At 58.4% G+C, this 68,726-nt stretch overlaps 1 protein-coding gene across 10 annotated transcripts; it reads left to right on the forward strand.

Moving 5' to 3' along the window:
- The first annotated feature begins 16,072 nt into the window (after positions 1–16,072).
- On the forward strand, positions 16,073–45,931 carry TPCN2 (two pore segment channel 2). 10 transcript variants are annotated; one of them, XR_004819399.1, is made up of 27 exons: positions 16,073–16,261; positions 20,327–20,391; positions 21,109–21,185; positions 21,563–21,740; positions 23,332–23,448; positions 24,542–24,673; positions 27,178–27,284; positions 27,859–27,931; positions 29,135–29,237; positions 30,223–30,288; positions 31,042–31,106; positions 31,578–31,678; positions 32,305–32,386; positions 32,600–32,686; positions 33,491–33,610; positions 33,760–33,819; positions 35,437–35,565; positions 36,353–36,402; positions 37,748–37,847; positions 39,643–39,714; positions 41,020–41,093; positions 41,581–41,662; positions 41,752–41,834; positions 42,276–42,357; positions 42,710–42,804; positions 43,386–45,121; positions 45,239–45,931. XR_004819399.1 is itself a non-coding variant. In XM_035722730.1 (26 exons), the coding sequence occupies exons 1-26, from the start codon at positions 16,150–16,152 to the stop codon at positions 43,462–43,464; spliced, it is 2,391 nt and encodes a 796-aa protein (XP_035578623.1). In that variant the 5' UTR covers positions 16,073–16,149; the 3' UTR covers positions 43,465–45,931. The 10 variants fall into 10 exon arrangements, 8 of the variants coding, with proteins under 8 accessions (XP_035578623.1, XP_035578624.1, XP_035578627.1 ...); XM_035722730.1 differs by having other exon boundaries at positions 43,386–45,931; XM_035722731.1 differs by having other exon boundaries at positions 29,138–29,237; positions 43,386–45,931.
- Positions 45,932–68,726: the final 22,795 nt, after the last annotated feature.

Below are 68,726 nucleotides of genomic sequence, written 5' to 3' on the forward strand. Positions count from 1 at the left end.
GCTGGTTACTGTTCCAGTGTAGGGACGGACCATATTTTGCTCGTCCATTCATTCACAGATAGACACGGTTTGCTCGCATGTTTTGGCTGTTGCTGATCCTGCTGCTATGAACACACCAAGTATCACTTTGCAAATGTCTTTTTGAGACCCTGCTTTCAGTCCCTTTGGGGATATGCTGGATCCTATGGTAATCCGAGTTTGACACTTTTGAGGACTCACTATGCTGTTTTCCATCCCCCCAAGGTCCCCCAAACAGCGCACAGTGGTGGCAGTTTCTCCACATCCTCACCAACACATGTCATTTCCCATTTTTTCCTAGTGGCCTCCTGATGGGGTGTGAGATGGAATCTTACTGTGGTGACCTATACTTAACTTTTGAACAAAGAAAACAGTACTATCCTTCTACCTAATTGAACCCAACTTGTGCCTTAACAACCAAGGACACACTGACGCTCCTTCCAGAAGAGGAGATGTAAAGTCCTACTGGCCCCTTATCCATCTCTGGGTGGTGTTCATTCCTTCTAGCTGAGCCACGCTTCCTTCTGGATCTTGTAGCTTGAACACTAGACACTGGGCAGCCACTATGAACACATTTCCTATCAGCTAGAGCAGGAAGGGGAGAGGGGGAAAGAGCGCATCCACACCCACAGCAGCCCTTGTTCCTGCAGCTCCAACGAAGCAGGTGGACTTCCTTTTCCTCTACTCATCCCAGACCATTCCCTTGGCCCTCTGCACTCATCTTGGCTTGTCTTGGTTCTTTGCCTGGCAGAGTGATCCAAACCTTCATCCCTGAAGGTTCCGTGCCATCCGGCGGGCCTACCTCTCTTGGGTTGCTGGAGTTTCCCACACATGCGTACCAGGACATGGGAGTTCTGAGGGTGCATGCTCCCAACTGCCTGGTAGGTCCCCCTTTTCTGCTTGGAACCAGGACCAGTCATCCTAGACAGCAGAGTAAGCCCTTTCTTTGCCTCTTGGGTCCTGGGTCCTAGGTCCCTTGCATCCTAGGGTCCTGCAAAGTATTGTTCCCCAGCCATTAAACGGCCATCCCTTCACTCAAAAATACTTAGGATGGTGGGGAGCATGGCAAAGCAGAGTTCAATAAGCCTACTGATGCACTTCCTTTGTGGAGAAATGAGTTCCTCGAACAGAAGCAGTATTCTAGAACTTGCATAATGACCAAGGCATTCCCTTAAGTCCATGGATGGTGACTGTCAGGATTCCTTGCTGGCAGAGAAGGCAAAATCACACTGGGAGCAAGTGGTTACTCCAGGAAAGACAGGTTGCTATCCCTTCCATGACAGAAGGGGTTCAGTGAAATCAGACTGCCACTAAGTGGCTGGCTGTCCTCTGGGGAATGGCACTCTTTCCGGGGCGTCTGGCTCTCAGCCCTGACTGAGCTCTATCAGCTTTGCTGAGGGGAAGCCTGAGTTGCTGAGCTCATGCAAAGCAGGGCAGTTGAGGACACAGACCAACATCCGGACAGGGCCATCTGGTCCACCCGATTATTGGGAGCCTCCTCCGTGAAGCTGGCCTTTAGTAAGGCTTTACGTGGGACACAAGTATCTATCTGCCCACTCTGTGCCCACTAGAAGAGATTCTTCCCCAGACCTTCTGTGACCAATCTTGTTCCTTTCGAGAGTCCTTCACCATCCATTAGGCGCCGCCAATGAGGCAGTGTAGACCCATATGTCTGACCATCTACCCTTCCAAGTAAAATGAAGAGTCAGGGGTGCTGTTGGAAATTCTGTCCTTAGCCACTTCAGGACCACCTCCGACCACCTCCCTGGAGCTGCAGAGCTGCAGCTGTCTACTTTCTTTTGGGTCACTCAGCCCCAGCCGTGGAGAAGCTGTACTGCAGCCTGGATGAACTGCAGAGTCTTCTCTTGTTCCGGACCCCACTCAGACCTGGGAGAGCACATGGCATGGCATGAGATGCATGTTGCATCCCAAATCTAAAGAGGCCCATTAGGCATTGTGCTGTTTGCTTCGTAGTAGGAGTGGTCTGGTCTAGCAACCGGTACTTCCTTTTGGAGGGGATGTCGCAACGTGCCCCAGACAAATGTAGCACTAGCCATGTCACTGAGATCATAGGCCCCTGCACTTTGTGGGATTCACTTCCCACCTTCTGATATGCACATGTCTCCCAAGATTTCCAGAGTATTTGTGCCTCTTGCTCATCAGGTCTGAGCTACACAGTGTCATCAGTACTGTGAATCAGTGTGTTGTCCTATGGAACAGTGAGGTCCCCAAGTCCCAGAGTGCTAGGTTATGACGCAGGGCTGGACATTTGATGGGCCTAAGGGGCACTGTTTTCACTGCCCAGTGAAAACAAACTTCCCATTTGCCTGTGTTTTATAAATGATGAGTATAGGGGTAAAAGGATTTGTTGAGTGTTGGGAGCCATGTTGATTTGCTCTGGTAGAGAGGCCCACATCTGGAAGAGCATGTGAAACTGAATTCACCACCAATTGAGTTTACAATATTCCTTTTGGTTTTCTATTTTGGGAGAGAGAGAGAGGCAGTTCTGGGGTGTTCTACTCAGCCATCTCTGCTACCATAGTCCTCCCCCAGCCAGCCAGGGAACCTCCACCTGCTAAGACCATCTATCCTACCCTGCTTTCCAGAATAAGGGGGATGACCTACAGGAGGACTTGGAGGACCCACAGAGCTTGGTATGAGATGGATCAGTCTCAAAACCCTGTTAACTGCTTGACATTCATAAGGAGGACCACAGGGGAGATGTGAGCTGCCCAGAATTCACATCAGCTCGGACCTAGGGTCCTATGCTCCCCTCCCCACACATCTGGATCCTTCCTTTTCTCCATTACAACTGCCCAAGTAAATGGCCTCTTTGGAAGGCAAGGAGGAGATCTGTACACTAAACATTTTTGGTAGACGAGTAGGGTCGTGCCTCAAGGGGCTCTGGGTAAAATCTGGGGGCTGGAAGAGGGGCCAGGACTCTCTATTGTGGTGATTCAGGCCAGGTCTATTGATCGGATCTAGAGGGTTTTTTCTTATTCCAGTCAAGGAAGGTCCTGGTGGGCTGCTCATCTGTTTGTGAATCATGTTAAATTATAGTCGTTCAGGTACAAAATGGTTGAATACCATCAATTTTACGTGATTAAACCAAACATTTTGGTCTCAGGTACTTCACGATCAAGTAGCCGTTGTCAAAGATCACCATGGGTCAAGCTCTTCTGGTTATTACTGTTCCTATTATGGTAACTATGCACTCCTTGGCTCCCTGGCCCTGGGCCACGTGGGGGCTCTATCATCTCTGTTGATTTCAGGAAGTCCACGTCGATGGTAGCATCTCCCATGGTCTTTCCTGGCAAGCCCCAACATCACATTTCTCCCACCTTGGTCCAGCACCCTTGGGGTAGGGGCCATTCCCATACATATTCCCGAAGTTTTTGCCAATGGGAACTGAAAACACTTCCCAATCCTTGGTTGTGTATAGTATGTCTTCCTGGGTCAGATTTTGTTTCCATGCTCCCAGATTGTGCTGGAGTTTGAGTGTAAGTGCAGATCTAGAAGCAGGAGGAAGAGGTGGGCTCCTGAGGACATATCTAGCTCAGGAGTGACCCTTATAGTTCCTTCAAGCTAATGCCCTTCGAGAGGGGACAAGGGCTGCTTCGATCAGCAAGAGAGGTTCCGTGGAATTTGGAGGTTCAACGTCTTCAGCTGTACTGGAGTCTTTTTAAATGGAATTCATTCCAGTGTTCAGGGTTCCCCTCTTCCTCAATTGATGCATTAATGTAATTGAGGAGGGCCGCGTGGCCACAAGTTGAAATGGTCATGTCATGTATAGCTCAGCCACCCCACAAGGTCAACGTTTGGGTTTGGATTTTCAGAAATTTCAACTCTGTGGCTATAAGAGATGTGGGCTTTTTTCAGGCAGTCATGGAAGTTTTCTGGTACTTTAACTTGGCCATGCACTGAATAGTTAAAGCCTTGAGCTCATTTTTTTCCCCTCTTAATTTTCCTGTGCCGTTAAAAGAGGCCCACCAACTCCATAGCATGTACACTCTGCTGGGTGTGATTGTCACTGTCAAGGAAAAGCATGTGTCACTTGACCCTTTATGGTACATGCTGGAAGCCTGGTTTGGGCAAAGCACACCGTGAACGCCCCCATTCATCACTGTCTTGAGAAATCACAGATCCCGTCCTCCCTCTAAATTCCGACCAAGCAGGATGTGTAGAAGAATGTAGTATCCAGCCTTCAAGGTCAGGGACTCCGGGGCTGGCCAATCCAGAGCATCTCCCTTGTAACGAAGAACATCAGGTGGCATGCCTTGATCTCAGAGCGCTGGCCACGCCAGGAGGGAGTGGCCACAGAGAGTTGCTTCCATATAAAAGCTCGCTGCATGCAGGTCCCCCACAGAGGTTGCTGCTGTGGATGATCCGTCCAGTCGGCCGTTCCCGGACGCCCTGTCCATGAGTCCCGCCAATAAACCTATGTCTCGATTGCTGTCTGCAGGGCTTTTCTTCAGTCTCGCTGGGTTATCACCCACCCTTGGCTTAGAGTCTGCAGGGTGCGGCTGCACAGCCTCCACGGGACTCATGGTGATTATTTAGGTAACCGTTTCGGCCCCCATGCATGCGTGAACACCAGCGTCCCAGTCTCTGCTGGCAATAAAGTGCCTTTAAATGTAATCAAGCCAGAGACCACATTGCAGATTCTCATCTCCAGACTTCATTCCTGTTACAGAAAATGGTATCCATCTAAGCTTGATCAAGAAAACAGAGCCTCTCCAGGTATTCCAGAAATACAGGCCTTTAATATAGAAATTGGGGCTTCTCTGTAGGAGAGGAGCTTTGGGGTAAAGGTCTGGAAATCCCAGAGGATCAGGGAAACAGTCACTGTTCACTTTAACCTGGAGCACTGGAGCGGAGGGACACGCAGCTCAGGGAGTGGTCCAGAGGCAACCACCTTTGGCCACCATGGGCGGGAGGTAGGAGCCCAGGAGGGGTGTTCAGAGTCACTGCTCATGCCTATCCAGGGCCAAGGGGAAGCTCCCGGAGACATCCGTGAAGCCGTTGTATCTGGTTGGCACATCATCTAGAGAATTCTGCTTTACAGATACCTTTCAAATCTTTTGAAAATTCCTCTTATTGGTAAACTCTTACCAGGAACCGTTCAGAGAAGGGGATTCTGAGACATGCGGTTCTCAGCTTTAGAAGGAGTGGCAGTGGCCCGTGGTGGGTATCCGACAACCCGTGTGTCAGCCAGGGCTGCCATGACCAAACCCCACAGGCTGGAGGGCTCGAACACATGGTTCCAGAGGCTGGGGAGTCCAAGAGCAAGGTCGACAGTGCTTGGGTTCTGGTGAGAGGTTTTCTCCTGGCCTTTGGACCACTGCCTTCTTGCTGTGCCCTCACGCAGCCGATAGAGAGCCACCAAGCTCTCTGGCGTCTCTCTTAGAAGGGCACTGATCCCTTCATGGGGGCCCCACCCGCATGACCCCATGTAACCCTCACCACCCCCAAAGGCCTGTCTCCAAATAACACATGGTTAAAGCTTCAACATGGGAATTTGGGGGGCGGGGCACAAAAATTCAGTCCACCACACTAGCACACTCTCTATGTCTCTTTTTTTATTTTAGTGCATAGTTTTGGTATTTAGGACCTTCGTTTTTGTGGTTGCAGTCATGACCTTACATAACATCCACAGTCCCTCATGTTTTTGGCCTTGGCCAATTGGTTTTCTACTCTGGGTGGTGTGCTTCTCTATTATGTCATTAACATTTTATTTAATTTCTTGAATTATAATTTTTGATACATGTTCTGTTCCATTGCTTTGTTTTCCTTGTGGGATTCCTCTTACGCATTTCTTGGATCTTCTTTGCCCATCTTCCCCGTCTGTAATTTTGTCTCAAGGTTTCATTTTGATTGGTAAAGTTTCCTGCTTTCCTTAAAGCCTCATTTGTGCTACTTCTTGGCTCTTCTTGGTTCCTTTCTGGTTCAGCTCTCATTTCTTAGATTCCTCTCTTGTTTTAATTCTTTTTGGTTCTGCCACCTCCTTTCAAATTTTCCCTGTTTTCCACTTGCTTCACTTCTGCGTCTGTTCTAATTCTTGCTCAGGCTATCTGGTCACAATATTTCTTACTATCTAAAATAACAGATATCATTCAGCCATAAAAAAAAAAAAGAAGAAGAAGGGAATCCTGCCAGTTACAACAGTGTGGATGGACCTGGGGGACATCATGCTGAGTGATATCAGTCAGACTGAGAGAGATAAATATGGTGTGATCTCACCTACCTGCAGCATCTAAGAAAAACAAAGTCACAGAAACAGAACAGATTGGTGGTTGTCAGAGGTGGGCAGGGGGGAGAGTGGGGGACATGGCGGAAGGGGGTCTAAAGCACAGACTTCCAGTGAAAAGATAAAATAAGCTCCGGGAATGTCAAACGTTCGAAATGTCAAATGTACAGCTTTCATCCGTTTGGAAGGCACGTCTTTGCAACTCGTCTTCCCGGGCTGTGGAGGGTTGTCACTGTTCCTCATTCTCTTTTGTACAGTGTCTTTCTTTTTTTTTTTTTTAAGATTTTTTAATTTTAAAGATTTTTAAAGATTTTTTATTTATTTATTTAACAGAGATAGAGAGAGAGCACAAGTAGGCAGAGCGGCAGACGGAGAGGGAGAAGCAGGCTCTCTGCCGAGCAGGGAGCCCAATGCGGGGCTTGATCCCAGGACCCCGGGATCATGACCTGAGCCAAAGGCAGCCGCTTAACCGACTGAGCCACCCAGGTGCCCCTGTACAGTGTCTTTCTGTGTGCGTGCGTGTGTGTGTGTGTGTGTGTGTGTGTTTTAAGATTTTATTTATTTATTTATTTGAGAGAGAGGGTGAGAGAGAGAGAGCACAATAGGAGAGGGAGAAGCAGGCTCCCCTCTGAGCCGGGAGCCCGACACGGGGCTCGATCCCAGGTCCCTGGGACCATGACCTGAGCCGAAGGCAGACGCTTCACCGACTGAGCCACCCAGGCGCCCCTGTGTGAGTTTTGACTACCGTTCTTTTCTGCTGCTCAAGTTTCTCCCAGGGAGATGAGTTTTTATGAATATTCGGAAGGAGAGGTGGGCTATAAACTGTCCCTCTTTTATCTGGACCTCTGTTTCACTCTCCCTCTGTCCCTGTCCAGAGTTGATGACAGCTTGCAGCCAATCATTCTTCAGTACAAACAAGCAGCGCCAAAGAACGGAGCACAAAATGCTTGGGGATCTGGGTCTTCCTAGGCCGCTCTTACCAGACTGCGGAGACCCTGTGAAGAGAGCAACAAGGAGGGCCACCATGTACTGTTGCTGGTTTGTGCACTGCTCCCCTGTTTGATGCAGGATGAGTGTCTCCAGTGTGGCACACCCAGCTAGCTCTGAGCCACTGCCTGGGTCCAGCTGCCAGGATGTTGCTGGCTTTCTGAGGGGCTTGCATGGTCCATTAGTCACCTGAGATGGGTGGGGGCTTCTCCTCTGCCCCACAAAGCAAATCTTGACCATGAACCTCCAGGCCCCCTAGCCTGGCTTAGACTCTTGCAGGTCAAGGCAGGACCAGCTCTCTCCAGCCTGGATGACCGCAAGTGCCTCCTTGGCCTCGAGTCCAAGGACCTCCCCTTCCAGACCCCAAGCACTGGGTTTCCTGGTTCTGGTCTCTGTCCCTTGGTCCTGGGACCAGCTGAGGAGCGCTGGGAAGCTGGCCTGGCAGCAAGCTCAAGGTTCAGGCTGTTCTCCGGGTGGTTGAGGGATCTGCCTCCACCCCTGCCCCACTGGCTCTTGCTCATCCCCTCTTGCCTTCCCTGCAGGCCTGAGATGGTCCTCCTGCGGAGCTCCCTTTCTGTGCTGTGGCACCCCCGAACTTCTCTCTCCCTCCTAGGATTCATCATCTGAGGGCAGGGATGCAAATGGCCACACCAGAGCAGGGTGTCCCACCCACGGCCCTCTTAGGGCACAGGAGTGAGGACACGTTTGTGCCAGGTAGCCTCCAGTACTAGTCCCAAGTGATTCCCAGGAGGCATCTGGTCTCCGGGGGAGGGGGTCTGCCCCCTGCTCTCTCTAATCCACCACCCCAGGCCATCACCCTTCAAAACCCCATCGTGTCTCTCCCCTGCCCAGATCCTCCAGCAGCCAGCCTTGCTTTCCGAGTGAGATCTGTACCCCTCAGTATGGAGGCCTGGCCATGAGGGTCTGCTGCTACCCCCTCACTTTGCCTCAGCCCTCTCCCCTCAAGGTCACTGTCCTTAGTCCGCTGTCACTCCCCCTATGTGCCACGCCTCCTCCTGCCCCACCCTGTGCCCAAACGCCTCCTCATCCTTCAGACCACAACTAAAATGTCACCTCCTCCCAGAAGCCCTCCCTGATCATCTCATCTAAAAATGGCCCCACTATGTGTGTGCTTTTTAGAATGGAGGTATAATTTACCTACTGTAAAATTTACCCTTTTATTTATTTCTTTTAAGAGAGAGAGAGCAAGAGTACGGGAAGGGTTACAGAGGGAGAGAGGGAGAGAGAATCTCAAGTGCGGGGCTTGATCTCATGATCCTGAGACCATGACCTGAGCTGAAACCAAGAGTCTGACGCTTACCTGATTGAGCCACCCAGGCGCCCCTAAAATTTACCCTTTTAAAGCATACAGTTCATTGATTTTTAGGATATTCACATGGCTGTGCAGACACCACAGCCATGTGGTTCCAGAACGCTTTCATCACCTCAAAAGAAACCTGGGGCCCATCAGCAGTCAGTGCCCACTCTCCCTCCCCCAGGCCCTGACTCCCCTAACTGCCTCTGTCTCTGTGCATTTACCTGTTCTGGACACTTAACACAAGTGAATCTGGCTTCTTCCACTGAGCAGACTCAGCACCTCACCCCTTTTTATGGCTGAACACCATCCCATTGCACCGCACGCCCCGTTTCGTTCATCCATCCTTTGCCCCTTTGTGCAGAATGCCCTGAGTGCTCCTGATATCCCCGAGTGCTCCCCTCATTTCCCATTTCCTTGATGGGACACCATCTCCGAGAGAGGCCTGGCTTGCGTGCTCCTGGCTGCGCCCGGGTGCCGGCACACGGGGGTGCTCAGCGAGCAGGGGTGTGTGCGCCGGTCACAGCGGCTGCCGCCGGCACCGGCCGCTCGCTGACTGTTCCAGGCTGATGGAGCTTTCGGTGCCGGGAGGACCGCGCCCTCCCAGCGACCCCAGCCAATGGCCAGTGTTGCGGGGCAGTTGGGGGACACCTGGCTTCCTCGCCCCTAGAGGGGCTGGTTCCTCGAGGTCCCCACTGGGACTGAGCCCGTTGCTGCCTTCTGTGAACTCTTCCCCTTCCCTGACCTGCTTCTCCGCTCCCCATCCAAACAAACTACCCCAAGCCCGTGTCAGGGTCTGCCCCCCCCCCCCCCGGGGTTCCCAGCCTAGGAGGACAGGCCTGCGCTTGGGCCTGACCTGCCAAGGCCCCAGAGTCCGCCCCACGCGCCCGCCTCTCCAGGCCTTCACCCCGGGCTCCCCACCGGCCTTCTCCCCGGGGCTGCACCGCAACCCCGGGCTCTCCCGCCCCCGCCCTGCTGACCGCGCCCCCTCTGCCCCTCCCTTGGCTGCCTCCCCAGGCAGCTCAGTTCCCAACACCGCAAATGATCTGGGTCTCCCCGGATTCTTGTGGCTTGTGTCACGTGTGAGAGAACTGAAAATAGCAAGTGCAGCCTGGCCTGGGAAGTATTTGCCTTTTCCGGGGGGGGGGGGGACTTGTCCCCAGGGCGCTGCCGCGGGCTTAGCTCACCAGCGCCCCTGCAGGCGGCGCCGGGCTCAGCGGCGGCCGCTGTGTCCCCCCCGCCCACTGTGTGACCGCGGACAGAGCACGTGGCCTCTCTGAGGCTCAGTTTCCCCAAGCACACCAGTGAGATAGTTGCCGCTCTGTTCTCAGCAGTAGTGTGGAGACTGAAGAGTGACACGGGATTTGGGGATTTGCCGTGACCTCAAACGCTGTTGTTTCTCACAGACGTGTGCTACGGTGGGGGGAGGAGCGGCACAGGGACTGAGGCTCTGTCGTGTGTCCTTTCTCCCTGCGCACCTGGGAGTCTGCACTGTCGTTGACCCCATGCTGTGGCCGCGGAAACCGAGGCCCAGCGAGGCGCCAGGGCGCCCGGAGCTCACGAGGGATACGAGCTCGACCCGACGAAGCCCGCGAGCACCTTCTGGGCTACTGGGTGGTGCCCAAGCCGGTCCTGCGTGCAGTCGGTGCCCGGTAGGGGGGACGGGTGAAGGGATGGGTGGATAAAACCACAAAGCCTCCTTTAGAAAGGCTGACGTGGGCGCATGCTCACGGCCAGTGCAGCTACGGGGGAACCCAGCCCCACGGTGGGCGGTGGGCCCGAGGTCCCCGGGAAAAAGCAAAGAACTAGGAAGGTACCAGAAGCGTCTAGAGCAGGCCCGGGGAGCCTGACCCGTGACGGTGGGTGTCCCCAGGCTGCAGGAACATTTGGGCCCCTCTTGGGATCTCCCGTGCACCCCACACCCCTGCAGCCTCACCAGGAAGTTCCCATTAATCCCCCTGTGAAGTCGGGAGCCAAATACAGAGGTGGTTGGCGTCTTGCGCAAAGTCACAGAGCGGCCCCCCCCACCCCCCCCCCCGCACGGTTTTGGGAACCGAGGGGGCATTTCTGAAATTCAAACCAAGTTTCGAGCCACCCCCCGGGTGGGTATCTTGGTAGAAAAACCTCCCTGTTGGTGGTGCAAGCCTCCAACAGTGGCCCTGGTGTGACATGAAGCCATCCTCAGGCTGAGCACGAGTCAGTGTCCCCACCAAGAGGGCGCCTTTCTCCACTGCAGCTTCCGGGGGACACTGGCAAGAAAGCAACATTGGAAACACAGCTGCGTGGTGGTGGGTGGGCTCTTCATTTCTGTGCGAGGAGGGGGAAGCTGGAGAGAGGAGGCCCCTGTCCCCTGGTGAATCTCAGGTTTGTTTTCTTGCCTGGAGTCGGGCCAAGCCCCCCCTTTCTCATCTACTCCGCACACTGCCAGCTCTGACTTTGCCCCGGTGCCTCGTCTGGGCTGGCCTCGTTTTGCAGTCCCAGCCGCGCCAGGGCCCAGCCTGGCCCTGCCCCAGGCCCGATGTGCTGTGTGTGGCCTGCCCACCGGGGGCGCCTTCCACGGCCACCTGGGGGGCCCGTGCTAGGGGACTGAGTCGATGGCGGGCCAGGGCTGTGTTCAGACATGGTGCTGCTAGCCCACTGGGCGACGCGACCTTGGGAGGAATGCCCCTGAGCCCCCCCACCACCCCCAGCCTCTTCACTCGTCTGCCGGCGGGGAGAGTGACAGCCGTCCTGGCTCACAGGACGGACGTGAGAACAGATAACTGTGGTGTGGGAGATGACCTTATGGGCACAGAAATTAGCGTTAAAACAAAGCCTTGTCACCTATCGGGGCAGGCATCCTTAATTTTAGAGAGAGAGAGCGCGAGAGTGAGGGGAGGGGTTGAGGGAGAGGGAGAGAATCCCCAAGCGGACTCTGCGCTTAGCCAGAGCCCAGTGTGGGGCTAGCTCCCGGGACCCCAAGACCATGACCCAAGCCGAAATCAAGAGCCGGTCACTTAACCGCCTGAGCCACCCAGGTGCCCTGGCGGGCATCCGTCTAAGATGACCCCCACAGGGCCCCTCCCCTTGAAGGTGGGCTGAACCTGGTGACTCACCTCTCACCAACGGGACACTGCAAGAGTGAAGGGACTGGGTTAGACAGGATGTGACTTCTCCCTTGTTAGTCCTCTCTCTCTCTCTCTCTCTCTGGCTTTTCTCTCTTGACCGCTCTGATGGAGCGGGCTGCCCTGTCGTGAGTGCCCTAGGGAGAGGCCCACATGGTAGGGGAATGGAGGCCCTCGGGTCCAACAGCCCACGAGGAACTGAATCCAGCCAACAGCTGCTGAGTGAGCCTCTAGCCTCGAGATGGCTGCAGCCTTGGCGGACCCCTGGATTGCAGCCTGCAAGAGACTCAGAGCCAGAGGCCCCAGCCAAACTGCATTCAGATTCCAGTCTAAGAAAAACTGAGATAACTGATGTTCTTTTTTTTTTTTTAAGATTTTATTTATTTATTTGAGAGAGAGAGAGTACAAGGAGAGGAGAGGCAGAGGCAGAGGGAGAAGCAGACTCCCCGCTGAGCAGGGAGCCCGACGCAGGACTTGATCCCAGGACCCCGAGATCATGACTTGAGCCGAAGGCGGATGCTCAACCGACTGAGCCACCCGGGTGCCCCAACTGTTGTTCTTTTAAACCATGAGGTTTTGGGGGTTATTTGTTACAGAGCAGTAGGTAACCAATATACGTACTTATTTTAATGTGTCTTAGAAAAAAGCATAAGTAGCACATCGTTTGGATTTGCAGACATTTATTGATTGATTGCAGTGAAACTCGGGGAAATGAGGTCATTTAAATCAACTGTAAGAGAACTGTAAATAAATAAAAGAATAAAATAAATAAATAAATAAATAAAAAAGAATAGATAAATAAAAGAACGAATGGAGGGGGATGGACAATGACCAAAGTTCGGTAAGAATTAAGATATTGATGGGACAGGGCGCCTGGGTGGCTCAGATGGTTAAGCTTCTGCCCAAAGGCAGAAGCTCAGGTCATGATCTCGGGGTCCTGGGATCGAGTCTCGCATCGGGCTCCCTGCTCAGTGGGGAGCCTGCTTCTCCCTCTGCCTCTCACTCTCTCTTTCTAAATAAAACAAAATAAAATTAAATGATGATATTAAAAAAAGATATTGATGGGACAGTAATTGCGAAGCCGTGGCAGGTGTATTCAATATTAGAAATAATTAAGGTTATGTTGGGGGCAGCCGTCTGTGGGGTGTGGGGCAGGATTCCTCTGGTTCCCTGGCTCCCCCTCGAACCACAGCCTGAATGTGTGCAGTGTCCGCATCAGGGGAGGGGCAGCTTTGTGTCCTGATTCCTGCAGCCCCATGCCCAGTGGGCATCTGGGAACCGCGCTTCTAGGGCAGCGTCTGACTCTGGCAGTTACCTCCGTTCTTTGGCCTGAGGAAGGGACACAGCAGAGGTTGGGGTACAAGAGGAAGGAGAAAGGAAGACAGGAGTAGAGGGTGTCAAATGAGGTCAAGGTCACGCCTTGGCTCCCCTGCAGAATTGCCTCCCAGTCTGGGGCACCAGAAAGACCCGTGGACCAAGCAGGTAGGAGGACTGACTTCTTCCAGTCTCAGCTGCACACAGGGGGAGAGCTCGGCAGAGGACTTCTCCCCTCTGGCCCGGGAAGTGCTGTCACCGTGTCCTCTTTCCCAGTCCTGTCTCCTCCGTTGGACCAGAGGGACAAGGAGCAACGAGGGTGGGCTGGTGGGGGGGGCCGAGCACTCAGACTGCTCCTGCAGGAAGGGCACCCTGCGCCCGAGCGCCTCCCATCTGCCTGGCTCTTGACAGGTGTCACCTTGCTTAAACCCTCTCAACATCTACGTGAGGCTGGTGTAATTTTCTCCCCACTTTACTGATGGGGAAACCGAGGCAGAGAGGGGTGGGATGTGCCCAGGGTCTCAGAGCTGGGTCTGCCGGAGAGCAGACGCTTAACCGACTGAACAACCAAGGCACCCCCTCCCCACTCCATTTTAAATAATGTTTCCTTTAATTAATTTTCACCAAATGCTTTTACTGCCTTGCGTTCCACTTGAGCCTCCTTGAGTTTGTGCCCAAACCTAAAGGGAATTCTTTAATGCAATAAAGATAAATCCTTGATGGATGGGCCAGTTTTTTTACAAAGTTCTCCATGTGTCTATTGCTTTCTTTTTCCAGAATAAAAGTATCTTAATTTTTTCAGGTTGTAAAACGCATGCCTCTTGTTTAAAAGAAAAAAAAAAATCAAACCCGTGAACAAATTCTATGATTTCTCTCTACTCTCCTGGGATAACCACATTCTTGCACTCTAGCCCTTTTAAATATTTGCCAACTGATTCACTCAATGATTTTTATTGTTATTTTAATTTGCATATCTTTGTATTCTAATGAGGTGAAGCTTTGTTTCAAGCATTCTACATGAATAATTCCTCTTTTGTGAACTTCTGGTTGAAGTCCTTTGTTCCTTTCCCACCTAAGGAGAATATAATCTTTTTCTTAACGGATTTTTAAGAGCTCTGTGGGAGGCAGAATTTTGGTTCCTGGTATCTTCATCTCCCAGCATCACACCGGTGGTTAAGATAGGATAGCTGGCAAAAGGGATTTGCAGATGTAATTAAAGTTACTAATCAGCTGAACTTAAAATAAGATTATCCTGGGTTATCTGAGGCACCCAGTGTACTCATAGGAGCCCTTAAAAGGAAAGAGATGTGGCAGAGGGAGGAAGTCGGAGAGACGGGAAGCATCTTGCTGCAATTTGAAGCATCTCATTCGAAGCATGAGAGAGATTCAGTGCACTCTTGCCGGCTTTGATAATGGAAGGGGCCTTGAGGGAAGGAATGTGGTGGTCTCTAGGAGCTGAGAATGACCCCTGGTCGACATCCAGCAAGAAACAGGGACAGCAGTCCTAGCCAGCCCGGTGAGTGAGCCTGGTCCTGACACCTTGACCTTGGCCTTGTGAGGCTCCGATGATGCAGTTTTGGAATATAGGTGAGGTTCAGTGGGGTGGAGTCCGGAGCCGATGACCAAAAAGAATTCTTGAGGCGTCTTTGGTGCAAAATGGTGGCTTATTAAAGCACGGGGACATGACCCGGGGGCAGAAAGAGCTGCCGCCCTGTGGTCTTGAGGAGTGGTGATTATATAGTCAGGAGTTGGGGAGGTGAGGACAAAGGGGGTGTCCGGAAGGACTGTCATATGCTAAAGACTCTCAGGATACTGGAGGCCTGGTTATTGTCAAGCCAAGGTTGTTTTTCTCTCTAATGAGGCACTAACATGAAGACAATTGGGAGTTTCCTGGAAGAATGTTACATTCCTCCTATCACGCGTCCTTGTCAATGGGCTTCAGGTTCAAAAGCAAATCAGTTTTATTTACATTTCCTTCTGCCTCAGTCTCCCTCAATTTCATGTAGGGAAGGGTGATGTTAGGGCCTCAGGAAACTGAGTTATGGGTCTCTGGGAGTTAGGCTCTTGATAAGAAAGCTTCTTCCTTGTAAATCACTAGGACATTTGTAAAGTGAGGGAGACTCCTGTCCTGCAGGACTGTGATCTCTATCAGTTAACCATTTGTTTTTCCTTTAGGGCAGCCAGGAGTGCCTGAGGAAAGTCACATATATCCCAAAGTGGGGGGAGGGGGGAGTTGTAGGGTCCAGCTTCGGCTTTGTCCTCCGTTTGCCTTCTGTTCCCTCATCACCGACACGAGGACCCAGCCCAGGCCCTGGACTTCGGACCTCCGGGACTGAGAGATGATAAATGGCAGAGGTTTTTGGTAAATTGGCGGTAATGTGTCACAGCAGCAATGGAAAACAGCTATTTATGGGTTAATGTTGGAAACACTTCATGTATATGTTGTAAATATTTTTTTCAAGTGTGTCAGTTGTCTTTTTAAACCTTACTCTTTTTTTTTTTTAAAGATTTTATTTATTTATTTATTCATGAGAGACAGAGGGAGAGAGAGAGAGAGAAGCAGAGGGAGAAGCAGGCTCCCAAGGAGCAGGGAGCCCGATGCGGGACTCGATCCCAGGACTCTGGGATCATGACCTGAGCCGAAGGCAGATGCTTAACCATCTGAGCCACCCAGGCGCCCTTTTTAAACCTTACTCTTAATTACATTCAATCTTACTAATTTCATTACCAGAGGGTAAACTCAAGTTCCATTTTCGGGGGATGTCCTTTGGTCGTGACCCCCACGTACCCAACACTCACAAGCAAAACCCGGATTCCTGGGCCCTGCCCGGAGTTTCGGATTCAGCAGTTCGGGGAGGGCCGAGGAATCTGCCTTTCAAACCCGTGCCCAGGAGCTGCTGACACCGCTCTTTGGGAAGGCATTCCTCCCAGCCCTAAAGGGTCCCTAGAGCCCCTCCCCCCGAGAGGCAGGGCCCTGGAGAGCCCCGCCTCCACGCGAACCCTCCATTCTTATTGGCTGGTAGCGAAGGGGCATACCCTAACGTCCCAGTGCCGTCACCTCCTCCTCCCGACCTCCAGGGGCGGGGACGCCACGCCTGCGCGTTAGAGCTCGCGCTCGGCGTCCTGCGCTCCTGGTAGGGTCCTGGCTGCCCCGCGGCGGCTCCATGGCGGACTCCCGGGCCGAGTCGGAGCCCCTCTTGAGTCGGGCCCGGGGCGGCAGCGGCCGAGACTGCCTGGAGGGCTCAGCCGCTTGCCGCAGCGTCCGCGGCGGCCCTGGTGAGCGGCGGCCCAGGGAGGGGAGCGGGCCGCGGGGGTGGTGCGTGGGGTCCTGCCGGCTCCGCGCCGTTCGCTGTCGCCGCTGCGGGCGCGTCCCACGGGCCGGGGTCTGAGCGGGCGCGGGGAGCGAGGGGAGCCGCCCTGCGGAGGGCGGGGGGCTGCACCCTGCGGGGTAGCGGGCGCCAGGGTCGGCCACGCGCTGCAGGGTCGCGCCCTGCCTCTGACCAGCCGCCTGAGAGGCGTCGCCTAGCCGGCCGCCCGCGCCCCGCAGTCCCGTGCAGCCCCCTCGATGGGCCTCGGGTGGACCCAGGGCTCGCGGATCGCCTTGGTGGCCCCTACCCTAGGAGGCAGCACTTCCGTTTTCCTCCCGGTTATGATGGGGGAAACTGAGGCACAGAGAGGGGCGTTCCCCTACCCAAGGTCACCACAGCCAGGAAGTGGCTGCGGTGGGGTTCAAGCCCAGCTGGGAGTAGACTTAGGAGTTCTTTCAGTCTACTCTCTCAGTCTCGGTGCTGGAGTCTCCCCAGAGGCTGGTCCCCCTTCAGTTTGGGGTTGGGGCAGGCCTCCCCAGACCAGGGCAGCTTCCTCCCTTTGCCCTCTGCAGCTCCCTCCTGCCCTTCCTGTTTACCAGCGGAGAAGTTGCTGAATCCCGAGGAGGGCCGGAGGGTGGAGTCCATCTGTCTCCGGCAGACGGCAAGGGGGTTGAGTACTGGGTTAGGGATGGAAGGGCTTCAGCCTCATTTTACAGAGGAGAAAACCGAGGCCCACAGAGTCTCCAGGACCTGTCCAGGGTCAGCCCTGGGATCTGGTGCAGCTGCGGCTGGTGTCGTGCTGGGTGTTCCTTCCGGGAGCACTTTCGCTTTCTGGACTTGCTTTCTTCCTCTGTCTGGGAGGGGCCCATAGCGTGTGCCCATCCGTGGACTCTGGGGGGTGGCGGGCTCCTGACAGGAGACGGGATAACTAGGGGGGGGGGCAGCCACCTGCCTGTGCATCTCAGGGGCTGTCCCCAAGAAAGTTCTCCATCCAACCCGTGCCAGGCTCCACGGGTCCCTGGGCAAGGGACATAGGGCATGCAGACTTTGAGTCTGGAGGTGAGAGTGCCTTTCTGGTGCTGCCCCTTCTGGCTGTGTGACCTTGGCAGGTTGCCTGACCTTTCTGAGCTTTAATAAAAGGCAGGTAGTCAGAGGGGCTGACTTGAGGGGTGTTGTGAGGATTCGGAGAGAACGCTGGGAATGCCTCGGCGCAGGACCTGGCCGGGTGGCAGAGCTGGTGCAGTTGGTGCTGAGGGCCGTTCTGGGCAGCGCACCGTGATTGTCACAGGTCTCGGTCCTGGCCAAGTGGACGGTGGGCACATGAGACCTGCAGTGTAAGGTAGGAGCCAGGGCCAGGCAGTGTGGGCGGTGAGCAAGGGCTCCTTGTCTGGATGCCATGTCCTCCATGAGGGTTCCTGAGAACATGAGGGGACACCCTCTGTTCTGAGTCTCCCTGGCTAGGCTGCTTGGCCCCCGGGGGTGGTGGGGACTGAGAATGGCTGGTCTGCCCTCAAGCTCCTGTGGGGGCTCCCAGGTGGGGCTCTGTGCACCCAGTTTGTGTGTCCTGCAGTCGGATCCTCCTACTGATGGGTGGGGGGACTGTGTTGCTGGGTGCCCCGCAGACCCTGCAGTCAGGTCCTTCTGACCCAGCCTCACCTCATCAGCCATAGAGCGAGGGTATTTTCTCTTCTTGTTCCTCTTCTTGTTCCTGGTTAGGGAGTCATACTCTTTCTGGTTATGGAAAAGTCAGAGGACGAGGGAGCACCATACCATGGAAGGGGCTTCTAGAATAAAAGCAGCAGATAGCTACAGCAGCCCATTCAGTCTGCACATCTGTCCCGTCGTGTATGACCCAGGAGGGGCACTGAGGCACAGAGGTGCAGGGACCTGCCCAGGGTCATCAGGGAGCTGGTCGGGGCCCTAGGCGGGTCGTGCAGGGTGGAGCCTGGAACAGGAAGGAGAGGAGGCTGGTGTGGGACGCGGTGTTTGTGCCCCTGTTGTCCTCTGCTCTCTGCGGCAGACGTTCTACCCCGATGCTCCGACCTGGTGTGCCCGCTGATTGCCACCCGGGGTGGGGCACTACCACGTTGGGCGACAGTACTCCTGTTAGGGACAACAGCCTGGGTAAGGGCTTGGAGTCTTGGGAGAACTTGGCTCTGCCAAGTTCAGGATGAGCAGCGTGGAGGGCGTAGGGAGGGGGAAGCAGGACGGGTGGGTGAGTGGGTGAGGTGGGCACTGTAGTGCCAGGTGGGGACAGTGTGAACTTTGTCCAGGAGCACTGGGGGCTCGCGGGAAGCTGTGACATGTTCACGACCAAGGGTTTGTGACAGGGTGCCCCTGGCTGCTGGTGTCAGGGGCTGCAAAGCAGGTGGGGTGGCCTTTCTGAGGTTTGGTGCCCTGCGGCCCCGGCCAGAGGTCTGGTGTGTGCTGGGCAATTCCCAGGGTGCCTGACGCCCCTGGCCTGTGATGGCTTGCCTGGGCATGAGCTGCACCCCGCATCTGGGCCTAGAATGAGCCCACAGGCTCTTCTTGTCTCAGAAGCTTGTATCCTTAGATCTCTCCAGGTGGCGATCTCATCTCTTATCCCGGGATTGGGTAACATGGGGTCCCTTGTGGGCCCTCAGACCACCCTGCCCCGCAGCCTCCCGTCAGGGCTGTTCACTCACTCCATAAAGAAGCTTTGAGGACACTGTGTGCCGAGCCCTGCACGGTCCTGGGCTCTGTGGGTACAGCAGGGAGTAGACCAGAGTATATTGTCTGATCACAGTTCCCAGGATGCCGTCAGGGGAAGCAGGCAGTCACCATCCTCACAGACTCCCTGGGAGAACTTTTAGGGCTCCTCAGGGCAAGCATGGAGGTTGTACATGGCGGGAAGCTGAGGCCTAGATAGAGATGGGCGCTTGCCCTGGGCGACACAGCAATGTGATGGCAGAGCCAGGCTGGAGTCTTGCCTCCTACCTCTGTCCAGGGTCCCCCACGTCCCTGATTGGCCCCCGGGACCCTGTGGTAGGAGCCCTGAGGACAGGGGCAGCTGCTTCCCTGGGGGTGGTGGGCAGAGTAGGCAGTCGCCCACCGCCCGCCCGCACTGCCTTGGGCTTCCATACCTCTGCTCTGGAGGCATGCACGTAGCAGTGTTCTCTCTGTACGAGGTGAACTGCTGCTGGCACGAAAGGACCAGAGCTGAAAGTAGAATCTTCAGCAGAAACAGCTGCCCCCTCGTTTCTAAGCCCTGGTCTGGGGGGTGCTGGGGGCTGCGTGCCGCTCTGCTCCCCGCCTGGGGCCCGGGCTGCCTGGGCTGCACCCTCTCGCATGGACCTCGGGCCATGGGGTTCCTCTGTTGCTGCGAGCCACGTCTCCTCATGCCTTTTTTTTTTTTTTAAAGATTTTATTTATTTATTCATGAGAGACAGAGAGAGAGAGAGAGAGAGAGAGAGGCAGAGGGAGAAGCAGGCTCCCAAGGAGCGGGGAGCCTGATGCGGGACTCGATCCCAGGACCCTGGGATCATGACCTGAGCCGAAGGCAGACGCTTAACGACTGAGCCACCCAGGCGGGCGCCCTCCTCATGCCTTTCTTCTCCCTTCGTGTCAAGCAGTGGCCGGAACCCAAGGCTGCAGGGACTGACCTAGTGTGCAGCTTATGGCTCCTCCGTGGGCAGGGGGCGGGGGTGCTGGGATGAGGCTTCCAGCCGCCTGACGTGTCCTGAAGGCCCCGCGTAGTCGGGAGCCTGCCGGGGCCCACCAGGGGCCCTATCCGGCCTCCCGTGCCCTGACACCCCCGGGTGCTGGTGTGTGAAGGCGGTAGGAGGGGGCCGCAGCTGCCCGCGTATGGAGCACGCTCCGTGTGCCGGGCCGGGCCTGCGGCGCCCTCCTGGGCGGCCCTCTCCTGTGCGGACTTGCTGCGGGGCGAAAGGCCTCTCACTGCAGGGCCTTGGAGAAGAATGCCTCCAGGTTCTTTCCTTGATCTCAGTGGTCCTGTAGCCGGTGAGTGTCATGTGATCCGCCTTGTCTCCTGACGTGCTCTCTCTGCCTGCAGGCGCTCGGTCCAGGCGGGATCTCTGCTTTGACCAGGCTGCTGTCTTCATCGAAGATGCGATCCAGGTGGGCAGCACCTACTCCCAGTGGCTGGGCCTGGGCTCCTCTTCACGTTTTGTGGGGGCTGGGTGATGGCTGCCCTGCTGGTCCCCTCCTTGCTGTCCTGGGGCCGGCGCCTCGGTGGCTGGCCCGTGTGGTCATCATAAAGTGATAATGGGGCCTGTGGGCACGGCTCGCCTGGAGTCCTCCCTAAAGCAGGTGGGCGCTGGGTGCTCTTCCCTTGAGTCCTAGAATCAGTCACTGGTTTTGTTGAGTTACACCTGCTGAGGGCCTGTCGTGTGCCTGCCTGTCCCAGGTCCTCTGAGAGATGCCCAAAGATGGTCAGACCGTCCCCTGCTGGAAAACAACACTCAGGCTCAATTCGGGAAATAGAATATGGAAGGGAGCAATGGAACCATGTGGGGGGCTAGGCTGGGGGGTGGCCTGGAGAGTGAGAGTGGTGGGGGCCTTGTATAGCAGGGGGTGCCTCACAGGCAGGCAGTGGGCACAGCTGTACGTTTGGAAGTGGGTGTCCATGCAGGGCCGTGGAGGCTTCGGGTGCCCCACAGGGTCACGCGAGAGCCCTTTGTCCACGTGTGCCGTGGAAGTGGACTCTGGTCCACGGCCCGTCTCCCTGCCTGGGGCCTGTCGTGGGGTCAGTGGGTGCCCGGCCTGTGGCTGGCCATGCTGTGTCGCTCCGAGGGGACCCCCACTCACGCTCCCCTGTGTGATGTTCACTTTCAGTATCGCTCCATTAACCACCGCATGGACGCCAGATCGGTGTGGCTTTACCGCTTGTATTACTCAAACACGTGCCAGTGGTGAGAAGGCCCAGGCGTGCAGTGGGGGGTTCCTGCGGCCTGGCTGGGTTGGGGGAGGCCGGCCTCAGGGTCCAGGCAGGTTTCCCCTCCCCAAGGTGGAGAAGGAGCCGCTTTCCCCTCCTTCCTGGAAAGGAGCCCAGCCCGAGGAAAGAGGGGCTCTTCCGGTGATGAGGTTCAGCCATGGCCATCGAGCTTTGACCTGAGTACTGCTATCTGACCACTCGAGAGCGGGCACGAAGCAGGAGGCGTGGGGTCCTTTTGAAACCATGGAGTCTGTTCTGCTGTCATCCCAGGCATTCCCCTGCCTGCAGATCTAGTTTTGGGCCCAGAGCCCTGCTGGTTCGTGCATTTTCATTAGTTTTTGTTCTTTTTTTCAGGATATTGAGCTTCACCATTTTCTTGATCCTGTTTTTGGCTTTTATTGAGACCCCTTCCTCGCTCACTAGCACCGCAGACGTCCGCTACCGCTCGGCCCCCTGGGATCCACCCTGTGGCCTGACCGAGAGCGTCGAGGTGCTCTGCCTGCTGGTCTTTGTGGCTGACGTCTCTGTGAAGGTCAGGTGGGCGCCGTCAGGTGCCCAAGCCCACGGGCCAGTGCCCTCCCAGCCTGTCCGCTGCTTTCCTGATTAATTTTTATTCTCCTGGAGCTAGCTTCCTTTTTCCCTGACTGTGCCCTCTGACCCTCCGAGCAGAGGCCTTGGTTGGTGAAGCAGAGGCTCTGTCAGCTCTCCGCCCTCTCCAGACCAAACTGCGTCTGGGTTCGGCCCTGCCAGGTGCACGGCCTTGTGGGATCTCTGCGGGGGGCCAAGGGTCTGGCGGTGCCCCTGTGAGGAGAGACCCCAGTAGAATAAGGCAGGACCAGTGGTCTCTCTCAGGGCCCAGCCTCCCGCCCCCACGAGAAGAGGAACACAGGAGGAGTTGGGCGTGGGGCGGAAAGGGGCCTGTTGCCACGTGCTGTGTGTCTGACTCTAGATTCTTTCTGACCCGAGTCCTTCCAGAAGCTGGAGGTGGGCCCTGCCTTGCTCATTTGAGCTTCTGGGCCGTGTCGGAGGTTCAGAGCCTTAATGGCTTCCCAGTGAGACGCTGAGGGGCTGAGAGGCCGGGCCTGGCTGTGGGTCACGCATGATTCCTTTTGTCAGACAGGAGCGATTCCAGCGTTCCAGTGCTGGGCCCTCGGGACACGGCTGGCCACCGTTGAGGCGGGCTGTCCCCAGAGTCAGGGGTGCCTTTGCCCGGCCCCTGCTGGGCTGTCCTGCTGACGCTGAGGGCTGTGGGCGAGGGCCCTGGGCAGCTTTGCATTGTTTCTTCTTTAGCCCGGGATGCGTTTAGGAGGTTTGGGGGTTTTTAAACTGGAACTGAAACTGCTGAGAAGTTCTCATTAGTATTTTTTGAACGGTTGGTGCGTTGGGAAGTCTCACAAGTTAGAGCGAGTGTACATTTTTATCTGCACGCAATGACCTCTGGATTCCCCTGCTGTCTGTGGGGCTCGTGGCCACAGAGGAAGACCTCGGACCTGGTTGATTTTTTTTCTTAAGATTTTATTTATTTGAGAGAGAGAGAGTGCACACAAGCGGGGGGGGGAGGGGGCAGAGGGAGAAGCAGACTCCCCCCGAGCAGGGAGCCCGATGCAGGGCTCCATCTCAGGACCCTGGGATCACAACCTGAGCCAAAGGCAGACGCTTAACTGACTGAGCCACCCAGGCGTCCCTCGGGCCTGGTATATAGACGGTTCTGGGTGTGGGCCAGCCCTAACCAGAAGCGGACCATGTGGGGTGTTAGAGCTTCAATTGGCAAAGCCCCTTTTCCAGAATGGCTTTTTCTAGAATGGTTCCTGGGCATAAACTAAACTGGTGGTTGGGATGGGCGGGGCGGCTCAGACCCTGTTACCGAGGTGGAAGCGGGCTGGAGTGGTTAAGTGCTGAGCCTGAGATCACTGGCTGTCCGAGGTCACCAGCAGGCTGGGCGGGGAGCTCAGCTTCTTGCTCCCCAAGTCACGTGGAGACCACACCGCTCGCCAAAGCGCTCTCTGCTCTGGCTGCCCCAGCCTCACCCAGGCGTGTTGATGACCTCGGGCTGGCTGTGGGGCTGGTGTCTGTGGGGCTGCCCGCTCACCCGCTCGCTCCCTCACCCGCCACCTCTCTTGCAGAGCTACCTGGTTGGGTGGGCCCAGTTCCGGATGAACCTCTGGCTGCTGGCCTACCTTGCAGTGCTGGTCGTGTCTCTTATGGACTGGATCGTGTCGCTGAGTCTGGTTTGCCAGGAGGTAGGTAGTGCGGCAGCTTGGAGGTGGGAGCAGGAATCTCTGGGTGGCCTGCCCCCTGCCCCCTGCCCATCCTCCTAGCATTTCAGTCAGCCATTGGCCATGGGGCCTTGTCCCATCTTGCAGAAGGAGACGCTGAGGCCTGGGGAGGGCACAAGGACTCCTGATCCCTGCCTCGCCACTTTCTAGCTCAGCTCCTCGACCGGCTGGGTCCCCTGCTGCCCTGGGGCCTTGCCCTGGCCACGTGGCCGGAGCCCTGGGTGGGCTGCAGTGGGAAAAAGCCCGTGTCAGCCCGGTGTCCTGTCCTGCCCCCCACCCAGACGCACTGCCCTGTGACTGGATAGGACAGAAGCGGGGAAAGAAAGTTTGTCCACCGAGGCCAGTCAGGGACACAAGCCCATTGGGCGCTTTAGCCAAGAGAATTCACACAGAAGCTTAAATAGGTGTTGAGTAACCGCCAAACAGAACAGGGGCAGGGCAGGGGCGGTGGGGCAGGAAGCTGCAGGAAGCTCCGGGGCGGGGGACCCAGAGCCGGCGCCCCGCCCTCCGGGCCCTGGAGGGGTGCAGATCCCCCCGGGCCCCTCCAGAGACTGCTTGGTTCTGGCAGTGCTGAAGGAAGAGGAGGCTGGCAGCCCCCGGCGTGGGTACCGCCCTGGGGCCGGCAAGGGGTCAGCGGGGAGCAGTCGCGTCTCCCCCTCCGGCCTCCCGGCCGCTCCCCGCTGCCGTCCCTGGCAGGAGTAAGCAGCTGCTGAAGGGGAGCCGGCGGGGAGGATGGACGGCACAGTGCCCGCCTCCCACTTCCGCGCAGGAAAGAGCTTCGTGGACGGGTACAAACCCGCGTCTGTGCAGTGCGCCAGGAAAGCCGCGCACGGCTCCTCAGACTTGCGTTGTTATTGGTTGCGGCCCTGACTGATCTTTATAAGTTCCTCCTGCTCAGGGTCCCTGTACCCTTGGGCTCAGCTGGCTCCCCGGCTCCTCTGGCTTCTTCACCTTGAACGGGGACCCAGACCTTCATTCTTGGCCAGTCCACGTCCTCGGTGCTCCTGCCTTTTGTGATTCCCGGAGTTTTCTGTTAGTCTTTTCTGTTTTCTGTTAGGCTCTGGATGAGCCTCAGGATCCCCGACCTGGACCTCCCTGCCCCTCTGCGCAGCCGCACCCCAGGTGGTCCTTGGCAGTCGGAGCGGTGCGCGCCCACCGGCACCCCACCCTGCTTTTCATGAATCTTCCGGTGTGTCCCCGGTGCAACACCCACCCCGGGGTGGACGTTTCCAGAGCGGCAGGACACTGAACTGTGGGCTGGGGAGAGGAGGAGTTGCCGTTCGGTTCTGTCCTGGTGCTCAGAGCCTCTGGTGCACACGCTTGCCTGTCCAGTGAGGACAGATCAGCGCCCTGCCGGGGGACGGGGCCCATTGCAGTCACCCCCAGCTGCCAGGGGGCCACATCTGGGTGGGTGAGCGGAGCTGAGCTTTGCTTCTAGAGGGCAGCCCATCTGTGGTGGCCTTGGGGGCCAAGGCTTGGACATTACTGGACATGATCTGTCTCGGCGTTCCTTCTGCCCGTCCGCGCGCGTGCTTCTTGGACCTTGTCCCCACTTGTCTGGCCTGTTCTTTCTATGCCCTGATCGCCGCGCAGGAAGTTTTACCTTTCTCGGTACAGACAGGGTGGACCCTGGCCACCAAAATGCTTTCCTTTCAGCATCATCTCGGGTTGGGGGGGCGGGGCGGTTCCTGATGGAGGCCGTAGTGCCGCACGTGGTCCACTTCTGGGCAGAACCGTCTCCAAACCAGGCCTGAGGTTCTGTGGCCAGCTGGCCAGTCATAAAGAACTCACACAGGCCCTAGGGGAGGGAGGGCGGGCGGGGAGGACCAGGGGCCTCCCCCTACTCCAGCCTAGTCCCTCTGTCTGTTTCTACCTTGTGGCCCAGAGGGTCCCATCATACATGGTCTACCGGTCACTGGGTAGGCCATGGTCACGACTCTGCTGTGGCTCTTTCTCCTGGGAGACAAGGTATCTGCAGGTTAGTTGGTGGGCTGTGATTCTGTGCGGGCCTCACCAGGGGCTGCTCATGGGTGTTGATCCTGTGGCGGTTCCTCCCCATCCTTCATAAAGGCTGCACGTCCCTGTGTCCATGACCCTGATGTGGCCCCAGCATGGGGAAGGCTCTTGGCAGGAGGTATGAGCTGCACCCTGCTCCGTGTCTGATTACAGGTGAGGGTCCAAGACCCTGGGTGTGGCTAGTAGGACCTTCAGCCGCTGCTTGGCCTAGAGGGATGGCTAAGAGACTCGGTATATGGGCACTGAGACAAGGTTCCATCCAAGGGCAGTGAGCGGATTATGGGTGAGCTGGGGACGCTGGTCCCTCAGCCCATGGGGGCAGGGGGGGGCGGGTGCGCAGAGCCCTGAGTGTCCCTTTTATTGCTGTTCCCTTGGGCTTTCTGGTCCTGTGCTGGGAGCTGGGCCCCCTTCTGAGAATGTATGTAGCCCAGGGAGGTTGACTCGGGCCTTGGGATCCCGTATCGTGTGGACAACCCGGAGGGTCTGCTGTGTGCCAGTGCTGGTGGGACCTTGTTCTGTTGTGAGAGAGCCCTCTTGTGTGCAGAAACCCCAGATACGTCGTGGCATCCCATAGTGCCACGGGTGCCATGCTAGAGGAGGTGGCATTTACACTGGCATGGGAGGGACAGGGACAGCCCGCCTGCTGAGCCAGAGGGGTGGGCTGAGGGCTGTAGCCAGCAGGATGGCGGGTGGCAGCCCCTGGACGGGCCAGAGTGGGCCTCCAGGCAGTCCTTAGGCCTCGGGTAGGGAGGGGACGTGGTCAGCTGGCCTTCTAAGACAAGATGCCCAGTGGGGCGGGAGTCGAGTCGAGAGCTGGGATGGGCCATGGAGCATAAACATGATACTTAAAACCACGCGGCCCAGGAGATGGGGTGATTGCAAGAGAGCAGGTAGCTCTGTTTTTGTATAAAAGATATGAACCACCAAAAAAAAGAAAAAAAAAGAAAAAAAAACAAACCGTGTGGCTTGACAAGTTCTCCAAGGCGAGAGGCCACACAGGAGAGGAAGGGGCTCTGGGCGTCAGCACTCGGGGGTCAGGTACGGGGGAGATGGCCCAAGGTGCTGGGCACTCAGGCCCGGAGGTCACTGAGGCTGGGGTTAGCACCCCAGACAGGAGGACTGGCTGGGTCAGGGGCAAGGACGTGGGGGGCAGGTGGAGGGGCAAGTGGGAAGCGCTTAAGGCTAGGTGGTCCTGCAGACAGTGGGGGCAGGAGGGCCGCTCTGGTTCTGACAGGAAGAAAGAGGGGAAGGAGGAAACAAGGGCCTGTGTGTGCATGTGTGCAGAGGGTGTGCACGTGTAGGGCATGCACATGGAGGGTGTGTATGAGTGTGTTTGCAGGCGGGCGCTGCAAGGTGCAGAGTGCGGCCCAGCAGCTGTGTGTGCGTGAGGGGTGGGGCCGCAGCTGGGAGGGGTGGGGGCAGGGGAGGAGCTTCGTAGGGAGGTGTGGACTCCCCCCCCCCCCCCATGGCGCTGTGGCTGCAGGGCTGACGGGAGAGGGTGGCCCGTTGGCAGGGGTGGGGGGAGGATGCAGAGCCGGAGTGGGCGAGCGTGGGGACAAGGAGGTTGGGGCTGTGAGCGGGTGGCCGGGAGGGGTCAGAGTGGGGCTTGGGGGCTCTTGGGCACCTCCGGTCTTGGGCCTGGGTGGAACTGGAGAGCCCTTTCCTGCTGTCTTTCAGCCCCTGCGGATTCGTAGGCTTTTGCGCCCCTTTTTCTTGATGCAGAACTCATCCATGATGAAGAAGACGCTCAAGTGTATCAGGTCTTCGCTGCCGGAAATGGCCAGGTGCGCTCTCGGTGCCAGGGCTCACTGCTCTGCCATCGGGGGCGCCGGGACTGTGACCTGGGGCATGGCGGGCCCCCGGCCTGGGGAAGCCAGTGGGTGGGTGTTCGGGGGCCTCCTGGCAGCCACTTAGTGGCCTTGTACCCTCTGCTCGACAGCTGCAGAGCCCTGTGGATGCTGCCCTTCCGTTCCCGCTGTGGCCTTGACCACCTCCCCCTCTCTCCTTCCAACCCCCCACCCCGCCCCAGTTCTCTGTCCCCTGGCCTCCCTCTGCCTCCAGTCCCCTTCCTCCAGTGGCTCACATGGTTGGCCCCTCACCGTCCAGCCAGATGGATGGATGTGGCCTTTCCCCCCTGAGAGTCCAGGGGTCCTTTGGGCCCCAGAAAATGCCCCTGGGGAACTGATTGTCCCTGCCAAGGAAAGAGGGCTCCCTAGGAGGGAGGACCGGTAGCTGAGTGCAGGTCAGGCTCTGGGGCAGGGGGCTCCCCGAGTGCTCGGGCCGGCTGTCCCTAGACCCCCATCGCATTGGTGCGTGGGGCGTGTGTCCTGTGCTGAGTACCCACATCCGTCTCCCCAGTGTCCTGCTGCTGTTGGGGGTCCACCTGTGCGTCTTCACCATGTTTGGGATGCTGCTCTTCACAGGCAAGGAGGTACGGTGCTCTGCTCGGTCCCCAGCCTGGCGCCCGGGGCCTTGATGGGCAGGTCGGCCCAGTCCTCCAGGTAGTTGTTGGGCCTGCAGCGGTGGAGGACCGGCTGGGCTGCCTGCTCTAGCCTTGTAACCAGGGTCAGTGGGGGCCCACCTAGAGCCCAGGTGTCTCTGCGAGCGGCCAGTCTTCGTGTGCCTGTCCCTGGGGCCTCCCGGGCTCAGGGCTAGTCAGCCTGGCGGCCCCTCCCGCTCTCCCTCCTTCCCTCCTTCCCTCCCTCCTCTCTTCTCCCCTTCCTGCCCTGTCACTAACCCAGCTTTCTCTGCCGCCCTGTTAGATGGAGGCGCCCTCAGACTGGCATATGGGGCCATCGGGTGAACCGCACCACCGTCCGCCCCACAGTGCCTGCCCCCACGTCTTCTCCATCTGGGGGCTTTTGCCCTCCCCCTGGGTCCCCTTCCCGCGCCTCCCTGCTTCTTGGCCCCTAGCGGCTTGTTGCTGTGTGGGGGTGTTGGCCACCCCTCACCCTGGTCCCCGTCCTTCCCCCCTGCCAAGCATCTGTGGTCCAGTGTGTCTTTCCTCACGTCCTGGCCGGGGTCACTGTCGTCCTCAGGGTTGGAGCTGTCCTGCATCTCTGTCTTGGAAATGTGGCCGGGGCGTCAGCCAAGGCCGATTTCCATTGAGTTTGCGGCAGTACTGGGGGGTTCAGGCTGTCCTGTCCATGAGGGAGAACTGGAGACTGTCCCTTCTGATTCCGGGAGAGCCGGAGCTCCCCTGTGTCTGTAATTCTCTTTTGAGTGGGTGTCTGTGTAATTGTGTGCGCTGGGTGTGCGTTGTCTTTGTGTGTCTGTGTATGCCCGTGTGTGTTTGTCTATGTGGTTGTGTAATTAATTGCATGTGCCGTGTCTCTTTCTGTGTTTCTCAGCCAGGGCGGCTGAAGGCTTTTCCCCATGGTTCTGAGCAGACCCGCTTCAGAGGCCAGCGTCCCTGTGGGTGTGCGGCCTCCCTGGACGCTGGCTCTTGGGCACAGAGGCCCTGAGTTAGGTCCCGTCTGGCCATGAGTGCAGAGTCTGCTGGGAAATGATGGGCAGGTGCAGGTTAGGGGATGCTGACCCCGCGGCGGATGGAGCTCTGCCAGCTTCAGGCCTTAGCTGGGTGGGGGGTGGCAGAGGCCCGACGGCCCCTCATAGCTGCCACGTTTACTCTCAGCAGGGCGACGGGCAGGACCGGGAGAGGCTGATGTACTTTCGCAACCTGCCGGAGGCTCTGACCTCCCTCCTGGTGCTGCTGACCACCGCCAACAACCCCGACGGTGTGTGAGGAGCGGGCACAGGGCCTGGGCACGGGTGTGGTTAACGCGGAGCCTCGGCACCTGGCTCCGGGAGGCAGGAGGCTGTGGGAGGCAGGAGTGTGTAAGACTTTTTTATCTCTGGGTGGAGCATGAAAAGGAGGACGTTGGGTTCTCTCCCTCTCTCCTTCCTTGTTTTTCTTTCCCGTTTCTTTCCCTTCTCTTTCCTCTTTCTTCCATTTTCCTCCCATCTCCTATGCTCACTCCCTCCCTTTTTCCTCTGTTCCCTTCGCCGGGTCTTTTCCCATCTCCTGACTCTGAGAAGCTGAGAATGAGCAGGGTGACCAATGGTGGCGTGGTTGGCGGGTTCCCTGGTGGCTTCCTCTTTGAGGCCCAGCCACTTTCCCTGTCAGCACCTAGGCCCGGCTGTGGGGTGTGGCTCAGCCCTGAGGTGACAGGCCCTGGGTCTTAGGTGGCTGTGGTGCTCACGTTTGGGGTTGCTGCTGGGGCCTCTCTGCGTGGGCCAGGGTGGTGGCCAGGGTGGGGTGCTGCGGGCCTCTAGGGCCTGGCTGTGGCCTGGCCACCCTGGCTCGTGGCTTTCATCTTGGGCTCAGGGATGACCCCCCCCATGATAGAGACCTTCCCGGGAGGGCAGCCCCCAGCTTCCACACCCAGGGAGAGCTGTGCAGTGGGACCCTGAGCATTGTCCCCACATGTCCTGTGAGTCGTAGGGACTCCTGCATCTCTGTCCTGAGGGAGAGCTGAGCTTTCAGTGTGTGGAGAGTTCACAGGGAGGCAGGTTTCAGCTTAGTGTAAGGGAGGAGTCCCCCACTGCAAGGGTGTGGGGGCAGAGGTGTGAGGATTGGCGTTCGGCAGGGAGGCCCCCCAGGTCTCCCAGCCAGAGCCCTTCTTTCTGTTGAGAGGGCAGACGGGGCGGGGCCGCGGTGGGGATTAGATCAGAGCCTGAGGTTGTGAGCGTGTTTCGCTTTCTCCAATTTCTTTCTCTCAGTTATGACTCCTGCGTATTCCAAGAACCGGGCCTATGCCATCTTTTTCATAGTCTTCACCCTGATAGGTGAGTTCCAACAGATCTGTAGGGCTCCCTTGGGACAAGAGCCTGCCCCAATGGCAAGATCACAAATGCTCAGATGTGAGTGTGCCCTCCCAACCTCTGTGCGTCCTCCCAGCCCCGTGGCCTCACCTCAGCGTGGCCCCCCGACCCCGTGGCCTCACCTCAGCGTGGCCCCCCGACCCCGTGGCCTCACCTCAGCGTGTCCCCCCGACCCCGTGGCCTCACCTCAGCGTGTCCCCCCCGACCCCGTGGCCTCACCTCAGCGTGTCCCCCCGACCCCGTGGCCTCACCTCAGCGTGTCCCCCCGACCCCGTGGCCTCACCTCAGTGTGTCCCCCCGACCCCATGGCCTCACCTCAGCGTGCCCTCCCGACCCCATGGCCTCATGTGCTCTCTGATCTTGGGACTTCTCCTCAGTGTGGCCCCACCTCGTGGTTTTCGGTCTCTGACCACCGATGGCCTCCGTGCTCAGTGTCCGTGGCTGGGCAGGCCCGGTGGCAGCATATTCATTAGATGAGGACGGGGGGGCCTGTGTGTTGACTGGCGTGCCCCAGGCACGCGGCAGGAACGATGGGCTCTCCCTGCTCTGCGATTGTCCAGGCCCTTCTCACCAGCACCTGTGGGTTTGCTGTGCCCATGTGGGCCCTCTGGGCCCCTGGGTGCCGCTCCCTGCCCTGGGCCCCCGATGCTACTTTCTCTTTCCAGACTGCCCTCTGTCTGTGGTGTCCCCACTGACTCTGGCTTTCTCCACTTGAAGGAAGCTTGTTCCTGATGAACCTGCTGACGGCCATCATCTACAATCAGTTCCGGGGCTACCTGATGGTGAGCCAGCCTGCTGTTTCTGCCTGTCTGTGAGGAGCTGCCCCGGGGGGCCAAGCGGGGCACGACCGGCCGGGTGGCCGCAGCAGTGGGGGGTGGCCGGGGTGGGGGTGGGTGGTGGGGTCTCCCATGGTCTCTGCACTGCCCTCTGGCTCCCTCCTGCACCACATCCTCCCTCCCCACGCGGGCGCTGTCGCCACAGCCCCCCGGGTTCATGTCCTCTAGAGGGAGGCCATGAGGTCGCGGCTCCAGGGCAGGTGGCCCCGAGCCCACCCCACCGTGTGGGAGAACAGGGGACCCCAGATGTGCAGAGCAGACGCACCCATCTTAGCGAATTCCATGGGCCATGAAGAGTGAGGCCCGCTCCCCAGCTGTGGGTGGGCAGGCCGCCCCCCAGAGGCACTGGGCACGAGGTGGGGGGATGTGCGGCCCGGAGAGGCCCAACCCCAGCACTCAGAGCCATCTTCCTTGCAGAAGTCTTTCCAGACCTCCCTGTTCCGGAGGCGGCTGGGAGCCCGGGCCGCCTATGAGGTCCTCTCCTCCATGACAGCAGAGGGAGAAGCCCACCGTCAAGAGTGAGTGCCAGGGCTCCCGGGACCCCCTTCTCCCTGAGGGGAGAGGGAACCCCTCGGATGCTCCATAGAGTGTTTCCTGAGCAGCGACTCTGCGCTCCGCTGAGCTCCCCGTGGGCTGGCGCCTGATTTTAGCGCTGCCTCGGAATCACGAGGACGCCCCATCCCTGGTGCTGCAGGGTTCCGTCGTGCTCTTGAGTTGACTCGTTTGTCCTCATGACCCCTGCAGACCGTGGGCTGGTGAGGGCCAAGTGGCTTTGGCCCTCTCCCTCGGCCTGCGCCCTTCCCGCGCCCCTGGGCTTGGGTGTGGGAACCAGGGGGACCTGGGCTGGAGATGGTGTCTGTGGAAGGTGCCCACGCGGTGGCTCGTGAGCCTCCCTGTGGTGTCTCTGTCGTACCGTGCGCCCCCTCTGAGTGCCCGCATGCTCCTCCTGAAGGCGGAACAGCAGGGTCTCTGGGGATTTTAGGTGACGGGATGACTGAAGTGCCCACGGCTGGCTCCTTCACGGAGGCCCTCGTCATTGCCCAGAGCCACTCAGCCGCATGCGGCACAGCTCCGGCCCGAGGTGCGGGCGCCCCGGTGCGCTGAGCTAGCTGGGCTCACTGGGGTGTGGGTGTCTTTTCCCCAGAGTCGGGGTGAGGCCCCAGGACTTCCTGCAGGTGCTTCAGAAAGTCCAGCTGGACAGCTCCCACAAACAGGCCATCGTGGAGGTATTAGGGTCCCCTCTCCCCTTGCCCCCTCCCCAGCCTATGCTTCTGGGCTCTGCCTGAAAGTCACCTCGGCACCAGCCCCTGTCCAGCAGGGGTGTCATTTCAGATCAGCCAGGGCTGGCCCAGGCCGGGTGGGGTTGGGGACGGTGCACCCTCCTGTCCTGGACCCTTCCTCCTCTGACCCCGGCTGACCTGTGTTTCCCTCCTTTGCAGAAGGTGCATTCCTACGGTGGCGACCTGTTACCAGCTGACGAGTTTCAGAAACTCTTCAATGAGTTTGACAAAAGGGTGATTAAAGAGGTAACTGGGGCCAGGCCACCTGGGGTGAGCTGGGAACGTTAACTGTACCTGTCGGCGTTGATCGTGACTTAATGATCAGTGCCAGGACTCGCCTTCCCAGGGATTCTGGCCCCTATGCTGGTAAATGGGAAAAGAGATGGCTTGGCTCTTGGAAGCTGGGGTGGTTTTGTCCACCTTGTGAAATTCACAGACCACAGGGACTGGCCTGGGCCAAGTCTGACCCAGAGGAACTTTCCAAAGGGTTTTCCCTGTCTCCACAACAGACTCTTATCTATTTCCGACAAACTCTTACCTACTTCCGTGTGTCCTTCCCCAGGAGGGCCCTGAGTTTGTCCAAAGCCTTTGTTTTTTGTCCTTGACACCGATTTGTAAAGTCACCAGATGGGCCTTGGCATCTAGCTCAGCACTGTGTCCACAAAGAGCCCTGTTCTGTGTTAAGCTTTCAGTTACTAGTGCGTAACTCTCACGTATTTTTTCACAGAACACTCTTTGTCTCGTGGTAAACACTTTGCGTATATTCAGATGGCCGCCTCGTATTCCATCGCGGTTTACCTGAACAGTCCGTGGCCATTTATGTTCTCTCTAGCTCTCTTTGGTGTTAAAAGATGACCGTGATGAACATCTTAGTGTGTGCGACTATTTCCATATTTGGGATTATTTTGTTAGGCCGGACAGACTGGGATAAGAGAAGAGGTCGGAAAAAGTTGAATCCCAGAGTAAGGGGGTCCGGGCACTGGTGGGCTCCCAACAGCCACAGCCTCCTGCAGGCTCAGGTTTTTGAGCCCGCATGTGTTCCCTTCCCAGCCCCCACCACGGCCCGAGTACCTGTCTCCCTTCCTGAAGAGTGCCCAGTTCGTTTTCAGCCACCGTTACTTTGACTACCTGGGGAACCTCATCGCCCTTGGGAACCTCCTGTCCATTTCTGTGAGTGCGGGCTCGCCCTCGTGTGGACATGGGAGGTGCCTCATTGCCCGCCCCCTGGCCCCCTCCCCTCCTCCCAGCTCCCCGACCATGGCCTTGGCACCCGGGCACTGGGCTGGGCGGGCGAGCTGCCTTCCGCTCTGGCTCTGCAGGTGTTCCTGGTGGTAGATGCAGACGTGCTGCCCGAGGACCGTGACGACTTCATCCTAGGGGTGAGCTCTGGGGCCGCGCGGGTGACCCGGGAGGCAGCGGGAGTGAGAGGGCACAGCCTCTCCTCCCTGGGGCCCTTCTGGTGCAGAGCCGCTCCTCACATCGTGGGGTGCCCCCAGAGGACAGGGTGCCGGCCCCGGGGAGGCTGGTGCGGTGCAGGTGGGGCTGTCGGCGTCTTCCGGGCTTGTGTGGCCCTGGGATTGGAGCTTTCCCTTCCTGACTGCTTCTCCGCCGGTTCTCAGCCCTTTCTGGAACTGTGAACTCCCTTCTTAACATTACAAGGTCTTGTTAAACTCCTTAGGAATTTAAAAACAATTTTTCATCTTGGATTTTAAGCAAATAACATCAATACCTCCACATTACTCAATGCTGGAACTCTAACAAAGCAGGTATTTTAAAGTTTATTTTAATGAAAGATTTTGTGAACAATATTAAAATGGATGAAAGTGAATAAATATTCTTTAACTACATAGGAAAAAGCTTGACTTGTCTGATTTAAAGCTGACGCAGTGTGTCGTGCATATTAAACATAGAGTAGATTTATTGTAGCATCAAAATGGAAAAAATGGTTTTCCTGACCTGATGCTTGAAATTCCTTTGTATTATCCTTCAAGAAAAGTCCCATTCTCAGATTTCTTATTTCCATTGTACTTTTTTCCCGGATGACACCAGAAAGCTTCAGTCTCCTCCTCGTGAGGAACGCACTGTAGAGGCGGCTGGTTTTTAATTTCCGATGAAGTCAAGTTGGATACAGTTGAGCTATATTTTATCTTTTTTAACAGTAGTTGTTAAGCATGAGGGTCGGCGTGATGGTCTCTGAGAGACTTCTGGTCACATGAATGCTGCATGGGGGTTTTGGGGTTCTTGCAGAGCCCCATCCTTTTCTGCCCCTTGGTAATTGCTCATGATGCAGGGTCTGAACTGTTCTTCCTGCCTTAACGGTGACCTCTTCACGTGTGTGAATGAGGCAGCACTGACTAAGAAGGTGGAACTTAGACTGGACACTGAGGTGGGGTGACCGCAGTGGTCATCTGACCCCACGTGCCCCTCCCGCGGCCCTGTGCACGCTGGGGGAGGCTGCCGTGAGGCCCCCATTAAGGGGAGAGCCCCTCTGTATTTTACCGACTGGCTTCAAAAAAGACAGTGACCCAGTAGTCTGTGGTGACCTTCAATGCTAAGACCTCCTCCGACACCCCCCGGGGGTGCCCACTGGGGAGGCCACTGCCCACGGGCGTTGTTAGAGGTCGGCCCGACGTTCCCATGGAGAATGGACTGGAGGGGTCGGGGCAGAGAACTGGGGGCGTGGGCTTGGGCGGCAGCCATGGGAGGGAGAGATGTGGCAGAACAGGGTCCTGCAGGCCTAGAAGGGACGTGGGGTCGGGAGATGGAGGGCCAGGTGAGTGTGGGCTGGGGTGCCGCCGTGCCGGTTTTCCCCAAAGCCAGCGTGGGGTACCCGGTCACCTGAGGGGAGGGTATGGAGCAGGAAGGTGGGGTGCTGGAGACGCCCCATGTGTGAGGGGCGTGGGCACGGGAAGAGCAGCCCCGAGAGCCCCGAGGAGCAGGTGAGGGGAGGGCGGGTGACACGGGGCTGAACGCTGGTACCTGTTTTCCTCTCTCAGATTCTCAACTGTGTCTTCATCCTGTACTACCTGCTGGAGTTGCTGCTGAAGGTGTTCGCTCTGGGGCTGCCGGGGTACCTGGCCTACTCCCGCAACGTGTTTGATGGGCTCCTCACCGCCGTGCTGCTGGTAAAGTCCGAGGCGCCCGGGCCGCTGCTCTCTCCGGGTGGGTGGTGTGCTCCCTGCGTCCGGCTCCGCGCTCTGTTCCGTCTCAGGCTGTCCCTCAGCAGCGGAGGGCCCAGGAGCTTGGGCTCCTGCCTCCAGTGACAGAGGGCTGGCTTTCCCCTGCATGAGCGGCTTGGTGGGCGGCCAGTGGGGGCCGATAGGAGGCTGGGTTTCCACGGCATCGGAGCGTCGCGGGGGCAGGCTGCCCCTCCCGCCCCTGAGGGGGGCCCGGGAGGAGGCCACAGTCCTCGCCGGCTAACCAGCACTGGCCACAGGCCTCAGGACAGTGGGACCTTGCCGCGGGTGGGGGGAGGGCAGGGGGTCTCGGGCACCCTTTCCCCAGAACCCGTGGGAGTGGAGGGTCACGCGTGGTGTGGGTCACGGCAGCCACGCTGGTGCCCCGTGTATTCGTGTTTGCTGGGAGCTGTGGGCCCCTTGGGACAGGAGCAAAGACAGTCTGAGAGAAGGGCCTTTGGTCTGTCCTCACCCCGGGCCTCCCCCGGGCCTCCGCCAGCCTGGCAGGCGTCCCCCCCCCACACGTGCGGGCCGCTGGCGCCCGAGACCTCAGCGTCTTTCTCGGCCGCAGGAAGCCCCAGGTTTGGAACCAACCCCTAGGAACAAGGACGGAGCTCTGACTTCTCCCGCAAGCCCCCTCGGGGGGAGCGTGTCACGCACGAGCTTTAGAACTCGTTCGAAAGCCGCCTGGACTGGCGTTGCTGTAGCGATGCCTTCTTTTCTTTTGTAATTAAAGGTTTTGGAGATCTCAACTCTGGCCGTGTACCGATTCCCACACCCAGGCTGGTATGTGACTGCAGAGAGCCGGGGGGGGGCTACAGCAACCCGCGCCCCACTAGGCCTCAGGGCTGGGTGGGCCGCCGGCCCGGGCTGCTCGGCTCCAGGGCGAAGCGCCCGAGGGTTAGGAGAACAGGCGGCTCGGAGCACGGCCGGCTGCGGGCGGGGGAGCAGACCCCTCTCCTCGCTCTTGGGCAGCATGTCCTAACTTGCCGTCAGAACCGTAGTGTTCCCAGAGTGGGGACAAGCCTCTAGAGGGCAGGAGGCTCAGCACTGGTACCAGGATGGGGCAGGCGGCCCCCGGTGTCCTGGGGCGTGGAGACGCCCAGCTTAGGGCCGGGGTGCCCCCTGAGCACTGGAATAGGGCTGGAAGCCGTGTGACGTTGGCTTGTCACCTCGCACTCCGGGCGTCGGTTTACCACCCTGTAAGATGGCAGGGGCCGGGGCTGCTGTTGGAGCTCCCCCACCCTCGCTTCTGGCTGTAGAGCAGTATAGATGTCGGGGCAGGGGGTCCCAGAGCGCCTCGAAGTGTGGCTTGTGGTGGCTGTCAGGTGGCGTTGCCCAGGACACAGCTGCCCAGCCAGTGTGCGTGCTGGCCCCGGGCATCTTGGCCGCCCTGGTGTCTGGGTGTCTTCTGTCCTAGTGGTGCAGCCGGGAAGGTGCTGGAGGTGGGGAGTGGGGCTGAAAGACTTGCTTTGGGGTCAGCTACCCCAGAGCCAGCCAGGAAGGGTTTGTGTGGGGCAGACGGGTCGGGCTGGTGCTGTCCTCGATGGTGTGTCAGGGCCTGGCGGCGGCAGGCCCAGCTTCCCTTGTTTCTAAAGTGCCCTGAAGACCCAGCGTGCACTTCTGTCTGAGAATCACAGACGAGCATTGTGCGTGAGAGTGAGTTTCTACTTAAGTAGAAACGAGAGCAGAGTAAGCCCCCGAGGGACACCGAGAGGCCGGGATACAGGCTGGGGTCACGGCAGGGGCTGGGGCCAGGAGCCAGGGTCAGGTGATAGGCATAGGAGATGAGGCCAGAGACGGGTGAAATAGGATCGTGCTTAGGGGGCGGGGGGCGGGGGACTGGCTCGGGGACCAGGCCTCTTCTACTTCTGCTGGGACCTGAGCTGGGTGTTGCAGCGTCTGGAACCTGAGTGGTCGGTCTTCCGTGTAAGATGCGGGTTATGATAGCCAGTGCTGTCCTGGGCTGGCAAGTGTGGCCGTCCACGCTCTGTCCTGTACCCGTGACAGAGCCCCCTCCCCGCGCCCCCCCCACTTGCTCTCTGCATCTCGTCTGAACACGCCATCGCCTTGTCTTCTGGTTGCCAGCATCTCGAGGCTCTGCCAACCCGTCTCCTGTGTGTCTCTCCAGGAAGCCAGAGATGCTGGGCCTGCTGTCGCTGTGGGACATGGCCCGGCTGGTGAACATGCTCGTCGTGTTCCGGTTCCTGCGCACCATCCCCAGCGTGAAGGTGCGTGGGCGTCTGACCCCCGGCTGTCCTCCCTCCGTCCCACTCCCACTGCCTCATTGCTCTAGAGACTGGCCGAGCCTGGGCAGGGAGGGACTCAGACCGGGACTGTCCCCCTGGCCACCTTGGTCCCCTTGGGCTGTGTCCCCAGCGCTCCACTGCAGCTGGGTGATGCTGGAGGGCAGTTGGGAGCTTGAGAGCAGCCCAGCCCAGCTTTTATGGATGAGGAGCGGGAGGGCCAGCGCAGGTGGACAGGGGTGAGCCACCTGGGCCGGCCGCAGGGGTGGCTTTGTGCTCTTTGGGGCCCTTGGTGTTTGTGAGGGGCAGGGGCCGGAGCCCTTGGAACCAGCGTGTTCCCAGGCGTCCTGAGGTTTCCAAAAGGCCATTGATGTAGGCCCTTGGTGGCTTCTAGTAGTAATGAGGGGCAAAAGCACGATTGGCCAAGGCACTCACCTCAGGCCCCCCAGTACAGGAGTGGGGCATGTGGTTGGCTGGGGTGCCAGTCCGCAGGACTCCCAGTCCCGGTGGCATGTGACCATCCACAGGCCTCATTTTCTCTTCAGGTACCCACAGGGAGTGACACCAGCCTTAGGGGAGGGGAGCCGGGGCAGCAGGGCATTTAGGCCCCGCGCTCACCCAGCACAGAGGTAGAGTTCGCTTCTCCTGTCCATTTTCCTAAGAACTCTTCAGGAGGGAAGAAACCAAGGACATCAGAGCCCTCTCTGCGTGGCCAAGTCCTTCCCCTGTGCTTGTCTGTCCTGTCTGCGAAGCCGCGCCCCTGCGCCGTCCGGGGGGGGGGGGGGTCCGTTAGCTAGCCGCGCCCCTGTGCCGTCCGGGGGTCCCTGTTAGCTAGCGGACTTGCCCATCGGGAGGTGGCCTGAGGGCGCTGGGGGCAGGCACGTGATCACACGTAACCACACATAAACATGCATGCCCAATCACATTCACGCGGTCGTGTGCACGTGTAACCACACGTATGTGATCACACACTGGGGGCACGCCGTCACAGACTCAAGTCACACGCATACACCGAACGCATATGCCTGAACCACGTGCACAGTCTCACACGTGTGCACACGACACGTAACTGTACACGTGCACTACCCTGCACACACACGTGCTGTATGCACACGCACGCGCGTAACTGCCCCCATGCAGTGACGCGTACATACACGAGCATGCTGTACACTTGCACATAATGGTGCACACGTGTGCACGGTGGTTTCTACTTGTTAGCATCTAGGGCTCCGATCTAACGTCTCAGGTGGGGTAAACGGGCTAATTGGAGAGCTTTTCTCTGGGGCTCAGGTTTGCATGTCAGGGGGGCAGCCCTCTGTAGCTGGGGTGCCTGGGTGGGTGTCTGAGCCCCTTTGTCACACCCGATCACTAGGGCTGAGCTGGATACCTCAGGTCTGCGCTTCTCCGGAGCCTCCAGACCCGAGGGGAGCTAACCCAGCCCTACTGGGCACTGGGCAGTGTGACCGGAGCTCCTGCCTGCGGTGGCTTCACTGAAGGGACTTGGAATCGAGTCACGTCTGCGTCTGGGTGGATGGCGGCGTCTGTGTGTGGGGTATATGTGAGTGTATATGGTGTGTGTCTGCGTGTGTCTACGAGTGCCTGTGCGGTGCGCGTTCGGGTGCCTACGGGCAGGCGGCCATGGGTGCGTGTACGGGTGTGTGGGTTGGTAGTTCACCGGTCCTGTCGAGCCTTTCCAGGTCAGGGTCCGGGCAGTGGGCAGGGTTGGTGTGACCTCAGTGGGACCAGGAAGAATAGGGCCCTGCTTTCTTTCTGTCCTCAGCTGATGGCTGTGGTGGCTAGTACTGTCCTGGACCTGATCAGAAACATGCGGGCTTTTGGCGGGATCCTGGTGGTGAGTCTGGCCGGTGGGCTCTGGCCGTCGGGGGGGGCGGGCACGCGAGTGGAGCTCGCTGTGGGTTCCGGTGAGTCAGAGCCCGAGGCTGGCTGGCCGCTCTGGAGGAAGGAGGGTCCTGTGTTAGGGGTGACTCTCGGGCTGTGTAGGCCCCGGGGGCCAGTGTGCCCCCCTGCCATTCCCGGGCGCGGGCCCCAGGGCTGGTCTGCGGGAAGCGCTGCCCGACCGTGCTCCCTTTCCGTGCCAGAGGTCCGTCGGTCACTTTTTATTGCTTCACATATTTTGGATCGCGGGTCATACTGATACACTGATCTTATTTTATTTATTTATTTATTTTTAAAGATTATTTATTTATTTATTTGAGATAGAGAGTGAGAGCTGGGAGACAGAGGGAGAGGGAGAAGCAGACTTCCCCCTGAGCAGGGAGCCCGACGCGGGGCTCGATCCCAGGACCCTGAGATCATGACCTGAGCCAAAGGCAGACACTTAACCAAGTGAGCCACCCAGGCGCCCTGAGACACTGATTTTCAAGACGGATCCCGGAAACCCATGTAGACCCCAGATGGGAGTTTTGGTCAACCCTCCTTGTGCAGAGGGATCCTCAGGAACTCCCAGCCGTGTTGGCCGAGCGAGAATCATGGCATCCCCCAGCTCCAGACCCAGCCTTGCCACTGAGGTGCTGTTGGCTCTGCCCTGTCGCCCAGCCCAGGGGGACCCCTGGTGCTGCTCTAGGCGTGAAGCCCTGCAGAGGAGATGGAGGCCCAGAAGGGACTGGGTTAGCCCGGGGCCTGTGCCCCTTCCTTTTCCCCCTGGCATGTTGGGGAGAGGTGGGGACAGGTGGAGGGCCACGTAGCCTCTTCTGTCTGTGGCATGAGACCGCTGGGTGGTGCTCCTTGCACGTCACCCCCTGGAGAAGCCTGGCCGGTTCCTACTTGCCCCTCCCCTGGGACCCCCTTCCCCTGGGACCCTCTTCACCTCGGACCGCCCAAAGTAGGGGTCCTTCTCACCGCTCTTCATGCCACCCCTGTCCCGGAGAAGGGGCCACTAGCCTCACTTCCTTGGCCCCCGGGTCTTTCCCCTCGGCTCCCAGCTTCTCTCTGGCTCCCCTGGTGGTGGTGGCTCCCTCCTTCCCTCTGGGGCAGGTTGGCCGCCAGGACACGGTACTCCGGAGGAGAAGCCCCAGCGTTCCCTGGGGGGGGGGCCAGCGGTGCCCGTGGCTGGGGGGCAGCGTCGAGGGCTGGGAGTGTGCCGCTCTGTGGGTCCGTCTGCCGGTGGCGCTGAGCAGGCCTGGCCCCGCCTCCCTAGGTGGTCTACTATGTCTTTGCCATCATGGGCATCAACCTCTTCCGTGGTGTCATCATGGCTCCTGGAAACGGCAGGTGAGGTGGGGCCCGAACGTGCCAAAGGGAGTGCCTCCGGGGGTGCGGAGGAGTGTGAGGCTGGGTGGTGGTGGGGGGCGGGCTCCTCGGGGTGGGGGGCTCTCCTTTGTCTCCCCTCCCTCCCCGCCCTGCCAGATGCCCTCACCTAGAGTCTGTACCGAGAGTGTTTCTGAAGCCTCCTCGGCGCTGCAGCCCCCACCCCCACACCCTGTTTGGGATCTTCAGGCCTGGCCACGACGCTGGTGGCGGGTGCCCGGAGCCAGACCTGGGTCCCGCGGTCTGGAAGCTCCGTTTCCCGTGTGTGTCTGGAGCTCTTGGCTCCTGGCTGCTCTCACAGCACCTCCGGAGATCGGGGGCCCTTCTTTCTTCCTCTGACTTCTCGGGGCCCAGCGGGGTCCAGCTGCGCAGGGGCCTGAGGCAGTGCTGGGGCGTCCTGGTGTCTGCATCCCGGTTCCCACCCCTGACCCAGCTCGCCGTGTCCCCGCAGCCTGGCCCCTCACAACAGCTCTGCACCCTGCGGAAGCTTCGAGCAGTTGGAATACTGGGCCAACAACTTTGATGACTTTGCGGTGAGCCCTGCACCCCCTGCTCCTCGGGACTCCCGCCCTCCCGTCGCACTGCCCCGGCCCTGCTGGACCCTGTGTCTGCCGCCCTGCAGGCCGCCCTCATCACTCTGTGGAACGTGATGGTGGTGAACAACTGGCAGGTGTTCCTGGATGCCTATCGGCGCTACTCGGGCCCGTGAGTGACCCCGGCCGGCAGGTCCCCCCTGCACTCACCCCATCACGGTGCAGTGTGAGCCCAGACGGCCGTGCGGGTGCATGTACTACGCCCTTGCCGCTGACTCTGGGTTTACCCCTTCTGGTGATTGCTGGGGGTGTGGCTTCTGGAGGATTCCCTGGTGCTGGGAGCCCTGGAGGCGGGCTGAGGGAAGGAGAGCCTAGAGCTTGGAGAGCGGATGGTCCTGGGTTCGAATCCCAGCTGCACCTCTCACTGGCTGTGCTACCTTAGCCACTCACTGATCGCTTCTGAAAGCCTTGGTCGGGTCGCCTCAAAAACGGGAGTGGGGGCGTCACAGAGTTGCCGGGCGGACTCGCGGAACGCTCCTGCTGCATGTGTCATTGTGGTGTCCCATCTCGCACCGCTTACGGCGGGCCACGGCTGGCTTTCCTGCCTCCACAGGTGGTCGAAGATCTACTTCGTGTTGTGGTGGCTGGTGTCGTCTGTCATCTCGGTCAGCCTGTTTCTGGCTCTGATTCTGGAGGTATCCGAGACCCCTGCCTGGGCTGCCTCAGGGGTGGTATCTAACTTGCGGAGGACCTGGACCGGCTGTGCTGGGGTTCCGGCTTAGTGCTGCTTGCCCTGGCTGCTGGGGGCCTCTTAGAATGCCCTTGACATTTGACCTGTGGGGGTTCTCAGCCCCTGGGCGGGGCTGGGGGAGGCCCATCAGGCATCTGGCTCCTGCAGGAGTCAGCGGCCTTGCAGGGCCCTGGATCCCAGCGTCTGGGAGGGGCTCGGCTCCCTGCAGTGGGTTGCCTTGCTGACACCGGAGGGAAAAAGGCTGGTTCATGTGGGGCTCACACCTGCTGGCCATGCTTTCTCCTCCTGCTTGCCAGAATTTTCTTCACAAGTGGGACCGCCGCAGTCACCTGCAGTCCCTTGCTGGGGACCCGGACACCACCTGTCAGAGGAGCGTGGAGCTCTTGTTTAGGTATGTGGACGAGGAAGGGGCTTCTGCTCTGGGGGGAGGAGGAAGGGCAGGCGAGGTGGGGAGGGGTGGGTGGGCGTCCTCTGTGACAGCGACACCCCCTCCCACCAGCTCTGAGTCGGGATCAGGGTCTGGGCTTCCTGCTCCCGGGGCTGTGAGCGCTGTCCTGCCTCCCGATGGGCATGTTTAAGACCCTGTTCTCAGGTCCAGTTAGTCTCCAGGGGATTCCGTTGGTGGAGGGAGGCAGCGGCCCCGGCTTCGCCACGGTGACTTTGCAAGTCCTTGCTCTGCTGGTGCAGGACGGTGGTGGTCGCCCAGAGAGCAGCAGCTGCCCCTTCCCTCCGTGCGCCATGTTGTCCCAGCCCCTCTCTGCCCCGCTCCACCAGCCAGCGTGGAGGGGCGCCCCCGCCCCGGGCTTTTAAGAACGCCGTGCGCACATCCCAGAGATGGGCCTGAGTCCCCGTGCTCACTTGTGCGTGTGTCTGATGATTCCTAAATGGGGAGCAAGGCTGCACACGCTCCCGGAGGCGTCCAAGTCCCTCTCTCTCTGGAGCTCCCTGCACATCTTCTCCCTGATTCCACAGGGATGTCCTGGAGGAGCCGGCGGAGGAGGAGCTGATGGAGAAGCTGAGCCATCACCCGCACCTGCAGCTGTGCAGGTGACATCCAGGTGCACCGTCCCGTGTGGCCTCAGGACCCACGCCCGTTGTGGGAGGAAGCGGCTGCAGCCCGGAAGGAGTGACTTTCCCTTGGACGGATGGACCTACTCCACCCGCCTGAGGCTGGGGCAGAGAGCGGAGGCCCTGGCTCGCCGCCGAGCCGAACCACTAACTACCACCAGCTTTTCTTTGCGGCGGGGGGCCGCCTGTGCTCTGCGTGGCATCTGCGCCACACCAGTCTCTCTCTAAGCTGCTTCGGGGAGGCCTCTCTGAATACTGGAAGAGCGCGACTCCAAAGGGACCTGCAAGACCGTCGGAGAAGCAGGAAGCTGCGGCCTGCCTTTCGGGCTCTGTGATTTCCGTGGTGCCTTCACTGCTGGCGGCCTTCAGGGACCAGAGGCCCACCCGGGGCTTGCACAGGCCAAGCAGCAGCTTTCCAGGGCATTAAGTTTGGGATCCTGGTGGTTTTACATGAGGAGAATCTTAACTGTTTTTTTATTTTATGGCTTGTGTGCGTGTGATTGCGTGTATTTCTTTATGGGTCAGAATGCCAATGATTTTTCATCCTGAAGTCTTGCAAAGAATGAGGTCGTCATTCTTATTGAGACACAATTCCTGCTTCTCTGGAATAGGGTGACCAGGTAAGGTTGTTCAGGTTGTGCACTACAAACCTGGCTGCATGGGTGTGTCCAGCCACTGGGATGTGTCCCCAAGGTGAGGGCTATCTTTTTCTAATTTGCATAAAGGCCCGTAGGAGCCGGTGGTGGCTCTCCTTTATGTGTTCACGGGATGTGTGGCAGAGGAGTCTAATAGGTCAGGGAGGAGGGAACGTGAATAATGTGTGCCGGCCACATTGCCGCTTGAGCCACCATGGGTCCAGATTCACATGGTTTTCTCATTTCAAGGGCCAACTCGGGTGGTGGGTGGGAGCTCCTGGAGGTCTCTGTTGAGGACTGGAATCCTCATGGACAGTAATGCTGGGATTGATTAGTGATGTCTGCTGTGGGTACTGACTGGAAGGGGGTGGAGGGTAAAGAGAGAATAGGTGCGGACTGCACTGTGGGAAGTGACCGCCTCCGTCTTCCCAGCTTGTCTGGGAGGTGGCATTAGAGGAAAGTAACTAGAAAAAGGAACTTCTAAAATGTCAGGAAACCCCAGTGCTCCGGGTTATGTTTAACGTATCCACGTACATTGTAGTTTCTGATCTTGGAGTTCGTCTGAGATCCTGGGACTTGACATGCTTACCCCTCAGATTTGGGGGATCTTTGGGCATAGAGAGGACACTTCCAGACCTGTCCCCTCTGCACGCTGCCTTCCAGGGAGGCTGGTTTTGAGTGGGGAGCACCTCGTGGAGCAGTGGGTTAGAAGTCTGCACCCAGCTTGCCTTGGCAGAGCTCTGCTCACCCTGGGGACAAGGGTGAGGCCGCCCTGGTCAGCCGCTGGGTGCCCCTGCTATCCTGCCACCCCTTCAGCCCCTGCCTCCAAGGTCTGAGCGCCATCTGATGGCAGGATCGGATTCACGTGTAATGCAAGCTGGATCCCATGACCCTCAGGAGGAGCTCACTGCTTTTCCCAGGCCAGCTGGAGGTGGGGAGCCTGGCCTCACTGGGCCGCAGACTCGGCCACCTGCAGTGAGCCTCGTTCCAGTGGGCACTTGCCAGGTAGGATGTCAGGTTCTCTGCCCTGCCTTGTGTACGTCCCTGAGGGTCTTCTGCCTTCCCGTTTCCTGGCTTGTGTGCAGAGAAGCCCCCTCTGATTATTACTGTCACATGGCACAGAGTTCTGGATGACCCACGTTGGACTCTGAGAGACTTCAGAGGCTGGTTCTGCCCTCAGGATGGGGTAACCAAAGCTGGGGGTCATCGAGCTGGTGTCTTCCAACCACAAGCTGATGTCTCTTGGATGCCTTGAGGGGCACGGACTGTCCCCTCTTTCAGTTTCAAATGGTATTGGTCTCCAAGCCTTTGTCTCTGTGAGAAACAGGCTGAATTCACGGTTGAGTTGGGGCTCAGGTTTTGGTTAAGGGGAACAGGGCTGCTGGGGGTCTTCGGGTCTGCGGGTGCTCCCGGTGCCCCGCTTCCTGTTCCCACCCCAGCCGGGTCCTGCACTGGGTTAGACCCATTTGACAAAGAACACGTGCTCACGTCTCTCAGATAAACCTTGCAGCTCTGGTGGGGCTCATGTTTTCTGTGGCTGTGGGGGCTCTCTGGTCACCCCTGTGTACTCTGGCTGAGCAAGGGGTGCAGGGGGCTCAGCCCTGCTGGACCCTGGAGTCCCCCAGGGCTGTGCAGGAGTCTGGGACACCTGGAGTGGTATTACTGCCCCCGGGGAGGTGGGAGGAGGCGACTTGGCTCAGGGGAGCCCTGTGACTTGGGTCAGGCTCCGAGGAGGGCCCTGTGCATCCACAGGCCGGGGAGCCCTGGCCTGGGTGTCAGCAAGAAGCTGAATGGAGGCAGCTGGTTTGGTGGAGGGGGGCAGGCCCAGGGGGAGAAGGAAGTGGGGTGCCCACTGGGGAGGGGCTGAGGGTGGGGAGGGTGGTGTGGATGTCTGTGGGTTCTGAGCTGCACACGCCAAATAGCAGGGCCTTGGCTCCTAGTCTTCGATGGCCCTGGAGTGTGGGCGAGGCAGGGACCTGGGTGGGCACCCAAGCCCCAGCCTGCCTGGGAGGCCCGAGTCCTGCCCAGCTAGCACTAGCAGCCTCCACGTTGGGGGGGAGGGTCTCACTTGCCCCCTGCCCAGCTCAGGGCCATCAGCTGCCCCGGGCGTCTGAAGGTGAGCTCCTCCCAGGTCCTTCACTGACCAGGAGGGGAGGTGAATGGGCGGGGGCCACCTCCTCTCCCATTGAGCTTCCCCGTGGAGCCCCCTACCCCCACTTGGGAGCCCCTGGAAGGACACAGTTGCCATTTCTGGGGCTGGGGGGCGGGGAGGGCAGGAGTTGGCTCATGTTTAACAACAGCACCGAAGCAGCTGCGGACTTTGGGAAGAGTTGCAAGATTCTTCCGTAATCAGTGGAGGGGAAGTTGTGGTTCCGGGGCCCTTTGCCCTCCATGCTTTAGGGAGGGCCTGCAATAGACAGCACGCTAGGATGGGGTCAGCACGGGTTCCTGCTGGCTGGCGCGCACCACGTTCACGGCCGTTCTGAGCCTCCGGTTTGGTCCCTCGGGCCAGGTGACCTTGGCACTCTTGAAGGTCAGCCTGTGACTGGGAAGGTCCCTGGGTTAGGTTTATGTGAGGTGTCCTCATGAGCTTGATTCTGCGGTTTTTGTAGCAACAGCCCAGAAGTGCATCCTGGTGGGTGGTGTGAAGTTTCGCTGGTGCCCGCTGTCGCTTGGTTGGCGGCGGCTGCCGGGCTGCCCAGCGTAAAGTTGCTCCTTCTCCCTTTGCGATGAAGGCGGTGCTTTGAAGCTATGTGAGCACCCAGCTCACCAAACTTCCTTCAGCTTCTTCTCCCTCCTGTGTTCATCTGCACACACCATGCTTCCTTCTGTTCGGTGGGTTATGTGTCGGCTGTTGCTGTATTTTATTTCATGCTCAAATTCTCCCTTGGCTAGTGGGAACCACTTCATCTAGCTTTGGTGTCCATTTGCTAGGTAGGTACCTGCCATCTTCTGAATGCTTCCCTGCTTTCTGGCGTGCAGAGATGTTCTGGGCTCATGTTGCACCTTCTCTGCCCCAGCCCTGGAAGCAGCCGTTGCTCCAAGGGCCCCTGCTCCTTTAAGCAAGAATAGCACCTAGGAAGTCCATCCCTCTGTCTGTTGGTCCATCCATCCATCATCCATCTGTCCATCTATCCATTGGTCTGTCCATCCATCTGTCCATCAGTCCGTTCATTTGTCTCTTGATCTGTCCATCTGTCCATCCGTCTGTTGGTCCATTCATCCATCCGTCTGCCCATCCATCCATCATCATCCATCCATCACCCCATTTGTCCATCCATTCCTCTCTCCTTTGTTCTGTCTGTCCGTCCTTCCATCCATCTGTCCATTCATCCAGCTGTTCATCTGTCCATTGATCTGTCCATCCATCCATTCATAAGTCTGTCCATCTGTCCATCTGTCCATTGGCCTGTGCATCCACCCATCCAATCTGTTGACAACTATGAGATCACAGTCCTACCTCTGTTTTCAAACCAACACCACAGGGCACATCTGGTTTTCTCTCTGTGTGGTTGTAAGCCCTTTTTTTCTGAATGGTTCCCATTCTCCTTCGTCTGTGCTCTCACTTGATTAGTTTTCTTGTAAATACTCCTCTCCCATCGCCGTTGCCACCCCCTCCCCACAGAGATGCCCTTCTTACCCCGCAAGGGCGCCCTTTGGATGCCTTCCAACTGCAAACCTCCAGGAAAGAGCTTTCTAGGTGGAGAGATGGTACTGTCAGCCCTTTAAAATTAGGAATAGCAAAATTGGAACCTGGCCAGCTCATTACAACCAAATAAGTTAAAAAAAGTAAACATTAGAAGAAATGTTTCTCTTTATTCACAAATAACATGATTGTCCATATAGAAAGGCTAAAATTATTAAACAGTAAGAATTCAGCAAAATGGCTTGCTATAAGATTAATACACTGAAATCAATCGCTTTTCTAAACATGAGCAGCAAAGTCTGATAAGTTTCTTTTAAAAGATACCAAAAAAAGTACTATTTGCATGAGAGTAAAATCTTCAAGGTCCTTAAAGATACATTGAGCAAGAGATGTTCAAGGCCAATATACAGAAAACTAAAATGTCATTCAAGTCCAGGATTGTGGACTTGGGAGCATGCTGGGTATCCAGTTACCGCATGGTGGCCTCGGACACTCTGTGCTTACCCGCTCGTGGCTCTGTAGGCCTGGCTTCGCTGGGCCCTCTTCACGGCAGGGCTGGGGCTTGCTCCACCTGGGTTCTCTGGGAAGAGCCCTCGCCTATGCTTATTCACGTCATCAGCCGAATTCTGTTTCCGAGGCGAAAGGGCTGAGGCTGTAGGTAATAGCACTTGACGTGACCCCATGTCCTTGTGGACTGTCCACGGAGGGCGGCTCTTAGGAACTGGAGGCTGCCTGTGTTCCCTGCCACGCGGCCCCCAATCCTCAGTCAGCAACGGAGGACCTGCTGCAGATCCCCAGGACGAGCCCTGACCGCTTACACTCACCTGGTTAGGTCAGGCCCACCAGGACACTCACCCTTTCTTGAAGTCAGCTGTGTCGTCGATTGGCACCCACCCCCAGGAGTGACTGTGGCATCATAGTCATGGGTCCACCCACACCCGGTGGGAGGAGTGTATACAAGGGTGAGGGTCACTGGGGGTCATCTCAGAATTCTGCCTACCACGGTTGTGCTGGGTCATGGCCAGAAAGTTTATAGTGTAAACATGTCCGTCTTCTCCCAATTAGTCCATAGACCTGTTAAAATTCTAACATAATGCTGATTTCTTCGACAAAGTTTGATCAGCTGATTGAAGAATTTACGTGAAGCTTACATGCAAAGATAGCTGTCACTTCTACAGGACACTATGGTTGAGGACTGCGTTCTGCCGGCGTTCTGGACTCACGGTGAAGCTACGGTGACCAGGACGGCCTGACCCCGGTGCAGGGGCCAATGGAGGGATGGAATGAAGAGCGCAGAAATGCCAGCAGCGAGGGGCTGGGGCAGCTGGGAGGCCCCGTGCACCCCCGGGGGCCAGAGGGGCCTCGGTCAGCGTCCGCGTGGACTCTCTGCCGGGCGCCCGGCAGGTGCAGAGCCGTGGTGGCCGTGGCCGAGCTGGCAGCTGGATGGGGTCCAGGACCTGGGCCGGGTCTGTCGCCGGGACCTGGGAGTGGGGTCTCAGCGAGCGGTTTGGGGCCTTTCATGTGGTCTCGTCCGCTCGGCACAGCAGGGAGGAATCTTGTCTTTCACCTAAATAGCCGGGTTTGGTTTTCTGCCTCAGAGATAATTGGTGGTTCTTACTACTAAAAGGTTAGAACAATTCATTGTTTTCCTAAAAAAAAAAAAAAAAAAAAGTGGAAGGCAGGCACACCGCACTGCTCTTAAAAATTGAAGAAGGGGGCGTGGGGCTCCACAATGCCCCTCACATCAAAGTGGCAAGCAGACGCCACGGGCAGGGTGCGGGCAGCCCAACCCCAGCCCGCTGATCACACCGGGGGCCCCAGCCATTCTGGTAACACAATTGGAGCCGCACCAGGGCGGCAGGCCCACACCTTTCAGGGACCTGGGCAGCTTGGCTGTTGCCCTGGGTTTGACAGCAGTTGGCTAATCCGCATCTGGGCCCCGGCAACACCTGTCGCCAGGTGAGCCAGACCCGCCTTACCCGCCTCCCTGGCCTTTCCTTTTCCCTCTCAGCTAATGGGCAGGTGGACGGGGGCCCACTAGCCCTGGGCTCGGTGGCGGAAGAGACCATCCCGTAGCTGGAGGCATGGGGCCAGCAGCTCTCAGAATCCCCTGGAGGAGGCTTGTTCTAAGAGCGTGGGACACAGCCCAGGCGATCTGATTTGGGTGACTTGGGGTGGCGGGGGCGCTACGACCCTGCCGTTCTGACACGTTCCTAGGGGATGCTGCTGTGGGTCCAGAGACCAGGGCTGGAGAACAGACGGCTCAGGCAGAGTTAGCGTTCCTCCCTCCTGTTTGCTTGCTTTCCCCATGGTTGCTGTTGGTGAATTGCACACTACTTGGCGGGGGCAGTTATAGAAAGGACCCCTTTCTGAGCGGTCCCTTCTGGGCAGAGGAGTCAGGAAAGTTGCTGGCTTCTCTCCAGGCAGGCAGACTCCAGGCAGCAGTTGTCCTCCCTGCCGTCCCACCCCCTTTTCTGTTGCATGGGTTCTGGGTCTGTGCGCAAACTGCACAACTGGACATGGAGAACCTGGCTGGACCCCAAGCCAGATGAGAGCCCCGCGCAGGCTCGGGGGAGCGGGTGCGGCGGGCAGGGACGCCAACAAGGGCCCTGGTCCTGCCTCCGTGGGGGTCCCACCACCCTCCCCTAGCAACATGACCCTACACTCGCTCTCCTTGCTGTTTCCTCGCCTGGTGGGGCAGTGGGTGTTTTCGTTCCTTCCTCTGCCAGGCACGGATGTAAAGTGAGATGAAAACAGAGAAGGCTGGGGCCAGGAGCAGGAGGGAGAGGCTGCACGTATGCCCAGGGAGGACCCATTCCTGCTGCCGGCCAGCGCGGGGCTCCCCGGCAGCCTTTAGGACAAAGGGAACAGGTTTCGGCCAGAGGAGGCCCCGGGCCGCTGGTTGGTGGGGGGCCCGGCTGGGTGGGGCTGGGACCCACAGCCTCGCTGTTGTCATCTTGTTTCCAGGTCTCGTTGTGGGGGCCCCACGATTGGAAAGGAGGTGGGCGGCTGCTGGCCCCGAGGGAGCTGATGTGCTGACCCCAGTGCCTTTTCGACCCTCAGACCTGTGGTTCCATCTCGGAGCTCCTTGTAGGTGGGGAAACTGAGGCACAAGACAATCAGGTTTTTTCTTTCCCCACTTTTGTGAAAGCAGCAAACATGTAAAGCATTCTCGAGAGGCCAAAGCAGCAGTGGTAATTAAGATGACGAAGAGCCACCATTTGAGTGCTGGCTCCCCACGTGCTTTTCTGAGCACTTTACGAGGCAGGGTGTTGGCTTGTTTCATCCCATGGAGTCACGGGCTAGGGCGGCACTGACAGATGGGGAAACCGAGGCACAGAGAGGCTGAGGCCACCTGGCTGCTCATGGCATTGCCTCCCCGTGGCCCGACCTCTTCTCTGTGTCTCCTGCACCCCCCCGCCTGGCCCATCAGTGGGGGACGTGAGTGCCGCGTGCCTGAGACAAATGTTTGTAATATTTGTAGTCACCACCGCAGTGTCAGATGGTCCTTCCCTGCACACGGGGAGTGGGACAGTCCCCGCGGGACGTGGGAAGTGACAGGCATGACCAGGGCTGCTTCGGGGGGCGGGCTGGGCTCCTCGTGGCTTTCTCCCCACTTAACCACTACCCAAAGAGGCTCTGGGCACCCGTTCTGGGCTCGACCTGCCACACGCCGTGACCTTGACGTGCGGTTAGCCTTCCCAAGCACCAGCTCCCTCGATGGCAAAGGAGGTGGGGGGCTGCTGGCCCTGAGGGAGCTGATGTGCTGACCCTGGTGCCTTTTCAAACTTCAGACCTGTGGTTCCATCTCAGAGCTCCTTGTAGGTGGGGAAACTGAGGCACAAGATGATTTTTTTTTTTTTTAATTTCTTTTTTCTTTTAGGAGCCCGTGCCGACAGGCGGCAAGGTGGAGTGTGCACCCAAAGCTGTCATGAAAGCAGGTTCCCTCAGCCCTTCTGTTGTGCCAGGCTCGACAGAACCTTGGTTTTTATCTGACAGGGCCGACGCGCACCTTGCTCAGCACACAGCACGCGGTCCAGTCCGGCTCCCCGGCTTTCACGGCTGCCCCAGTTCGGAACATGGAAGCACAGCGTACTCTGCTGGTCAGTCTGGAAGTCCTCCCCCGTGTCCCACCACTCCCGTGCGGGGAAGGAAGGAAGATGTGTGAGGGCAGCCCAAGGGCCTTCGGGTCGAGGTGGCGGGTGGTGTCCCCCGATGGTGTGCAGAACTGAGCGGGGTGGGAAGAAGAGGGCGGTCCCAGCAAAGGATGGCGCCCTGCGGGGTCCTGGGGGCGGCTCGGGGTTGCAGTCACGCTTCCCCCCGCCCCCGGGCCTCTTGCTTCCCGTCTGGCCCACCGAGGCTCGGCCCCCACAGCGGGACCCTGGGGAGAGGAGATCTGGGGCAAAAGGCGCAGTTTCCCAGGAGGGGACCATGTTCAGAGCCGGCTCCGGGTTCTCTCTGGGTTTCTTGGCCGCTCGTCTGCTGGGTCCCCCCCACTGGCCCAGCACCTCCAGTGACAGGGGCTGTGCCTGTCTGCAGGTATGACCCTTGCTGCTGGAGACCCTTCAGACCCGTCTCCACACGGCTCCATCACAGTGTCCTCTTGCCCCCGGCGTGACCCGCCTCCGGTCCCAGGAAGCCTCCGGCGGCCCTTGCCCCATGGACTGGAAGCTGGGGTTGCTGCCCTGCTGGGCTGGCCTCGGTCACTGTCCCCAGCAGCCCTCGAGGTGACCCCGAGCCCGGCACGGCACGTCGTGCTGGCAGCTGGGGGGCGGTGCACCACGGTGGTGAAAGCCCTGCCCCTTCCCCCTCTGGGCACTTTCCGTCTCCTGGGAGCGAGAGGGCTTCCGCGTGGGGGGCTGGTTTTTATCCATTTCCTTGGTCACTTCTCTTCACGTCGGAAGGGCTCCGTCTTGGGATGTCACGCCTCTTGTGTTCAGGCGGAAGGTCGCTGGTAGCATCCCGCTGCCGTGTGTTTGCTCGAACCTGTTGATCTTTCCTCTCGATGGCGCCAGCGTGGGTGGTTTGTCCCTTTGACTGCGTTGCGGTATTTCAGACTCTCCTGCAATGACTTCTACACTGAGAAAGGTGTTTAAGGGAAGAACAGGACGTCTACCATGTGCCCCCATGCCCTGGCAGGAAGTGGATTGTGGGAAAAGTTGGCACGAGCTGCTTTAAAATAACCCGGAAAGTTCTTGATTGGACAGACGGTTGACATTTGTCACCCTTGTGATGCCAGGGGTCCTCGGGCAGCTGCCGAATCTGTGGCCCCTTCTTAGAGAAAGGTCTTCGAGCTGTAACCTAAAACATGTGGAAATACAAGGAGAATAATTATACTGAAAAACTGCTAACACAATATTAATAAATCCAAATGTGGGACAGAGGAGATCCACAACCTGCCCCCAGTTTAAAGCAACATTTTGAGATGTGGGCACAGGTGGCCACGTGATAGGAAGGCAGCTGTGATTGCTGCTCAGGAAGGGCAGGAGGTCTCCTCGATGCCCGGTTCGTGGCCTGGTCCGTGCTGTGGTTTGGTTTTCCCGCCCAAGTGCCCAGGCCCCCAGAACCATGGAGGTCCCTGTTGATTTCCTGCTGGGACTCCCCCACTCCCACCTGCCCTGAGTTATGGGGGCACAAGTAACTTAGTTCTGGTTTCGGCCAAGGCTGGGGCTGGCGGCCCCTCCCCGCGGCCAGGAGGCCTCCCTGGCGCCCCCACCAGAAGGAACCCCCTCCAACTCCCGCCATGTTTTCTGTCTGTTCCAGCACTGATCCCACCCATGTCACAAGTGGCTGGGGGCCTGTGAGCACCCAGGGTCCTTGAGGGTCTCAAGCCTCGTCCATCCCAACAAATGAAACAAACCCCAACGGACATGAAACCCAAACTGAGACTGTAGCGCAAATGGATCTGTGAGTCAAGAAGGGACGTTTTGTGGTTTCATTTCAGTGGCTCCCAAACGTGGGCTGCATCAGAACCCCCAGGAGGCCTGTGGAACCCAGATCGCTGGGCTCCACTGGAGGGTCTGATACAGCAAGCCTGGGGAGGCCAGCCTGGGAATGTGCATTTGTAGCCTGTTCCCAGGTGATGCTCACACTGCTGGCTAGGGGTAGGCTCTCATTGGGGGTGCCCCTCCCCCTGTACCGTGGGGATCACTGGAAGCCCCCCAAAGTCCAAGTCCAACCCCCGTGCCTGTGAATGTGAGCTTACATGGAAAGAGGGTTTGGCAGGTGTAATTATGCTAAAGATCTTGAGATGAGATCCTGCTGTCTTTGGAGTGGGCTCTAGATAGAATGACAGGTGTCCATGTAAGGAGAGAGCACAGATGTGGGAGGGCCCACGTGACCACGGACGCAGTGGTGGGTGGGATGGGGCCACAAGTCCAGGGACACCTGGAGGCTCCAGATGCTGGGGCAGGAGGGACCCTGCCCCAGAGCCTCCAGAGACAGCGCCCTGCCCACACTTTGATTTCTGACTTCTGGCCAGAAGTGGGGGGGAATCCATTTGTTGTTTGCAGTCATTTGTCACAGCAGCCCCAGGACACTCGCACAGCCCCTGACGAGTGCTAATTAGTGAAGTTTCTTGTTTTTGCTGAGCTCCACGAGGCCTCAGGTGACGAGCTCCAGACCTGTCTAAGGGGACCAGTGCTCAAGGGAAGAAGCAACGTGAGCGATGTCCTGCTCCGGCTTCCCGCTCTTCTCCAGGAGGAGACCCAGAGCAACTTCGAGAACACACCTAGGGCCGCACTGCCCGGGTCCAGGGCTCTCGTTAGGGCTTTGGTCCAGGGACTGCCAGAGAGGGCATCTCCTTGGGCTTGTTTGGAAGTGGAGGCTCCAAGCGAGCCCTGGCTGGGGAGGCCAGCTGGGCGGGGGCTGTGCTCTGGTGACTTTCCTCGGGGCCATGGCACGATCCTAACAGCCCAAGGCGGGGGTCCGTGGGGAGGCATGCGGCCACATGGTGGGGAGTGATCCAGCCACCCAAGGGGCCACCAGCCATCTCGGAGTGGCCACCCGTAAGCCAAAGTGTCCTGAGGGGGGGGGGTTGCTCCACACTGACAAGTGTTCTGATCGACAGCAGAGAACTGCTGTCGTAGGTGGGCAGCGGGCTTGGAGGTCACAGGGCTTGGCCCCAGCTCTGCGGAAACCCACTCTGTGGTGGCCCCTGACCTGGGGTGGAAGTAGCCTCGAGGGGCTGTGGGACTCAGAGAGGTCAGGGAAGGAGAAGGAGGGAAGCCTCTAGATGGGACCAAGCAGCACCCCCCACCCCCCTGGAGGAGATGTGCACAGAGAGGCAGCACCTGCCTGCAGACCCATCACCCGAGGATGGGCTTCGATGCCCCAGCTGGGGAAGGGCTTCCTGTGGTCCTGGCTGTCAGTACCCCGGACACCTGCGAGCCAGCTTCAGTGACAGGAAATGCGGGTTCTTCATGCTGCCCCTGCTGGCAGTGGGCTGGGGGCCCCAGAGGTGATTTGCATACAGGTGAGGGCCCAGGACCGAGGCCCTGGGTGCCCAAAGGCAGGGCCAGGTAGGACGCACACACCTGGAGGGAGGCCGCCGGGTGCACACGCAGTACCGGAGCTGGCCAGCAGGGGGCACCAGAGCTCCAGCAGCCGGTGTCCCCTCAGGCCCGGCCTGGCCTCCCTCCCTAACTCCAACCCAGGCCGGGGGGGGGGGGGGGGGGGGGGGGGGGGGGGGGCTGGGGGGGGAGGCACGGGGGCACTTACCCCGTCTCGAACCTCCTTCCCTTCTCTGCAAAGGTGTGTCCTCCTGCCACAGACCTCCTCGACGCCCCAGGCCCGTGCTGGGGACGTCCTCCGGCTGCCCCAGCCTCGGCTGCCTCCGCAGGGTGCTCTCATCACTATTTTAAGTGACCTGTGTGCCGCCAGTGTCCTGGGCCTGCTGAGTCCGCACAGACATTTGCTGAACTCTGGGCTCCGGCATGGAGGGCCCCCCGGCTTGTTGTCAGCTGGGCCTGGGGCTCAGGCACCATCATGCCTGGTTAGCAGAGGGACGGGGCTGAGCGGTGAGTGTGGCTACTCCGGTCCCCGGGGTGCCGGACAACAGGCGGTCCAGGAGACCCTGGGGGGGCCCGACGACAGTCCGGCTGGCTCAGCTCCTGTGGGTGGGAAGGGGCGCACCCAGGCCCTGGAGGAGTCGGCTCAGGGGTACCTAAGACATAGCTAGGACAACAGGCCCTGAGGAAACAAGGGGACAGATCCCCTCTCTTTTCCGTCCACAGCCGGCCCCTCCTGCGGCCAGGTGCTGCGGGGACAATGACAAGGAGGGGAGTGGAGGGGGCCTAGAGCCACATCCTTGGAAAAAATGACCAAGTAAGCCTCTGGGTGCTGGGTCAGCCTCAGAGCAGACCCTGAGGGACCCCTGGCTTCCGCTCCCTCTGTGGGGCAGTGGGCCATGCACGCCCATGCATTCTCATCTCTGCTTCACAGGGGGCAACTGAGGCTCAGAACATTCTGGAATAGCCCCCTCCTGCCCCGGCCCCCATGCATGTCTGGGCTGCCTGCTTCCAGAAACCCAAGTGCTGGCCGCCGTAAAGGACCAAAGGAATTACGGTTATTTCAGGGTCTGCCCGGGGCTAAGAGCCACCCCAGTGAGGACAGGGAGACCAGTATTAGCTCAGAACCAGGGGCATCTTGTCGCCATCGGAGTGTCCGAAGGCGGTGTGTGGCGATGGGCTTGTGGAAAACGGGCGGATTCTCACTCCAGAGCCCCAGGCGGGCTGGCCACAGGCAGGGGACCGGCCCGACATGAGGCCAGCTCTCGGGCTCGAGGAAGGCCTTGCAGGCCCCTGCTCTGGGAAACAATCTTACTCTGATCAGATGGCTTTGGCATTTTTTTGAGATGCAAAGAATGTGTCTGGGGACCCGATGGTCTTGCTTTCCACCGGGCACATAGTTTTGCCGCATAACTAAAAGGCAGTGACTCTGCTTGACCACATGGCAGTGAAGGTATGCAGGACGCGCTGGCTCTCTGCTCCGGCCTGGCGGCGGCGGACAACACACAGGGGAGGGGAACTCCAGGCCGGACACGGGGGGCGGGGGTGCGGGAGGAGAGAAGGGTCCCTCCTGGCGGGAGGGCCACGCTCGGCTGGCTGCGAGCAGGGAGCATGCCCCAGAGCGGCCCTCCTTCAAGGCTCTGGGATCTGCGCTCCTCGGTGGAGCCTTCTGGCACCCATTTTTCTCTTTTTTCCCCCCAGAACAAAATTCAGCCACATCCCCAGTTTATAGATAACGTGGCAGGAACAGGATGTACACGTGTTGGGGCAGGGGAGTGACCGGCATGGCCCCTCCCCCAGACACAGGGGCCTGGGGTGTCGTACTAACTTCCTGGGGCGGCCGTGACAAGGTGCCACCGATGGGGCGACTTCAAACAACAGAAATTTGGTCTCCCCTGGTCTGGAGGCCAGAGAGAAATCCGAGATCTCGGTGTCAGTAGGGCCGCCTCCCTCTGGAGGCTCTAGGGGAGGGTTCTTCCTGCCTCTTCCAGCCTCGGAGGGCCCTGTCCCGGCAACCCCCACCCCTGTGGCCACGTGGCCACGTGGCCCCCTCCCCTGCGCGTATCTTTCTTCTTCTTATAAGAACACTGGTTATTGGATTAAGGGCCCACCCTCCTCCAGTGTGAAGACCCTACTTCCACAGAAGCTCACACTCAGGTTCCAGGTGGATGTGAATGTGGGGGGGACACAATTCAACCCCGCAGAGGGGTTTTTTTTCTCGGATGAGCATGCACCAGCAGCAGCTCTTTTCCTGACTTCTCATGGTGGGTGCCTCAAGCCAGGCATGTCTCCAGTGGCCCCGTCCCGGACATTAGGAGGACAGAGAGCAGAAGGGGTGCGGGAACCAGGGGACGGCAGCAGGGGTGCGCTATGGTGTCCCGTTTGGGTTCTAATCCTGGTCTTGCCAGTTGGTAGCTGTTTGGCCTCAGGTGAGTTACTGAACCCACTTGGGCCTCGGGGTCTGCGTCTGTGAAATGGGTCTGTTGCTCCTCCCCACCGGACTGGTGTCACTTGCCGATTCTCTGAAGCAAATGGGAAGGACAGAGACGAGATCCTTTGCGTGAGACCGGGAGCAGGGTCTTTGGGAACAGCTGCCGCCCACTGGCTGCATAAACCCGGCATAAAACCTTGGTTGCTCTCTCTGCAGAAGGGGGTCGTCCCTACCTGGCCGGCATGCGGTGAGTAAAGGTGAGAGGTGCGCGCGGGGCTAACCGTCTGCACAGCTCAGCCCCGCCTGGTGTGTGGCCCTGGGCCCCCCTTGGAGATGCTCAAGGAGAGTCTTGCAGATTCTGTTCCCTCTGTTCACCTGCCGACTTCGTCCCCAACACAGGTTTTGTTGGCATTGTTCGTGGCCAGTGTCATCAAGACAAACCTGGGGGACGATTCTGATTATCAGCCACATCTGGAGATGAGATTGGCCATAGACGGGCTGTGGCTTAGTCTGGAGGCTGGACTCCGCGGCACAGGCAACATCCCGGAGACTTCCTCTTGGATGCTGGGCCACGCGACATCCACGGCCACAGAGCCACCAGCAGACTTGTCTGCAGTGTGACAGCCGGGCTATCCTGCCTGCACCGCACAGCGAAAAGCACCCACTTACTCGGGACAGTGCTCCTCGTTCCAGAAAGCGGGTCCCAGGGAGGGGTATTAACTTCTTGTCTTTTCGCTTGTAACTTCATTTTTCCATGGGAACCCCTTGTACCCGCACGGGCCAGATTTCCTTCTAGATGCCGACGCCATGTCAGCTGACAGGGCCTCCGGTCCCTCTGGCTCTACGCGTCCTCGCTCTGGCCTCTCTGTCAAACAGCTAATGATCCCTGAACAAACATCAGTGTCCTGGGGGAGCTCCTGTTGGAAGGGGCCCTGCCACGGATCCTTTGTGATGAGGGGCTCAGCGGGGGCATGCCTGTGGTCGGCCCCCCACTGCTGGGCCGTCGTCTGGGTGAGCAGCCCCTGCCTCACCCAGCCGCCGGGGCCCCCGCGGTGCGCTCACCTGGCTCACAGAAGCAAGGGTAACCAGGAGAGGGACTTTTGATCTCGGGAGCGCTGGCACTTTTGCCAAGAGCCCCCAGATGTCCCTGCCTGGCTCAAGCCCAAGCCAGCTTCGCGAAGGGCAGCTCCTTCCAGAGAAGCTTTTGGGAAACACCTTTGACAAATGGCTTCACGCGGCGGCCTGGAGTGCCGGGGACCCAGCCACAGGGCTCCTCCTTGGCTACCAGCCTGGGTCCCAGGACGCAGGGCCATATGGCAGGTTCAGAACGTGAGCCAGGCCCCGACATTCCTGCGTGGCGGCCCGGAGGCCCCCCGCAGCCACAGCCCACTCCCCATCTCTGCCAGCCCGGTGCACTTGCGGTGGGAGGGGGTGGGGGGGCTCCTACACTTGGAGGCGTGCGCAAGCAGTCACGGCCGCGCAAAGTGCCCCGGGGCCCCCCGGACCTGACGCTCCACCGGCCTCTGACGCGGCTCTCGGAGTCGGGGCGGCGGCTGGGGCCTGAAGTTATCTTCGTCCTGCTCAGCCAGGCCGATGGTCTTTAATAAGGCCACCGCGAACATTTCCTTGTAAGCTCGTTTTAAGGAAATGTTTGCGCACTGAGCACTTTCCCACAGCTGTGGGACAATGTGCTGTCCCTTGCCAAGGATCACTTTTGCCATCCTCGTCTTTCCTGTAGTTGGAGGTGGGCCTGGAGGCCCGCCAGGCCCGCGCTGCCAAGCCGCCTCCATTGATCATTATCAGGATGCGTTTGATTAATATCTGACGTAGCAAGAGGCCTGTGCTTGGCTGGCGGGGGCTTCCCGCTGCCGAGGGCCCGGCGGTCAGAGGCCCTGCTCTGCGTGCGGGGTCTGGGGGCCTGGGGGCCTGCGGCTGGTGGCGGGGCGGGTGCCCGGCCCTTGTGGGGGGTGGGTGGCGTGGGCGACCATGCTGGGCTTGGCCACGGCCGTGTGAAAGGGCAGCCCGGCCGTGTGCCCGGCTCTTTGAAGCACTTCCAGTTTGCCCAGCTCGGTACGCCCAGTGCAGGCCTTTGCATTTCCAGTTCATCCAGATCCATGATGCAAAACCAACTGCCCAGTTCCCCTGAGGCCTGCTGGCCCTGCCTCCCGGGCCTGTCTGCCTAGGGAGGCGTTTGTGGGAAGGTGCCTCTGGGCGATTCTCTGAGTCTGTCATAGCTTCCTGCCCGCAGTGGGGACCGGCCTCCTTCTCACCATCTTCCCGCTTGGGGACACTAGGAGGCCACGGCCCTTGGGCCAGCCCTCTGCCGAGTCGTCAGGGTGGGGACCTGGCCATAGAACAGGGACAGCAAATGGCAGCTTTGGGGTTTTCAGGGATCACAACCTTAGGGTGGAAGAAAGGGGGTCTGGAGCATGGATGTCCAGGCAGAGAAGAAGAAGGGGGGTCTGGTGTGTGTGTGGTTGGGGTGGTGACGTGGAGAGGGCGTGGTGGGCTGATGCCTGGGGAGGGGTGGGCAGGCCCGGGGCACCTGCTGCCCAGTGAGCAAATGAACAAGTGGGTCAGACGTCGAGCAGGTATGTTCTAGGACGGGAAGTCCCTCATGTTTTTGGAAATGGAGAACTTTCTACAGGAAGGGCCTGTGGAGGCTTTTACATCGGACCCCCTTGTCTTGGGGAAGCTAAGACCCATCAAGGCAAGGAGCAGCCTGGGTTATACAGGGAGTGGCTCCCTGGGCCCATTTGGGGAGGGTCCTCAGGTCTCTCACGGAGCATACCTCAGGGCCTGGGATACTGTTTTTGTGCTGAGGAACACTGAGGAAGGCCCTACCATTTATGCCACTGTGTTTGCTGAGCACCAGGGTTTGCTGAGCACCTCACTGGCCCAGGGATATGTGGTGAGCATGGCGGGTGCAGCCCCTGCCTGAATGCTGCCCCAGGTCACTCAGCCTCTTCCATCTCAGCCCACATCTGTGAGGTGGGGTACCTATGGCCCACTCCTCAGGGCCATGGGATGGTTACACCAGGACACACCCACCTTCCTCATCGGGGCTTTGCCCAGGACATTTGTCGTGGCTCCAAAAAGATCTGTCCAAGTCCCAAACCCCAGACCCTGTGAATGTAACCTTATTTAGGAAAGAGGGTCTTTGCAGATGTAATCAAGTTAAAGGATCGCAAGATGTGACCATCTTCGAAGATCCGTGTGAGCCCTAAGTCCAGTGACCAGTGTCCTTATAAGATACATATAGTGAGGAGGAGCCACGTGACCATGGAGGTGGGGGCTGGAGGGGTGCGTCCAGACGCCCAGGGACTGGAAGAGCAGGAAGGACCCTCCCCCAGCGCCTCCAGAGGGAGTGTGGCCCTGCCCACACCTGGATTTCGGACTTCTGGCCTCCACACTGGGAGAGACTAGATTTCTGTTGTTCTGAGTCGCCCAACCTGTGGTCTTTTGTTACCGCTGCCCCAGGACGTTTGCACACATTCTTTCTGCCTGGCACACTCCCCACCCTCTTGCATCTTTCAGGTGACAGCTTGGCTTCCTCAGAGGAGCCCCTAATGCCCATCAGAGTGCCTGCTCCTGTCCCTTTAGGAGCTCCACTGCCACCCACAACCATGCACTTATTGATCCATTAATGATCAATGCGTAGTCACTTATTGGTCACTATGATTACTGTTAATTATTATTATTACCATTAAGTGAATGGATACCTCCTCATCCATCCATCCATCCGTCTGTCCATCCATCTATCCTTCCGTCCATCCATCATCCATCCATCCATCCATCCGTCATCCATCCATCCATCCATCCTTCCATCCATCCATCATCCATCCATCCATCATCCATCCTTCTGTCCATCCATCATCCATCCATCCATCTTCCATCCATCCATCCATCCATCATCCATCCATCCATCCATCTTCCATCCATCCATCCGTCATCCATCCATCCATCTTCCATCCATCCATCCATCCATCATCCATCCATCCATCCATCTTCCATCCATCCATCCGTCATCCATCCATCCATCCATCCTTCCATCCATCCATCATTCATCCATCCATCATCCATCCTTCTGTCCATCCATCATCCATCCATCCATCCATCCATCATCCATCCATCCATCCATCCGTCATCCATCCATCCATCCATCTTCCATCCATCCATCCTTCCGTCCATCCATCATCCATCCATCCATCCATCTTCCATCCATCCATCTATCCATCATCCATCCATCCATCCGTCATCCATCCATCCATCCATCCATCCTTCCATCCATCCATCATCCATCCATCCATCCATCCATCCATCCATCCATCCATCCATCCTTCCTTCCGTCCATCCATCCATCCATCCATCCATCCATCATCCATCCATCTTCCATCCATCCATCCATCCGTCATCCATCCATCCAACCATCCATCCTTCCGTCCATCCATCATCCATCCATCCATTTTCCATCCATCCATCCATCCATCCATCATCCATCCATCCATCTTCCATCCATCCATCCATCCATCCATCCATCATCCATCCATCTTATCCATCCATCCACTCAATCACCACTAACTGGGCGCCAAGAACAAGAGAACAGAGCCCAGTTGGGGGAAGTGGTGATAACCAGGGAGCGTGTGCTGTGCAAGAAGGTGGTGGTGTGCAGTGGGGGGTTCGGGTTGGGCCAGGGGTGCTGCCCTATTTCTGGTGGGTCAGGGAAGGCCTATTGGATGAAGGGCCATTTCAGCAGAGACCTGTAGGAAGGAAGGGATGGGGAAGCCATGTGGCGATCTGGGCAAAATGCCTTCTGGGCAGAACGAGAAGCTTGTGCAAAGGCCCTAAGGAGAGCCTGGTGCAGGTGCTGAGGCTTGCACAGGAGGCCGCACCATGGAGCAAGGGGCTAGGGGCAGGGACGTGGTCAGGCCCTCTGGGCCTCATAAACCAGTGTAGGGACTTCGCTTGTGTGTGAATGAGTCGAACCCCTGCAGGTTTGAGCAGAGGCAGGATGAAAGAAGATGTCCATTACTAAGGCCTATTACTAAGGCTTGCCCTGATGGCTGTGGCATCCGTGGCCTTTGAGCTGGACAGTCTGGAAATGAGCACTCCCAGGAGCCACTCCGGCCTTGGGCTCCAAAATGTTTCTGAGTTTGCAGGAATTTCTGGGAGATATCAGGAAACAGGCTCAGGAAATTTCTGCCTCTGGGTCCCTGTGCTGGGGAGCGGCAGAGCCAGGAACCTGGGCCTGCATGCGCCCAAGGACAGAGCTGCGGCCTGTCTCCGCACACCTCCTCCCCACTCAGTGCACCTGACGCTGAAGGGACGGATGAGAGGCCGGGGCACCCCAGCCTCTGCTCTGGGGGTGGGGGAGGAGATTAGGGTCCCTGGGCAAGAGGGCTTTAAGCTGGAGGTGGGGTTTGGATGTGGGAAATGGAGGTACAGGCCTTCTAAGGGGGGAGCTATGTGAGCAGTGCCCAGCGGTGGAGAATGGATGCCAGGAAGGTGGCCTGCTGGGAGGCCCCGAGGCGAGGAGAGGGAGGCAGGGCCTAGCGGGGCCAGCTGAACTGAGGTACTTGCTTGGCTCTAGAAAATGCAAATTATTCTACCAAGACAATTGTCTTTTTGGAGGAGAACGACTGTCACCCATCCATCTGCCCATCCACCCGCTCGGAGAACGACTGTCACCCATCCATCTGCCCATCCACCCGCTCGCCCACCCGAGCTCTCATCCTTCCTTTGTCCTTCCCTCCTTCCCTTTCCTCTCTCTTCATCCAAACATCCGTCTACTTACCCGTCCATCCTCTGTCATCCCTCCCTCTCTCCCGCCACCCATCCTTCCAACCTCATCTATCATCCATCCATTCATTCTTTTTTTTAAGATTTTATTTATTTATCTGAGAGAGAGAGACAGAAATAGCAACAGAGACAGTGATAGAGAGAGAGAGCACGAGTGGGGAGGAGAGGGAGAAGCAGGCGCCCCGCTGAGCAGGGAGCCTGACGTGGGGCTCGATCCTAGGACCCTGGGACCATGACCTGAGCCGAAGGCAGACGCTTCACTGACTGAGCCACCCAGGTGCCCCTTATCCATCCATCCATCCATCTTTCTATCCATTCATCCATCATCTATTCACCCTTCTGTCCATCATCTACCATCCATTCTCCCATCCATCATCCATCCATCCATCCATCATCCATCCGTCCATCCTTCCATCCATCTTCCATCCATCCATCCATCCATCATCCATCCATCCATCCATCATCCATCCATCCATCCTTCCATCATCCATCCATCCATCCATCCTTCTATCCATCATCCATCCATCCATCCTTCCATCATCCATCCATCCATCCATCCTTCCATCCATCCATCCATCCATCCATCCATCATCCATCCATCCATCCATCCTTCCATCCATCCATCCATCCATCCTTCCATCCATCCATCCATCCATCCATCCATCCATCCATCCATCCTTCCATCATCCATCCATCCATCCTTCCATCATCCATCCATCCATCCATCCATCCTTCCATCCATCCATCCTTCCATCCATCCATCCTTCCATCCATCCATCCATCCATCCATCATCCATCCATCCATCCATCCTTCCATCCATCCATCCATCCATCCATCCTTCCATCCATCCATCCATCCATCCATCCATCCATCCATCCTTCCATCATCCATCCATCCTTCCATCCATCCATCCATCCATCCATCCTTCCATCATCCATCCATCCATCCATCCATCCTTCCATCATCCATCCATCCATCCTTCCATCATCCATCCATCCATCCTTCCATCCATCCATCCATCCATCCATCCATCCTTCCATCCATCCATCCATCCTTCCATCCATCCATCTATCCTTCCATCCATCCATCCATCCATCCATCCATCCATCCATCCATCCATCCATCCATCCAATATCCCTCTCTCCTTCCATGTGTGCTCCATCCCTGCATTCTGAGGCAAGCATTCTTTTAGACTGGGGATACAGGGTAGACCTGGTTTCTGTTCTCACCATTGAATGGTAGCCACAGACACTGAACGAATGATTATACAGCTAATTCCACTAGAATTGTGAGGAGCACCAAGAAGGAAAACGCAGTGCCCACTGGGTGGATAGCTGTGGTTTCGCCTCATCGGATGGTCATGGTGGGCTTCTCTCAGCTGAGATGAGTTGGCGTAACCTGGTCAAGGGAGTGGAGAAGAGCGATCCTGGCAGAGGGAACAGAATGTGCATAGGCCTCTGAAGCAGGAAGGTCTTGGTGAGGTGGGAGGAACGTCCAGAAAGTCGGTGTGTTTGTGGGGACAGTGGGGGGCCATGAGGAGGCTGTCCAGGGGTCCGGGAGCCTAGGTCTTGGGTCAGGGGACGATCTTCTGATGATGCTGACATCGTCCGAGTCAGTCAATCACTCCGGGGGCTCGGTGTGAACCCCTCCACTTTCTTCTGCACAGTTTGCTTTCTCCAGAAGGTTACTCTGAAAGGAGACCTCAAGGTCAAGATGGGCACTTGGAAGCTTTAGATGCCGAAGCAGTTTTACTTTGACCAAGTCAGCTGAAGGAGCACGTGGGCCTAAAATTAGGCGAGTGTGTGTGCTGGAAGCGAGTTCACACGCTTAGAGCTCCTGTGGGCAGGATCTGCGCGGCTTTTCCCTGTCTGTTAATGGTACAATCTGTTCGGACCTTTGGAACATTCCTCAGCTTTTATTTAATGTAGGAAGAATCATTTCTGGAATTAGCATATAAATTGGCAAAAGTCAGCAGCTCTGGAGAAGGCGCTTTCCCCGGGTGTCAGGGCAGGATGGAGGGAGCGGGTGGTGTGTGTGTGTGTGGGGGGGGTTGCGTGAGAATGAATCGGCCGCTCCTCCTGTTCTCCTTCAAGGGGCAAAGACAAGCTCTGTTTAAAAACTTCTAGGCTCGCTCCCAGAATATGCAACTGGGGAAGGTGTACGTGACCCCTCAGCGATGGCCTCCAGGGGAGAGGGGGCTCGGCCGTGAGGCAGGAGGTGTGACCGAGTATGTGGGAATCTTTTCCAGAGATGGCTTGCTGAAGGAAACTTCTCCCACAGGCCTGCCTTGTAGAACAAGGTTATCGAAAGGGGAAACCCAGAAATGTTCCCTCCCTGGCTGTCATGTCTGGTCTGGTCGGGGGCAGATATTTGACACATTTTATAGCGCTATTAGTCCTCGGGCTTCTGGATAGGGGTGGCCGGTTGATCATTAACTGTTTGCTACGTGTGGCATTCCGAATTCTGGCCCAAGAGAGCTCCGTGCAGCGTGCCGAGTCCGCCCACCCACTGGGCCACGGCTGGGCGGGCCTGCTTCCCGCGGTGGGCGGGGCGCTCCCCTGAGGCCAGGGGCTGGGGCCCGGGGGACGCTCACCCATCCTCTCGGTGGCCCCTGTGCCCCTCGAGTCCCCATCCCCACGGTCTTCCCAGGGCCGCGCGCACAGGTCCGGGCCATCCCCGCTCCCACATGCCACGAGCTGGGCAACCCCCGGGCTGGGCCCCCTCTCCTCCGCGGCCTTCCCTGCAGCCAGGGTTTTAGCTTTCTCTCCCTATGGAAGATTCCGGCCCAAGTGCAGCTTTTGGCCGGGTTGAAAGTCTCCCCAACTCGCACACGAAGCGTCGGGCCCTTCGGCCGAGGTGGGATTTGGGCGGCCACACTTGCAATGAGATGCTCATTTTTTGCATTCACTGCATTTTCTACCAAGCTTCCAGAAATGTCCTTTTCCTGCAGAATCCAAAGGCAATTGCAAGGTGTTAAAAAAACGTGCTCCCCGGACCATATTCCCGGCTCGGTCCTCCACCCCTACCTCCGAAAGACAAGCGCCTCTCCGGCCCACGGCCCCTCACTCAGCTCGCTACTCTGCCTCCCTGCCCGGCCTCAGACACCCTCGCCCCCCACCTCTGATCCTTCCCAGGCACCGTGGTCTCCAGGGGAAACTTCCAGATGGCAAATCTGATCCCTCACCAGGGCCTTAGAACTTTCTATAGCTCCTCAAGATGAAAATCCAAGAGAAAAGCTCCAATCCCTGGTCTGATCCTCAAGGGTCCTACACAGCCTGCCCCCCTCCTTTCCCTGCCTCCATGTCGAGGTGGCCCCGAGGACAGCCCCCGGGCATGGCGTCACCATCCCTGGTCGCACCTGCCGTTCCTACTGGCCGGCGCAGCCTGGACACCCCCTCTTCGGGAAGCCGGCTCCGACGATGGGTCCTCACGCATCCCTCTCCTCCCAGGGACCTGTCTTCCCTGTTGTATGGGCGCTCCCGGGTGTCCTTCTACTTGTGTGTGGCTCTGGGCGCTGCAGTTGAGGACGAACGGGAGGGTGCGTGCATGGCGGTGTGCAGACACTCCCACTCAGGCTCACACGTGCCACCTCCCACGGGAAGATGGATCCGAAGGCAGCCCGCAGCGGGAGCCAAGGGTGCTTGGGCAGAGGCATGAGAGCAAGGTCAGGGGAGCAGCCGGACCTGGGCCTGGGCCTGTGCCACCAGCTGTGTGAGCTTGAACAAGTTACCTAACCTCTCTGAACCTGACTTCCTAGTCATGGAAACAGGAGACGCGATAGCATTTGCAGAGGGCCCGGCAAGCTGCTGGCCCGCCCCCACCTAGCGAGTGCTCAGTGACTAAGTTTTCAACGTGGTGGTGGGGGGTTGGCGGGTGGGGCCCAGAACCCAGCTTGGGAATAAAAAGACAAACCTGGCGCTAGGAGAGGTGTTGTGGGGAGATGCTGTTTCATTGCTCTTCAGCCCTCACATAGGATGGGGGGGGGGGGCTGAGTCAGGCACTGTATTCCCGTTCAGCTCTGCCCCCCTCTTGCTGGGTGACTTGGAGCCAGAAACTGGCCTCTCTGGGCCTCTATCCTCACTTTTCAAATAGGGGACTGCTTCCATTCCTTTGGGGGCTCCCTCAGAGCTGCCTGTGGTGACACGGTGGGGTTTCTGGGGTCTCAGCCACTTTGTGACCTCCAGCTCCCCTGGAACGCTGGCCCCATTTCAGAAGCCCCTCGGCCTGGTGCCAAGAGGGGCTTCTGAAGAAGCATGATTTCCTTCCACTGGCAGCAGACTCGGGGTAGGAGAGAAAGTGCTAGAAACAAAAGGGCCCCAAGGCAGGATTGCTCCATGGTGAATGAACGAAGCTGCCCTTCCTTCCCCGGACCCCGACTCTGCGAGGGCCCACCTCCATGTGACGTGGGCGGAGGCTGTGACCAGCTCAGTTTGACTGGGCCGTGGGGTCGCTGGGCACACAGCCATGGTTCGGAGAAAACCAGAGAGCTGGGGCTTGCTTATCGAGGCTTTATCCCTGGAGACCCGAGCCAAGAACAGTCTTATCTAAGTAGAGCCTGCCCGAAAGTCCCAGTGACACCCACCGTCCTGGTGTCACTGTTAGCTGTCCCCCTGAAAAGTGAACAGAGTGTCCCTATTTAGATGAGGAAGAACATGGTTTCCTTGTGTGCAAGCCTCGGCGGAGCCCTTTGGAACATTCCCATTTTGTGAATGAGCAGTCTGAGGCTCAGAGGAAGAGTGCTTGCCCCAGGTCAGCAGCTGATGGCTAGGGGTGGGGTCTGAGGCCGGCTGGGGCTGACTCTCCAGCCGGCCCGTGCCCCTGACCTTCACACCTGCCCCAGCCAGGAGATGCCTCCGAGGGTGCTCATGGTTTCAGGGAGTGCTGGGGGAAGGCCGGGGGGAGAAAGGGGTCCCTGCAGAGGGCCCCCAGGTCCCAGGATCCCTCCCTGGCGGCCAGCAGCCGGGGTCTCAGGAGGAATTCTGCCTAGAGAGAGCTTTTTCCCCTTGAAGGAATCAAAAGCACATACACACACACATTCCTCTGAATCAGAGGTGTGCCAAGCAGGGAGGGAGGGCAGGGCTCCTGGACCGGCCGGCCGCCAGCCGCACGGGCACATGACAGCCCTGAAAACTGCTAGCAGGAACTCAGGCTGGGTGTTTGCAGCCGGCGGTGGTGCCAGGGGCGGGGGTGGGGGCCTTTCACCAGCTTGGCACCTTGGACATGTG

The sequence above is a fragment of the Zalophus californianus genome, chromosome 11, assembly GCF_009762305.2.
Source record: "Zalophus californianus isolate mZalCal1 chromosome 11, mZalCal1.pri.v2, whole genome shotgun sequence".
Lineage (NCBI taxonomy): Eukaryota > Metazoa > Chordata > Mammalia > Carnivora > Otariidae > Zalophus > Zalophus californianus.

Excerpts from the sequence above, each read along its gene's own strand:
- TPCN2 (XM_035722730.1), top strand. The coding sequence starts at position 16,150 with ATGGCGGACTCCCGGGCCGAGTCGGAGCCCCTCTTGAGTCGGGCCCGG. Across the intron at positions 21,186-21,562 it reads TACTCAAACACGTGCCAGTG|GATATTGAGCTTCACCATTT; the intron begins GTGAGAAGGCCC and ends TCTTTTTTTCAG. Across the intron at positions 27,285-27,858 it reads TCGCTGCCGGAAATGGCCAG|TGTCCTGCTGCTGTTGGGGG; the intron begins GTGCGCTCTCGG and ends CCGTCTCCCCAG.